General features: G+C 38.7%; 1 protein-coding gene across 1 annotated transcript; it reads right to left on the minus strand.

The window, feature by feature from the left end:
* Nucleotides 1-23,964: 23,964 nt before the first annotated feature.
* RNF146 (ring finger protein 146) lies at nt 23,965-29,976 on the minus strand. The gene is made up of 2 exons (XM_053710714.1): nt 29,714-29,976; nt 23,965-26,999 (listed from the first exon to the last, which is right to left on the minus strand). The coding sequence occupies exons 1-2, from the start codon at nt 29,938-29,940 to the stop codon at nt 25,949-25,951; spliced, it is 1,278 nt and encodes a 425-aa protein (XP_053566689.1). The 5' UTR covers nt 29,941-29,976; the 3' UTR covers nt 23,965-25,948.
* Between the last annotated feature and the right edge of the window lie 42,113 nt (nt 29,977-72,089).

Consider the following 72,089-nt stretch of genomic DNA (forward strand, 5'->3'; position numbering starts at 1 on the left):
CATTTGTCTATTTTCTGTTAGAGATAGAGTCATGGACACTGAATTTATCTGGAAACCTAAAAAAGTGACCTTTGTCTGAGGAATCAAGAAACTCTTTGATAAATTGATCCTCCAAACATGTCTTTGAAGAAATGACAATAGTTGTTTCGTGTAAGAGTCTGCTAAATGAAAAGATTGAGCTAGTACCAAGATATCATCCAAATAAGGAAACACCGCAATACCCTGCTCTCTGATTACAGATAGAAGGGCACGGAGAAACCTTTGAGACAATTCTTGGAGCTGTTGCTAGGCCAAATGGAAGAGCGACAAATTGGTAATGCTTGTCTAGGAAAGAGAATGTGAAGGTAAGCATCCTGTAAGTATATTGTGGACATGAAGTGACCTTGCTGAACAAAGTGCAGAATAGTCCTTATAGTCACCATCTTGAAAGTTGGGACTGTTACAAATTGATTTAATGTTTTCAGATCCATAATTGGTCTGAAAGAATGTTCCTTCTTTGGGACAATGAAAAGATTTGAATAAAACCCCAACCCCTATTCCTGTAGAGGAACTGAAATAATTACCCCCAAGAGTTCTAGATCTGAAACACATTTCAGAAACGCTTGGGCCTTTACTGGGTTTTTTTAGAACATGGGTGAAAAAGAATCTTGCCATGGGAGGTCTTATTCTGAATCCAATTCGATACCCCTGAAAAATAATATTCTGAATCCACTGATTTTGGACAGATTCTGTCCAAAATTTTTGAAATAGCTTTAGTCTGCCCCCCACCAGAAGAACTGGATTGGGGCCGCACCTTCATGCAGGTTTAGGGGCCGGATTCAGTTTTTTATATGGCTTGGATTTATTCAAATCTGGAGATGGTCTCTAATTAGAGCCAGAGGCTTTAGGGGAGGGAGCATCTTTCTGTTCTCTATTCTGACTAAAGAAATGGAAACGATTGGTAGCTTTAAATTTTCCCTTAGATTTTTTGTCTTGGGGGAAAAAAAACTTCATTTCCCCCAGTAATAGTGGAAATTACAGAATCCAATTGAAAACCAAAAATGTTTTTACCTTGAAAAGAGAGAGACAGTAATCTTGTTTTAGACACCATGTCTGCATTCCAAGATTTAAGCCATAAAGCTCTTCTAGTTAGAATAGCTAAAGACATAGATTTGACGTTGATTTTCATAACATCAAAAATAAAATGATTTGCATGTTGAAGTAAAAGGATAAGGTTAGATAATTCAGGATCTGAAGAGAACTGCTGTGCTAAACTGTCCAACCAAAAGGTAGAAGCAGCAGCAACATCAGCCATAGATATAACTTGTCTAAGAATATAGCCAGTATGTAAATATGCCCTTCTTAGATAAGATTCAAGCTTCCTATCTAAAGGATCTTTAAAATAAGTGCTGTCTTACATAGGAATAGTAGTACATTTAGCAAGCGTGGAAATAGCCCCATCAACCTGGGGGACTGTTTTCCAAAGATCCAAATTAGCAACAGGCAAAGGATACAATTTTTTAAACCTTGATGAAGGGTTAAAAGTAGTACCAGGTTTAGATAATTCTTTAGAAATCACATTAACTATAGTGTCTGGAATAGGAAAAACTTCAGGAGTAATAACAGTAGTTTTAAATACAGAATTCAAGTGATTACTAGATTTAACATCAGGAGGTTTAGGCTCCTCAATAACCAAAGTAAATAATACTTCCTTTAAAAGAGAGCGAATATGTTCAATTTTAAATAAAAAGGAAGATTTATCGATTTCTGTCTCTGATGAAGGTTCCTCTGAATCAGAAGAACCCCCATCAGTAGAAGATACATTAGTATGCTGTTGGTCAGTACAATATTCACTAGACTTATGAAAACTTTGTAAAGTCCTGTTACGCTTATTTGAAGGCGGGATAACAGTTATAGCCTTCTCAATAGCTGCAGCAATAAAATCTTTCATTTTTGCAAGAATGCCTTTAACATTAGACTGAGATGGAATTACAGTGGATGTATTAGTACTCATAAAAACATTATCAGCATGTAATCATTTTTCAAAACAAGAGCCACATAATTGAGCTGAAGAATTCAGATCAGCCTCTTTTACAACAAACTTCTGGGACAGGATCAGACTGTGACATGTTTGCAAACAAAAAATAAATAAATAATATATTTTAAACTTTAAAAAGGATACGCTTTTGATGAATGTGAAACAAGACTTCTAAGTAAAGCTCAAACCAGCAAGCAGAAAAATAAGATATATAAAAACATTGTATCAGAATTGTAATAAATCTTAAGAAGAATCTACTAAAAACAGCGATGCTTATAGCCCTAAAATTTCTTTTGGGCACAGAGTGAAGGAAGGAGCAGACTTTTAAAGCCGTAAAAAAGGCGTGAAATTTTTGGCACGGAATGAAGACCCAATGTGTTACGTTATAAAAAAGCGCGGTCGCGCAACGTGTTACAAGAAATACTACATTTAGGTAAGTGCAAAAATTGGGCCCCTTATAAATTACTCCTAACCGGAGGTTTGAGATATATATAAACACTTATCTGCTTGCTTATTTAGAAGTTCATATATAAAGTCTGTCCAAAGGCATTGAAATATATTAAAATATAGCAATAAAAATGTGTTTCATTCTCTTGGTATTAATTGTTGAAGGAGCAGCAATGCACTACTGGTTTCTAACTGAACATATGGGTGCGCCAATGACAATCAGTATATATATATGGAGTCACCAATCAGCAGCTAGAACCTAGGTTCTTTGCCACTCCTGAGCTTAGCTAGATAAACCTTTCAGCACAGGATAACAAGAGAAGGAAGCAAATTAAATAATAGAAGTAAATTGGAAAGTTGTTTAAAATTGTATTCTTTGTTTGAATCATGAAATAAATGTTTTGGGTTTCAGGTCCCTTTAATTGACATTCTGGGGTAGATTTATTATATGTCGGACGGACATGATCCGTTGTAGCTGTCGGCATTTAAGTTTGTGAAATGCTTGTGCAATGTCGCCCTCTGCACATTCATGGCCAACCGGGATGATTGCTCACCAGAGGTGGCAGATGAGTTAAGGAGCTGCTTCTTAACTTTTGTTTCCGGTGAGCCTAAAGGCTTGCGCGGAATCAGCTGCATCAGCAGCTTACTAAATCGGCCCCTCTGCCTCTTCTGGGTATGGATAAATTTAACTACCCTATTTACCTAGTATTTTCTTTATAGTAAATCAGCTCATATTACTCTAGAAGTATTTTTATATTAAACTAGATAACCCTTCCTGTGGAGATCCCAGCTGTGGGCTGTGATAGGAAATTTTGGACATTGTACAAATTAAAGGGACACTCAAGTTAAAATTAAACTTTCATTATTCAGATAGAGCATGCAATTTTCAACAACTTTCCAATGTACTTTCATTAACAAAATATGCAGTCTTTTTATATGTAAACTTTTTAAATCACCATCTCCTACTGAGCATGTGCAAGAATTCACAGAATAAACGTGTATGCATTTGTGATTGACTTATGGCTGTCACATGGTACATGTATGCATTTGTGATTGGCTGATGGCTGTCACATGGTACAGGGGGAGTGGAAATAAACATAACTTTTAAAATTGTCAGAAAAAAATCTACTACTCATTTGAAGTTCAGACTAAATGCTATTGCATTGTCTTGTTATCTTGCATTTGTTGATTATGCAAATCTAGTGTGTTGACTGGTCCTTTAAGTTTTTATTTTGTTTTGTTGTTTGAAAAGGGAGATGGAATTGAAAGGTAAAATCCATTTAAAATGTTCAATACTATATAGTACTAGGAACAAAAAGAAAGACAAACTGGCACTACACTGTAATGATAGATGAGATAGGAATTATAAAATTCCGGTGCTACCCCTCAAATCTATATAAGGAACAAAGGGACAGGAAAGTAAGGGGTTACTGTAGCACTCACTCTCACTTTAAAGTGAGAGTGAGTGCTACAGTAACCCCTTACTTTCCTGTCCCTTTGTTCAATACTATATAGTGCAATGATTTCTATTAAGTATAAGTTGCTGCTTTTCTTATTATAACAACTTGACAGGCTGTTTCCATATCTCTTTAAATGTAACCTTTATCCTGTGGTCCTATCATAGTTTAAGGTATAGGGTTATCTCACCTGTATTGTTTTCAAACTAATGTGACAGACAAGCCTTTTTTTTAGGTGAGGACTCGTAGGTCCTAGTACAATAATAAGACAAATGTATACATTTTTTGAGAAGATAAACATACATGAAAATGAATATCATTGAGTACAGATATAATGAGGTGGCACAGGTACATCTGTTGTGGTCTGAATAGGGGGGGGGCGGGCAAGGTAAGACAGGGGAGGGGAGAAAGTTTGCTTATGGATTATGAAATAGATGTCAGTGTGTGATTGGATTGAGAGTGCGTGTGGATAAGTCATAAGTGGTATGTTGTGTATGTCTAGTCGGTTATGGTTGCGTTAGGTAGCCAAATGATATTAAATGTATCCTTCCAGTCGGCCCAGACTAGTTCAAATAGGTCAGATCTATTTAGAGAATGGAAAATGTCATTTTCCATAGAGTATATGTAGGACATTGTACTTAGGATTGTGGACCACTTTGGGGGTATTTCTTTTTTCCAGGCTTTGGCAATGTTGGATTTAACAGCTGAGAATTAGTATATACAGAGATAGCTGTGGTGTTTAGGTAGGGTATGCGTGCCTATGTGTAGGAGGGCTAGGGCAGGTGTTTTTGGTAGGCGGACTCCCATCTTAGAGAGAATGAGAAAGCTTGTGTTCCGTAGGGGTCTAATCTTGGGGCACCCCAACCAGATATGTAGTAAGTATCCTGTCTGACCACAGTTGCGCCAGCACAAGAAAAAGGTATCATGAAAAATTTTGGCTAGACGTGTGGGGACTTAATACCAATGTGGGGTGAGCTTGTAGTATGTCTCATATAGCGTGATGCAGTGTAATGCTTTTTTGGCAAGTGTAAGAGTATGTTACCATGTTAGTGAAGAAATTGAGGTGTTTAGCTGGGTTTCCCTGGGATGTAGGTGGAGTGTTGGCTCTAGAGGAGATGTTTTGTCTATTAAGTTGTAGTGTGTGGACAGAGGTTTAAGTAATCTGTTTCCCTGGTGCCAAATGCTATAGGTTTAAAGCCCCAACTAGTTAAGCTTTTAATTCTAAAGAATTCAAAATGTAGATAGGGTGGTATGTTGGAGGAGTTTACTAGTTGATAGAGTGTGAGGAATTGATCTTGTGAGGTGGGGGACCACAGGTCAGAGACCTGTCAAATTCCTAACTGTGTCCACTTGTTAGGGTGGGTTTCCAGGAGGCCAGTGAGTAATCCTGCAATAGAGGTGATAGGCGATGGATGAGGTGCTAATAGGTGGTCGTGCCTAAGTTTAACCCAAGAAGAGAGGCATTCCACAATTATGGGGTTCTTAATTTCAAGGGTCTTACGACAATGTGGAGGGGTCCAAATCAGATCCTGGTTGTGAATGTAGAAAGGAAGGGAGGCTTGTTCAATGTCCTTCCATTTGCTAGGGGAATTCAATACCCTCCACTGTGAGATGTGTGTGAGCATCACACCCTTGTAGTATTTGATGATGGACAGGGAGGATAATCCCCCCAAGTGCTTGGGGCGTTGTAAGGCTTTATGTGCGATTCTAGGTGTTTTGCCCTGCCAGATGTACTTAGTGAATTCACTTTGAAATTCCAATAGTAGGTGTTTAGGGATTCTAAAAGGGAGGCAGCGAAACAGATAAGTGATTTTAGGTAGAAAAGACATTTTCAAGGCTGTTATGCAGCCTAACCAAGAAATGGATTTATAGTTCTATTTATGCGTTAGAGATCAAAGTTCTGCCAGCAAAGGGAGAAAGTTATCATTTAGCATCTGAGGGATGTTAGACAGTTTGACTCCTAGGTGTGTGACCCTTTCATCTGCCCAAGTAAATTTATGTTTGTAAACCTCGGTTTTAGATATGTTGAGCTTATAGAAGGAGATATTTGCAAAAGACTCCAGGATTTCCATAAGCCTGAGTATAGTTTTTGCTGGTTGTGCCGAGAATATTGTAAATGTCATTGGCGAATAGCGCATTCTTGTGCGCCGTGCCATGTATTGTAACTCCCTCCAACCTTTTGTCTACCCGAATCTGTTCTGCCAATGGCTCGGGCGAAAAGTAAAGGGGCATCCCTGCCTAGTACCGTTAGACACCGGGAAAGGAGGGGAATGGAAACCTAATCCCATAACCTTCGCTGTGGGTGTGGAGTAAAGGGCTTTTATTGCTAGTAAGGTCTGGTGGGAAAGTAAAGGCTTTGAGAACTTTCCATAGGTAATCCCATCTGACCCTATCAAAAGCCTTCTCAGCATCTAAAGAGACAACTGAGAAGGGTTTATTTAACCTTGTGGATTCACATAGGATATTGAGGAGGCATCTGGTGTTCGCAGGGCCATTTCGATGTGGGACAAAGCCCACCTGATCCAGGTTGATGAGGTGGAGTAGATGCTTAGAAATGCGGTTTGCCAATAACTTGGAATAGATTTTTATATCTATGTTGATAAGGGAGATAGGCCTATAGTTGGAACATATTGAAGGGTCTTTGTTTGTTTTTGTGATTGTGACGATTGTAGCTTCCAGGAACTCCCTATGGAAACTGCCGTCCTCACTAGCTAAGTTATTTAGTTTTAGAAGAAGAGACGACAGTTAGCGGATGTAGGTTTTGTAAAAATGGGCTGAGTAACCATTGGGCCCCAGGGCTTTAAATGGCTTTGAATTCTTTATAACATGTTTAACCTTATTAAAGGGACACTGAACCCAATTTTTTTCTTTTGTGATTCAGATAGAGTATGCAATTTTAAGCAACTTTCTATTTTACTCCTATTATCAATTTTTCTTTGTTCTCTTGCTATCTTTATTTGAAAAAGAAGGCATCTAAGCTTTTTTTAGGTTGAAAACTCTGGACAGCACTTTTTTTATTGGTGGATGAATTTATCCACCAATCAGCATGGACAACCCAGGTTGTTCACCAAAAATGGTCCGGCATCTAAACTTACATTCTTGCATTTCAAATAAAGATACCAAGAGAATGAAGAAAATTTGATAATTGGAATAAATTAGAAAGTTGCTTAAAATTTCATGCTCTATCTGAATCACACAAGAAAAAATTTGGGTTCAGTGTCCCTTTAAGGGTGAAGGGGGAGGACAGGGAGTCCCGCTGCTCTGTCGAGAGTGTTGGGAGGTTAAGGGAATTTAAGAATGAGTAGATTATATGTGGAGGAGCTAGGTTTTCGGATAGTTCAATGTTAAAGTGAAGGTCAATTTTCAGCAATGAGTGCCCGGTTTTTAAAAACAGGGGCACTTTCATTGATGAAAATTTACATTGCACCGGATTTGTAGAAATACATACCTTTTGCTTCTGCAAAGCCGGATCGATGATCCCCTGCCTTCTTCTTCCTGCTGTTCAACCACAGCAATGACAAAACCGGCTTCCTCCAATCACAGCCGGGCATCGCGAGATGGACGCTCTGGGGTGCAAGCCATGATTGGAAGAAGCCGGTTTTGTCATTTCTGACGTCAGTACAGAGGAACTGAGGCTGGGATCGCCGATCCGGGTTTGCAGAAGTAAAAGGTAAGTTTTTCTACAAATCCGGTGCAATGTAAATTTTCATCAATGAAAGTGCCCCTGTTTTTAAAAGTATTTTTAAAAACCGGGCACTCATTGCTGAAAATTGACCTTCACTTTAAACAATTTTGAATAATGTGCTGCAAAGTGTTTGCCAATTTGTGAGGGAAACCTAAGGATTTTGCCTGCATGTTGGAGCTGGTGTATTCGGCCAATACTGGAACGGTGGCACAGCTTATTGGCTAGTAAGGTCTCAGCCTTGTTACTTTTATAATAGAATAATTGTTTCAATTTGAAAAGGTGATATTTGGGTCCTACGTAGTTCAAGTTGACAGATATGATTTTTGAGGTCAGAGATTTGGGCTATGACATGAGGAGTGGGGAAGGAACGATTTCAAGGGCTCTTAGTTTGCAGTGGACTTGGACTAGAGCTAGTCCTGCTTGCTTTTTTAAGTGAGCTTGTTTGTGAATAAAGTAGCCCCTGTCATCTCTGGTGAGTTATCATTTATCTAAATAAGTTTAGTTATGTCTTGTCTCAACTCTTCTCGGAAAGGGGATGTCAGAAAGAATATAGTGTGGGAACTATATCATATCATCTCTATAGAGAATATGGACGTAGACAGAAATCTAGACCTCCCAGTCCCCAAACATTTTAAAACATGTCATAAGGGTAACCTAAAATATTTTAAATATACTGCTATTGACAAACTAAATAAGAATTGGAGAGGAGGTAATAAAACATAAAGCACTCCTTCCTACGATTAGAGGCAAAATGTATCTTCTAATTGAATAGTCTGTCTCCATTTAGCTTAAATTTTGATTTGGGGGGGCGGAGCCAACTGCCAAAGCTACAAGACGTACCATCTCAGAGCTCCTGAAACTTGATCTTTAAATGACTGTTTCATGGCACCATAAGAACAAATATACCTACACACTAGGTTCCTATCACGTCCTAAGACATGGATTATGAAGCCTCTAACTATGATAACACCTTCTTGTCATACAATCAGCTTTGAGGCCTACTAGCTAGCTGATTCCACGACTAAACTTCCATCATCCTACTTAACGCTACTCACGAGTGGTCTTGACTGGCGAAGAAATACCCCCTGCACATCCCTCTTCCGTATTGTCATGGAACAACAAATTCTTTCGGCGTTACACGCCTTAGGGTGCTCCATGGACTATCACCAGCTAGCTCTGGTTGCTGAACTGAGAGCCGTGGCGGTCCCATCTCAAAATAGAACCCTGAAGAGACAAGCCAAGGGGGAGACTGTCTGGTCGGAACCGCACCCTTCACAATACTATACAGATTTTTCCCAAGAACCGGGGGTCTGGTTTGCGACAGGCAGGGAGGACTTAGGTCCATGGATAACAGAGCAGCCGGAAATATTTCTACAGGACAGTACCTCACAACTCTCCCCAGTCCCCCACAGAGTTGGAGCAACGGAACGCAACATATCCTGTGGTGTTGCAGACACAGCGGCTCGGTTTGATCTCTGAACGCAGCTTACAACCGACAGCCTTCATCTGCTCAGGTTCCTCTAGAAGTCCACCTATATAAACTGGGGCCCAAACATGTGAGACGGCTGCGTCAGGAGCTGAACGGAACAAGTCACCCTTGAGATATTGCGTGCTACAGCGGTCAGAGCAACAGAAGCCTATGCACGGAAGATATCAGACACAATCTAACTCTCACTCCAGGCGCTCAAACCTACCTACATGGTGATCACTCTACCTCACTTACCCTTCTCCTAGTTGCTTTGAACTCTTTGTACAGCTCTCATGTCTGTCTGGTATCCTTTTCATCAGCCCACTAAATCAGTCGTCACGGCGCAGATCCTCTCCCTATGCCCAGACCAGACTAGATCAATTATATAGAAAGGGCATTGGTTAAAGAACACTTTCTGAACATTCTACCACAGGACAATACAAGTTCTTAATTTGATATCAGCAGTAGCCTGGGTGCACACAGAAGCAATTATTCCAACAATACCCCTGTCAGGACAGGTTGCTCTCTATTACACATTTATATATAGTTAAGTTTAATTTTATAGCACTGTCTAAGTTATGTTTCTCCCTCTATTGCCTTTCCTTCTCCCCCTCAAGGTATGTTGTTTAGGTATCTCATATATAATAACCATGATACTCACAAGCTACTGAATAGATATGTTTTATTGTATAGTACCATTCCTACTTCAGTGAGATCTATAAAGTGCAGTTTTTCTATCCACGTGTTTCAGGCACAATCCGATTCAGATCTGTGCTAATGTGGAGGGACTAGGCACCTCTGGTTAATTGTGCATACTGCCTTAGCCCATGCCCATGCCATTTAGATAGGTGGCTTGATGTTTTTTCCCCGAGATTCACTCTCCAACACTGATATATGAACTACTGGCCCAATTTAGCCCGAGCCCAGTTAGCTGCTTGTCTGACCACTATAATACATACACCTTGGCGGTCGGATGGGTCTGATTATTTGGGCTAATTTATATGCGGTTCAATGATCGTTCCCCTGGAATTTTCAATTTAGTGCAGTAATATTGGGTTCATTTACATAACTAGCCCTAGGAGTGCCCATATTATTCAGCCCAAAAATATCAAGTTCATAGAATGATGATCTCTCCAGTAAGCTGTGTTAATATATTCATATAAACCTTATCACTCTTCTTTCAGGAACTAAGCTTCCATAATTTTATATAGGATGCAATCAAGTGCAGATTTGTATATAGGTGTTCGTAAATATGCGTATGTGTACGTGTGGATATATTTGTCTATTTGTTAGTATGAATGTGTATTTGTGCATGCACATACTCGCTAGTGTCTACACTATGATCTCAAGAAGCTGTATGTCTATGAGTAGTTCTATCTTCTGGTGCTAATATGTGTTTGTGACAAGAGTAATTATACCTATTAGGGCAATGGAATATGAGAGATCTGAATGGAACTAAATATTAACCTGTAAGATATACAAAGCTCTGAGCTTCTCATAGGATTAAACAGTCCTTTTCTTATTAGAGACCAGGAATTGAACCCCGATATGCACTCAGGAGAGTGATATACCTCAGTGATAGCAGTGTATGACACTATCTATATTCAAGATTTCCTTCGGCTCTGCTGTTAATGCGATCTTAATTTTCATACCTAACGTTTATAATAATATACTACTAGGTCAGCGGCCGGGACCTCAGAGTATTATAGCTTAATTTAGGTAGCTCAACGCTGGATGGAGTTGACAGTGAAAGGCCTTAGTCACCACACATCAAATGAAGCACTATACGTAATATTTAAAGGATGTTAACATACCGTCATATCTGGGGCTTCCTAGGCATGACACCTATAAGAGATGCACTTCATTTGGTTAAACAATATGCCTTGAGCTAGATGTGTGTCCCCCATTAGTCATAGAAACAGTAGGTAGCTCCTCTGAAGCCCACATTTATAAATATACAGCATAACCCTCACTCACCCCCCTTACTTTACTACGCTGGTATCCTATATGGCTCCGCTCCCCATTCCCTCCCCCCCACTTCAATTAGAGCAGCTCTTGCCCGCTGAACTTCCTTTCCCCCCTTCTCGCTAAATTGGTCCAAAAGTGGCCAAACGGATCCTAACCCACACTTGTCCCAACTTTACTAGAATAAATAACTCTATGACGTTCTTTATGACAAGGTGGGAACCATACTCTCTATCTAAATACTATAAAAATGAGGTTCCATTATACATCACTGACTTACTTGTCGCGCTTATCTCACAGTGTTACTTGCATCTATTGAATGCATGTTGTAAATTCCCTTAGCTACAATACAGCCAGTATGAAACCAGATATAATTGTATATTTCATTGTTATTGTATTCATACTTCTTTTGAGATGCTCAGAACCCATGCCCAGAGTTGTTATATTTCTATTCCTTTCCTATATTTCTGGGTAAATGAATGATATATATTACACTGTTTTATTCTTATTGTCATTGGATGAACATTATATGTAATATTGATTATAACCTCAATAACAAATTGATTTAGAAAAATAAAATTTGATTTAGGTAGTTTTTTTTTTAACAGAATGATTATAAAAGTATTCTTTTTATTCTAGGATTTGCTAGTTTTAAAATATGTGAAAGTAGATTTTGAGGTGTATTTTATTCCCACACTAATTATAGGTGTATTTTATATATTGGTATAGCTTCTGAGACAATTCACATGAGTAATTTATTAGACAAATGTATGTTTAGGATGTATTATGCATTACTGCCATCTAGAGTCCACAAAAAAAATCCTTTCTGATACCAGGCTATTACATTAGATACAATATAAATACAATTGTATCGTATACGTAGAGAGAATGTGCTAAGTTTTAATTTTGTAACAAGTTGCTTAAAAACAATTTATTTTTTCCCACCTTGTTTTTAAATGTATGAGGTATATCTGTTATTACTTTATTTTTAAGCAGTTCATCAAAAAAAATGAAATGGTCTTCTAATCTAAGTCTTTAATTCAATATACATACAACTTTTTTTTTATTGAGGTTTTATGATTTGGCATACAAACAAGGTATTGCTGAGAGAAAGAAAAAACAATACAATCATATTTCACGTGTTGAACAAGCTGTCATCGATAAGGAACATTAATAAATAGTTTCAATTAAACAGCATAGAAAGACATGCCATTAAAGGTATAAACCTTCTCACCCACTCCAGAGGCCACTTTTGGACCTCATGATATGTAGAATAAAAACAAAAGAAGCTACACTGATACCAAGGAGACCACTCATGGGTCTCAAATTAACCTCAGATTTTGTGTTATTTTTTTTTTAGGTGTAAAATTATCTATAATTTGCAACAAGAGGAAAAGATCCCCACTGAAGACTGCACATCTAGCACTCTATGCCTGGACTTAGATGTGAGAAATTGGGAAATTAAAAAATAACTTTTATTGTTAAAATTTAAAGGACTCAAATATTAAAAAAAAACTAAAGAACTATAGCCTCCATCCTCAATATAAAGTCAGCCTTTGATATGTTAAAGGTAGTTTAGGATGGTATACAAATGGTGTGGGTTTACCAAAAGTAATCTGATGCAGATTATAGTTTAAATAAGTAGTTATTCTGGATCTATGTCCTTTATACAATCAAAAATATAATTTCTGCATTAGAATGAAAAATTTTTTTTCCTTTAATTAATTATATGATCACGTAATTGTCATTCACAATGAATGACCTAATATCTCTTATTGGAATCTATCCTTCCATTCTCATATTGATAATTTCAGTGATCATATATGATGTTGCCTTGTTGATGGCTAGTGTTGGCAGTGTATTTAATTATAATCTGTAATAGGTATCAGTGATACTCTACTACCCACTATATTATGAATAGCTGTGATTATTATAACAGGATTACTGCTATATTGGAATAAGATTTTATAAGAAATTAATATGATAATAATCCAACAATACTTCTTATCCCATATAGTTGTACTTGTGAGGTTCACTAGTGTGGCGGCAATATGTTGCAAATTATATTACTGTCAGGATAATGGCATACTTATTTCTCTGCACTGTCCCTTTAAAGCATCCTGCTCTCATTAACATCAACCTATTTAAGGCCCCTCCCAGCATTTTCACATTGCTTAGTATTGAAGTTTGTCTTAAACCTTAACCTGAGCCTGCTCTCTGTAAGATTTATCTTACTACTTCTGTTTGTTGGATTCCTCTCCTTCCTGCCTGCTTCTCCCTCAAGAAGATTCAGCTATTTCAAAAGCCTCATTCATACCTTTACTCTAACTCAGTTTCCCCTGCAGCTCACCGGCCTTGGGATTCACTTTTCACTGAGCTCCACTTCCTCATGCTGTGACGTCATCAGCCAGCTGCTACTGAGCTTCCCTGCTCCCTCTGGCAAGTCGCCATTACAACCCGGTGTTTGCAACTATCATTATAACAGTCCTGTTAGGGGTAAGCCAGTCTCTGTATTTTACTTTGCTGCTAAACTCTAAGATTAGTATCTCAGTTGCTGCTGTTATTTTTCTGTGACTTTTATTTTCATTCCTCATATCCTGCTGTTTTACCATAACTCTGTACACAATAGCAATTGCTTATTTTTTTCTATGATCATAGTACCATTTTTTCCTTGCTTATTTATTTTTTCCTTCATTAATGGTAAAATCTCAGGTTTATCTGAGCATATCCCTGCTGCATTTACTTTCTCACAGTGACTACCCAGACACATGTGGCAGCCATAGGGAATATGCTCAATTACTGCCTGTATATTAAAACTTTGCAATAAGGAATAAGGTTTTACATAGCTGCCTAATTCCTAATCTTTGTTTTACCTTATCACTCTGTTGCAAACAACCATACAATTTTTATTGTCTTTTTCATTCCCAGCAGTTGTGGTCCAAATAACTAAGCTGCACACATTTTTTCTTTCTTAGTTGTGCCTGACATAATACTAAGCCCAAAACTATGGACCCAGCTGGAATGAACGCACATGTGCAAAATATCACACAGAGGGTTGATTTATTAACTGAAGCTGTTAATTCTCTGAAAACAGAAAATGATACTTTAAAAGCTTATATCAGGGATGTGGTTGATAAGAGAGTACCTATATTAGAACCACAGGTTAGTACACCAGAAAAATTTAGTGGTGAGAGATCTGAGTATAGAGATTTCAAGAATGCTTGTTTGCTTATGTTCTCCCTTAAAACTCATACCTATCCCACTGATAGAGCAAGGGTACTCACAGTCATATCCTATTTGAGAGGTGAGCCCCGCACATGGGCCAACACTTACTTCGAGAATAACGATGATATACTTAATTCGTTGGAAAGTTTTTTTTCTGCTATGGGTCAGCTATATGAGGATCCATATAAACAGCTTACTGCTGAAACTGCAATGCGAGGCTTGAAACAAAAGAAAAGAGTAGTTGAAGATTACATTGCCGAATTTAAAAAATGGGCGAAAGACACTCAATGGAATGATCTTTCACTGAGAAATCAGTTTAGATTAGGCCTTTCAGAAGGAATTAAGGATGAGTTGTCTAGATCTGAACTACCACATACTCTTGAGGCTTTAATGTCACTTAGCATAACTATAGACAGAAGACTGAGAGAGAGACAGCAGGAGAGATCATTTCATGAATATCCTGCAAAGAAACAAAATACACCCAGCCCCAGCAAATCAACTGCTGAACCTATGGATATAGGTTTTATAAAGGGACCATTAACCCCTGAGGAGAAGATCCGACGAAGGGTTAATAACCTCTGCTTATACTGTGCTTCAGACAAACACACTGTCAGGGACTGTCCTTCCCTCCTGAAACAAAACAAGGGTAAGATGTATAAAGAACCTTTTTGTTGTACCACTCAGGATCATGCTCTCCCTTACCTAAATTTATCTCTTCTTTTACAGTGGGAGTCACATCGAATTAACGCTCCCGCGATTATTGACTCAGGAGCTACAGCATCTTACATAGATACTGTATTCACTAAATTCAATAAAATTCCACTTGTGCAAAAAAGGTCTCCTGTGTTATTACGTGGAATAGATGGTAATCCAATCACATCAGGTCCAGTTAAATATCAAACAATACCCTTACTTGTTGTTACCCAAGACCACCATAGGGAGTATTTGTCATTTGATGTAATATCATCCCCTATTTCACCCATAGTTCTCGGTATAAACTGGCTCCGAATTCATAATCCTGAAGTAAATTGGTCTACCTCAACAGTCACATTTAATTCTACATTCTGCTCTACTACTTGTTTCCCAGCTACTATTTTGCAAACCACTGAATCCAATGAGACAATTCAAATTCCTGAGGTTTATAAGGATTATGCAGATGTATTCAGCAAAACCCAGAGCGACAATCTTCCTCCTCACAGGAAGTATGATTGTCCTATTGAGATCATACCTGGCTCTGAGATCCCCACGGGTCATATTTACCCACTCTCAAACCCAGAGTTAATACACCTTAAATCTTACTTAGATGAAAATCTAAAGAAAGGTTTCATCCGTCCCTCCACCTCTCCAGCTAGTGCTGGGATTTTTTTTGTTAAAAATAAGGATGGCTCATTAAGGCCAATCGTAGACTACAGACAACTAAATAAAATTACAGTAAAAAACAGATATCCTTTACCCCTCATCCCGGAGTTAATTGAAAGGTTGGAGGGAGCAAAATTTTTCACAAAATTGGACTTAAGAGGAGCCTATAATCTCATCCGAATTAGATCTGGAGATGAGTGGCTCACGGCGTTTCGAACAAGATACGGATTGTTCGAATACGTCGTGATGCCTTTTGGGCTCTGCAACGCGCCCGCAACTTTCCAGCACTTAATTAATGACATTTTTAGGGACATATTAGATGTCTTTATTGTCATATATCTGGATGATATTTTAATTTATTCCAAGACCTATCAGGAACACATTTCCCATGTTAGACAAGTTTTATCAAGGCTCAGAGGTAACCACTTGTATGCTAAGGCTGAGAAATGCCTGTTCAATTCACAGACCATATCCTTTCTGGGATATGAAATTTCTCCTTCAGGTATCCATATGGAACAAAAAAAGGTTGATGCAGTTTTAAATTGGCCCATACCAACAACTAAACGTCAAGTTCAGTCCTTCATGGGTTTTGCAAATTTCTACCGCAAATTTATTAAAAATTTCTCCAAACTTGCTCTTCCTTTAACTGTTCTAACAAAAAATAATTCACATTTCACGTGGACTAAAGAAGCACAATCCGCTTTTGATTTGTTCAAACAAAAGTTCACTTCAGCACCAATACTCCGTTTTCCTGACCCTAATCTACAATTTGTTCTTGAGGTGGACGCCTCAAATTCTGCTATTGGCGCTGTTCTCTCCCAAAGAGAAAACTTGTCAAAACCTTTACATCCTGTGGCTTTTTACTCCAAGACTTTGAATAGTGCGGAACAAAACTATCCTATTGGTGACAAAGAACTCTTAGCCATAAAACTCTCCCTGGAACACTGGCGACACCTCCTTGAAGGTACTTCCATTCCTACACTCATCTATACAGATCATAGGAACCTGCAGTACTTGAAGGCCACTAGAACCTTGTCAGCAAGACAGGTTCGCTGGAATCTCTTTTTCTCTCGTTTTAATTTCCTCATCACATACCATCCTGCTGGAAAGAACCAAAAAGCAGACGCACTATCCCGGTTACCCACAAATCTTCCACATCAAACGACTGACCAATCCATCATACCAAAAGAAAACTTCATTTCTTTTACTCTTGAAGTCTCATCTAACCTTAAAAAGGAACAGTTGGCCGACTCTACAAAGCCATTACACCTTCTTCAACTTAATACTCAAGGACTTTATTCTCATGATTCAAAGATATATGTTCCACCTTCCCTCAGACTCATTCTCCTTCAATCTGTACATGATTCACCTCTAGCTGGTCATCCAGGTATCCATAAAACTCTGGATCTAGTAAAAAGAGATTACTGGTGGCCTCATATGGCAACTCAAGTTAAGGACTATATAAACTCTTGTCTTAATTGTACCATTTCAAAAAGGGATAAACACTCTCCCTATGGGTTGCTTTTGCCTTTGCCTACTCCAAAGAATCCATGGTCTGAGATTGCTTTAGACTTTATTGTAGATTTGCCAGTCTCTTCAAAGAATACCACCATCCTTGTCGTTGTAGATCTCTTCACGAAGATGTGCCATTTCATCCCCTTCTCCAAACTTCCTACCGCTTTGGAGACAGTACATTTGCTTCTCAAACATATTGTTAAGTATCATGGACTTCCCACTTCAATCCTCAGTGATCGTGGCAGTCAATTTTCTAGCAGACTATGGTACCATTTCTGTAAAACTTTATCTGTTGAGAGAAAGTTGACTACTGCTTACCACCCGCAATGTAATGGTCAAACTGAACGTTGTAACCAGTGGTTGGAACAATTTTTAAGACTCTTCTGTTCCTCTCAACAACATCTTTGGAGTGACTTCCTGCATTACGCTGAATTTTGTTACAACAACACTATTCATTCCACTACTGGTCAAACTCCCTTCTTCGCAAACTACGGTTTTCACCCCAAGTTTCACATCCTACCATCTTCTACCGTTCCAGTATCTAGTATATCAGATTTGTCTGATTCCATCTCTTCCAACTTTAAAACCATCGAGTCCAACATCATAGCAGCAAAACAACTCCAGAAACAGTATTATGATCGCCGCAGAACTCCGCCTCCTGTCTACACAAAAGGTGATCTAGTCTGGCTATCCACCAAACACCTAAGTTTGAAAACCCCTTCGAAAAAACTTTCTCCGTTGTTCATTGGTCCATACCCTGTTGAACTTGTCATTAATGCCAATGCTGTCCGGCTTAAATTACCCGATAATTTAAGAGTTCATCCCACATTCCATGTATCCCTTCTCAAACCCTATAAGGATCTCAGGGATTTCTCTTTACAAACGTCTCTTCCACCTATTTCTCTCGACCCTGAAATGGAGTATGAAGTTCACTCAATCCTGGATTCCCGTTTCCGTAGGGGACGTATTGAATATCTTGTTCGTTGGAAGGGTTTCTCTACAGATGATGATTCCTGGGAACCAGCTACCAACATATCTGCTCCTCGTTTGATATCTCATTTCCACCAAAGACATCCGGATCGTCCTGGGCCTTGAGCCTCTGGAGTGGCTCCTTGGAGGGGGGATTCTGTCAGGATAATGGCATACTTATTTCTCTGCACTGTCCCTTTAAAGCATCCTGCTCTCATTAACATCAACCTATTTAAGGCCCCTCCCAGCATTTTCACATTGCTTAGTATTGAAGTTTGTCTTAAACCTTAACCTGAGCCTGCTCTCTGTAAGATTTATCTTACTACTTCTGTTTGTTGGATTCCTCTCCTTCCTGCCTGCTTCTCCCTCAAGAAGATTCAGCTATTTCAAAAGCCTCATTCATACCTTTACTCTAACTCAGTTTCCCCTGCAGCTCACCGGCCTTGGGATTCACTTTTCACTGAGCTCCACTTCCTCATGCTGTGACGTCATCAGCCAGCTGCTACTGAGCTTCCCTGCTCCCTCTGGCAAGTCGCCATTACAACCCGGTGTTTGCAACTATCATTATAACAGTCCTGTTAGGGGTAAGCCAGTCTCTGTATTTTACTTTGCTGCTAAACTCTAAGATTAGTATCTCAGTTGCTGCTGTTATTTTTCTGTGACTTTTATTTTCATTCCTCATATCCTGCTGTTTTACCATAACTCTGTACACAATAGCAATTGCTTATTTTTTTCTATGATCATAGTACCATTTTTTCCTTGCTTATTTATTTTTTCCTTCATTAATGGTAAAATCTCAGGTTTATCTGAGCATATCCCTGCTGCATTTACTTTCTCACAGTGACTACCCAGACACATGTGGCAGCCATAGGGAATATGCTCAATTACTGCCTGTATATTAAAACTTTGCAATAAGGAATAAGGTTTTACATAGCTGCCTAATTCCTAATCTTTGTTTTACCTTATCACTCTGTTGCAAACAACCATACAATTTTTATTGTCTTTTTCATTCCCAGCAGTTGTGGTCCAAATAACTAAGCTGCACACATTTTTTCTTTCTTAGTTGTGCCTGACAATTACATACTGCACAGCACCACTTTTCTGCCAAACAATTACCAAGACATGAATACGTATCGTGTCAGCTAATTTAAATATAAAAAAGCTTGCCGTGTTGGTGCCACTGTATTTGTGTTGTGGTTTGTAAAATGATCTATGTTGCTAAATATTGCCAATTATCCCCATAATAATATTAGCTTTAGCAGTATAAAGGATCCCCACCATGGAGAGCAGTGCAAACAGCATTTTGTAGCGACCGATTAAGATACGGTTTGATCTTAAGGTTAGATTAAGGTTAAGTTAAGGTTTGAGCATATACTGATATAGGCCCATCATGAAAAACAGCTAATCCCTCAGCCTATACCTAGATGCTGGAAAACTTTACCCGTCATAGTGTGAGCAGCCATGCCGATCTCGGTGTGTACCAGAGGGCAAGCATGAGAGGGATGCGGTGACAGGGAAACACATCGCTATTAGGCATTGGCCATACTTGTATCGGTCTTCTAGGCCTTGCTTCCATCGACCTTCGCTGTTTTGGAGAACCCAGTTCAACAGGGAGCTGTGCAAGGTGTTACTGGCGTCTTACCAGAATCCGCTGGAAATGCATGTTTGTTGCAAGATCTTTTCTTCTACATTGCGCTAAGGAATTCGGCTTTGTCATGGTATCAGATAGAAGCGAGGTGAGTTGTAGTTGAATCTTTGCACTGACATGCAGCTGCACCGCTGCCATGATATCAGCAACAGAGACCTCTTCTGCAACAGCATAGTGAGAGGTAAGTACTGAGAGGAGCCCTCCATAGCTTGTGTTGCTAGCCGCATCTGGTGCTTTCTTTCTTGCTGGGGAAGCTCCTGACCCCTCACTCGGGACCGTCTGGGGATTTATCAGTGTTCCTTCAGATGCCCTGGCTTCGCTGTTATTGTTGTGATTGCTCTCAGGGACAGACACAAAAGTGCACATAGAAGGATCATCTAGGGTAGTTCAGAATGCTTCTCCAAAGGCATCTGAGAAATCCTTTTGGTAGGCAGAGAGCAAGCTGCATATTTCACTCAGTAAGTGAATAGCTTCCATAATAGATATGTCCGTTTCGGGGATATTTGGCTTGTGTGTTATAAAGTTCTGCAGTGACTTACAAAATAGCACTGCCGCTTAACGACTGAGGCCCGCTGGTGACCTCAGCCGGGGAGTTATGTGAAGGCCGAAGCCCCAAATAGTTTCTGAATGACTGAAATCTACATCAATCTCGAGATGAATAGCTTCGTTAGAGAACATTTTCTTTACTGCTCAAAGTATGACATAGGAAAACCTTGGATGGGACATGAGATTTTCTGTAGATTGACTGAGTTCTGGAGCAGCAAGCAGTCTTGGGACCTGTCATGGCTGCCACCCGGAAGTTCCCCCTATACATACAACTTTAAATTTAAAGGGATAGTCTAGTCCAAAATAAACTTTCATGATTCAGATAGGGCATGTCATTTTAAACAATTTTACAATTTACTTTTATCACCAATTTTGCTTTGTTCTCTTAGTATTCTTAGTTAAAAGCTTAACCTAGGAGGTTCATATGCTAATTTCTTAGACCTTGAAGGCCACCTCTTTTCAGAATGCATTTAACAGTTTTTCACCACTAGAGGGTGTTAGTTCATGTGTTTCATATAGATATCACTGTGCTCACGCACGTGAAGTTATCTGGGAGCCAGCACTGATTGGCTAAACTGCAAGTCTGTCAAAAGAACTGAGATAAGGGGGCCCGTTTGCAGAGGCTTAGATACAAGATAATCACAGAGATAAAAAGTGTATAAATACAGGTGGCCCTCGTTTTACAACGGTTCAATTTACACACTTTCAGAATAACAACCTTTTTTTCCAGTCATGTGACTGCTATTGAAAAGTATTGAGAAGCAGTGCATTTATTAAAATAGCCAGTAGGTGGAGCTGTCCGCTTGTGTTGCAGCAAAGCCAAGCAAGCTGAAATTAATCAGTTTAACCAGACCTGAGCTATCGAGCTGATTTCAAAGGAACAAGATCTTCCTGTCTATAAATTAGTCCAGATTGGAATGCATAGAAAGAACTGTTTGCAGAAAAATGCAAGTGAAGTCTGTGTTGTGTGATTATTTTATTAGGTTTATAAAGCTGTTTAGCAAATGTTTTTGTTCATTTAACTTAGTTTAATTATATATTCTGTGATGTGTGATTATTTTATTAGGTTTATAAAGCTGTTTAGCATTTAAAGTCTTCATTTCAAAGCTTTAAAAATAATGTATTAGGTGTTATTTATGACAATTTTGAGTGGAGCCTGGAACCTCTCCCCCTCACTTCCCATTGACTTACATTATAAACTGGGTTTCAATTTACAACCATTTCTTCTGGAACCTAACCCCAGCGTAAACTGAGGGCTACCTGTATAACTGTTGGTTATGCAAAACTGGGGAATGGGTAATAAAGGGATTATCTATCTTTTAAAACAATAAAAATTCTGGTGTAGACTCTTTAATAATGAAATATTTTTTTATATATACTGGTAGTATACATATATTAATAAATTAGTCTACCATTTTTTGTGCTAATTACCCATAGGGAATTGCCCGGGAATCACAGATACTTAATATGGCAAGAAAGACACCAGAGTTACCTTGGATACTACCCCAATCTCAAAAAAAGTTTTTATTTGTGATTGGATGTATTTATTGTATGTACTTTATGTATGAAAAGTGATTTTATTTTTTTATATACTCTTACTAAAGATACTTGTTCTTTAGAATAAATTGTTCAATAGATGACACTACACATTAAACGTTTAGTGGGTTATATTGAACACCTTGTGAAATATAGTTTTTAGCCCTACTTTGTACTGTTTAGCTTTTCTTGTCAGATTTTATCTGAATTTGATTAGCGCTTTTTAAATATTCTTTCACTTTAATTTTTGCCTGCCTCCTGGTGCAGTGGAGCTTAATCCTATAATATCAAGGCTCGTGGACTCTTCACACAATGAAATAAATTAATTTATCATTAGGTAAGAATATAGTTTTCTTTCATCCTTTTTGTCCAGAGTCACAGTAGACCCGTCTAGTGTTTGATATGGTATGTTCCTTTCCCGTTTCTATGAAGAACACAATGTTTATGTGAAAAGAATTATTTTGTGAATTTTTAAGATCCTTGTAGAAAACTTCATACAAATATTTCCCAGATCTGGCTGTTTTTTTCCTGAACTTCTAAGTTGAAGGGGAGCAAGCTTTGGATAGTCTTGGGAGACTAGCCAAAGAGTACAGTTGCAGTATCTTGACCTTTTTAGACAGATGCTATACCTGAGGAGATTGGTTTAATAACATTCTAAATCTCATTGTGCATTATCTCTCTTTATAAACGGAGATGTACCACTCTGCTTTTTCTAGGTTTTGGTCGTAAAATTTTGTTTTCCATCCATCTTTTCAAATCATTTTTACCGCTTTGCTATTCATTCACTGGTAATTACCAGAGATGACCAAGTTAACTAGACATTAACAACAATATAAGAAATGTCTATATCTTGGCCAATATCCCTGTGTAATACTTACCAGGCTCCGTACCCCTTTTTCAGTAGTCAATTTTTGGCTGCACATCTCTAGAAAGAGGAAAGGGTGGTGCTTGAGCATTACTTCTTATAGGTAACCAGGGGAGTGGGTAGTTCTGTCCACGTCTCTTTGGTGAGGGTTTCATTCACTGGTGTTACAAGGATAAAAGCCAAGATATAAAAATTGCTTATATTGTTGGTTATTTCTTCTTTTTTTTTCTCCCAGACAAGTTTCAGGTCCAGACTTTTGGTAAAATCAGTTTACAGCTGAGACACTTAGAGCGTAATGATCTAAATATCTACGGTTTGGTAAGTGTATCTAAGAGATCTTGTCAATAGTGTGAAGTCCCTCCAAGTATTTTAGAAAGGCGTGAGAACTATTTAATCATTTTACTGCTTTTTTACACCCCTGTGCAAAGCTGTTATAAACTTTTTTTGCTGCTTAACCCTTTAAGGACACAGCTTTCAGTTTGCTCAATTGTTTTATGACGGAAAAATTCCGTCATATGTCCTTAAGAGGTTAAAATTTAAAAAAGGGGCAGTAAACACATTCTATAAAATACTTTGTTATGCATAATGAAACAACTGCAATATATTTGCATTAGTTATTTTGCCCCCTTTTCATTAAATTTAGCACTGAGCAATTTCTCATTCTCAGAATTTTAAAATGTACCCTGCTGACTTCACCTTACTAAATTGTTAGCAAATTTGAAGGGGGCCCATACAAGTTTTTGTGGAACGTACAAGGCCCCTTTGTGCCAGAGTAGAATTAAAGGTAATTTTTTTTCTGATAGGTGTTCATTGTCACTGCAGTGATTACCTAGCATATTCAGATAAAATTTACATTTTGTTTTTTTTAAATAAAGGAACTTATACACTATAAAATAAAAACCTTAATTGGGGTCTATAAAAATTTACATTTTTTTTATGTGTTCTTAAAAGATACACTCCCTAGTGAAACACGTTTTAAACTTTTTTTTTTTGGGTGCTTGGTGCCGTTCAAGACCACCATCATTTAAAAGAGCAGGCGATTCTCTTTCAAATGAGGGGTCTTAATCATCTACTTAGAAGCTTATATCGAGAGGGTTGAATAATCCTGTCCCATCCTGCTACCTTCAACGTCACTGGTGCTCTGATTGAAGGCTTGGGAGTGCTGTCCGATAGGCCACCAATAATACCCAGTGTCCTGATTCTTTTTAAACTTAATAAATCTGAAAATACAGTTTTTTTGTAGCTGAATTAGTTGAATCACATTTGCTTGTTGGTAAAATGTGGTCTTTATTAAATTACAAATCTTGTAACAAAAACAAGACAACTCGAGGAGGAAAGATTATAGATTCAGACAGCAAAGCTAGGAGGTGTAAAAATGTTCAACATAAAAACAATATTAGTTCTTTATACAAATGCTGCTGGGTCACCTAAAATGTTTGCCATTTGCCTATTAAACCACATTGTTAGTTCAAACTTACCACTATATCATTAAATTACACATTTACTCAACTCCTTGACATTTTTAATTTAATTTTCCACTCTCTTCTTGCACTCAAACTCATGCAAAATAAAAACTTTAATACACTTGAGCGTCTTCGGTGTTAAAGGGCAGGGAACATTATATTTACATACCAGCCCTTTAGCACAGAAAAGTAAATTCAACAATCACACAGTAACATCAATTCAAGATACATCATGCTAAGCTACACAGTGATAGTAATAAGTTAGTTTCTTTCTAAAACTTGAGAGATGTTCAATTAAATTGAATGTGGCTGTCCGTTGCGTTCAATGTATCATGAAAGCCAGGTTGTGCCCAACCATTCCTTACTTAGCTCAGTTAAATGCAAATAACGCTTATTAAAATAAGTGGTTACAATTCAGCAGACATGAAAATGATTTGAAGATAGTGATATGAGGAGATAACTGCATTAAAGTTGAAGTGGCCTGAAATGCATTACCCTTTAAAAACAATCCTGGAAGACTTCTCTCTCCTTTGCCTTACTATATAGCTTCTTGAAATTCATTGGGAAAATAAGTTAGTAAGTTATTTTTCAAGAAAATGTGCAACTTAATAATTAGTGCAAGTAGGCAGAATGGTAGGGAAGACCTTACCATCCAGCCTGTACTATCCTGAATAATAGTTGTAGACACAGGGTAATATGAGACATGGAATTGATGCATTCATTTTGATACATCATTTTCTTTCTTTAAAGCATTTTAATTTTAAAATTATTTTTTAAAAAATATTTTAAAATAGTCCATATTGGACTCTAAGCCAGCTACTTTGTGAATGGTATTGTTTGTTTTATTTAAAGGGACATGAAACCCCAAATTTTTGTTTCATAATTCAGATAGATCATCAAAAATTATGAACAACTTTACAATTTACTTATATTCTCTAATTTTTTTAATTCTCTTGGTATCCTTTGTTGAAGGAGCAGTAATGCACTACTGGGAGCTAGCTGAAAGCCAATGACAAGAGGCATATATGTGCAAGCACTAATCAGCAGTTTCGTAGATTACTTATACTTTTCAACAAAGGATACAAAGAGAACAAAACAAGTTAGATATAAATAAATTGGAAAGTTATTTAAAATTGCATGCTCTGTCTGAATTATCAAAGAAAAAAAAATGGGTTTCATGTCCCTTTAAAATACAAAGTTGATGGAGTTCTCTCAAAAGCACTCCTGTTTGCTTATTCCTAGAGGAAAACTACCTCAGTGCTTATGGAAAGTAGTGCTTTATTATCCCCGTCGGCAATCAGCAGAGAGATTTTGACATGTAGTTCTTATCTAACCAATACAAAGCAGTAAGGGGACAACCTAGAGTCAACTAGGTTATACAAGAAAACATTTTTTTTTAATCTGTCAACAAAATGCACTTTGGTAAGGCTTTGAAATGGCGCAATATGAATGCATCATGCAAGTCAGTTTATCAAAGTAGTGTTTAACCTGAAATAATTTTATAGCCAATTCAATTAAACGATGCAGCAGACACCATGTGGTATAACATCACAAAAAATATACTCTAACATGTCTCAGGCCACTTTAGTTCTACATGGTCATACCACATCTGTTTATAAGTATTAATTATAAACAGATATTCCAGCCTCAAGGGAGGTTATACTTCATGAATTGGGACATGTTTCTCAACAATTAGCTATTTAGATCTAAAGCAAAAAGTAAAATACAAGGAACATGTTACTTTAACTAGCAAAGCGCTTTATTCTCTTTCCTTGCTAAACACTTAAACTTCTGTCACTGTGCACTGTCCATCTGGTCTTCTGGCTCTCACAATAGTGCTCTGTGCTCCACCAGCTGCTGCGCCTACATGATCTGGAGCTGCCTGGCTAGAACTTGCTAATGAATGTCTCTGCTGCACCAGAAATGAATTTTGATGCAAAGGAACAGTCCCATTGTCAATGCTGTCATCTGATTCAGGTTCATCCACTTCAGTTTCAGGAGCTATGACTATGACTCCAGATTGGGGAAGTTCCTCTTCACCTTCCCCTATGTTATTTCTTCCTGTTATATTATCTCCAATTTGCAGTTGAGAAAAGGTGTTGTCCAGTGGAGTACCCCCATCTGAAGGTAAAACAACTAGGTTTGTAGGCTGAGCACCCAGGGATGTATGTGGCCTAGCTGGTAACACAGCAGAGGGGAGACCTGATGCAGCCCCATTTGCAACCATGTTATCGGCACCATCAGCTGAACTTTCTCTTGTTGGGTTTGCAGAAGCTGCATCACAATCTAGCCTTAGGCCTGCAACACCTTTCTTTGGTATGTCTAGAATATCCCTTTTGATTTTTCTACGCCTTCCATGTTCATTGCGCCTGTACTGTACCATGTTCTCCAAGTCTGCTACATATAGGAAACCAGCAATCAGCATCTCTGTGCTCTTTTTCCCTTTTGCAAAGGCATCTTCTAGCTCCCTGCTTGTCCTTTCATCATACTGCCACCACCCATTTCTGCCCTCATAGTACCAAGCATACTCCCCATTTCCTCTGCTAGCAGATTTCAGTTCCTCAGGAGATAACAATGTAGGTTTTTCCAGAAAGTCCTCAGGAATTTCTTGTCTGCAGAGTGCACAACGCCTCCCAAGCCATGAGGCTCCCTTCACACATAAGAAACAGAAGATGTGTTTACAGGGAAGACTAACTGGGTGCACGCAGGTTTGGAGGCATATAGAACATTCAGGGACTGTAAGGGATGGGGATCCATTAGAACAAGGCTCACCCAGCTTCTTATTTGTGGGTAGCATGTTTGCAGAGTGGCTAACTTCACCACAACCAGCCATCCTGCAGAGAAGTGAAAACAGAAATACTTATTAGTGCTACTGTACATTACAATTTCAACAATGGTAACAAACACTGGATAAGTGATAGCCTTAAAAGGGACAATCAACACTAGAATTGTTGTTGTTTAAAAAGAAAGATAATCCCTTTATTACCCATTCCCCAGTTTTACATAACTAACAATGTTATAGAAATACACTTTTTACCTCTGTGATTACCTTGTATATATGCCTCTGCAAACTGCCCCCTTATTTCAGCCAATCAGTGCTATCTCCAGGGTAACTTCACGTGCATGAGCTCAATGTTATCTATATGAAACACATGAACTAATGCCCTCAAGGTCTAAGAAATTAGCATATGAACCTACTAGGTTTAGCTTTTAACTAAGAATACCAAGAGAACAAAGCAAAATTTGTGATAAAAGTAAAATTGGAAAGTTGTTTAAAATTACATTCTCTATTTAAAGGACCCAAATTCTCTATTTAAAGAACCCAAATTTTTTCTTTCGTGATTCAGAGCATGCAATTTTAAGCAACTTTCTAATTTACTCCTATTATCAATTTTTCTTCGTTCTCTTACTATTGTTATTTGAAAAAGAAGGCATCTAAGCTTTTATTTAGGACTCTGGACAGCACTTTTTTATTGATGGATGAATGTATCCACCAATCAGCAAGGACAACCCAGGTTGTTCACCAAAAATGGGCCGGAATCTAAACTTATATTCTTGAATTTCAAATAAAGATACCAAGAGAATAAAGAAAATTTTATAATAGGAGTAAATTAGAAACTTGCTTAAAATGTTATGCTCTGAGTCACAAAAGAAAACATTTGGGTTCAGTGTCCCTTTAAATCATGAAAGTTTTTTTTGGACTTGACTGTCCCTTAAAGAGGGACATTGTACTGTAAAAATGTCTTGCCATTAATGTGTTCCTAATGATCCATTTAGCGCCTTTACTTTTATTTGTCATTTGAAATACCTGATTTTGTCTGTTATATCCATAACTATACTGAATTTCAATACTTAAGTATTGGCTATAGATAATCAATGTATACACAGGCAGCATAGAAAATTACACTCCCAATGAAGAGTAGGGGAGAAAGTTCTAAAATGTTAATTTTCAATTGCTCTCGCTCAATATGGTTTACAGACAGAGATAAGAAAGGGAAGCATCTGAGTTCTAAGATACAAGCTTAGCCTATTTTGATTGGTTGTGCTTTCACATAGCAAATCCAGCTATTTCATTTACAAAATAAACAAAATGAGATATTTGTCATACATGTTATAAAATAAACGTATTGAGCTGAAAAGAAGACCCATTGTTTCTCTGCATACCAATGTACACAGAATCAACCACCATAGGTTTCAATACTTTTAATGAGCAGAAGATTGCTTGGAGTGGAATATATCTGAACAAAGAACTGTGAGGAGGAAGGGATGAAGCAGTGAGTTTTCTATTTATAAACAATAGCAGTAAAATTTGTTTTAGAAAATGTTTATACTTGGCTTTTATGTTATTCTACAGCAACAAAACGTAATTACAAGCCCCTTTAAATCATGATTAAAAATAGATTTGATCTCAAAATTACAATTGTTAAAATTATTTTTACTAATACAATTTTAAACACATTCTTTGAAAACTAAAATGTCATCTATTTGTAATGTCAATTCTTTGACAGATATTTCTATGGAAGACCATTTTTTTTTATTTGTATGGGGTAAATAAACAAACGTGAAATTAATACTTATATATAATTAGTATTGGAATATTCAATGGATGTAGGGTTTGTATACAACAATTTAATTTCAGTGATATGATCAAGGCCGGATTGGTCTACCAGGAGATTTCCTGGTGGGCCGCAGCAGCTGGGGCTGGAAAGCTACAATTTAAAGATGTGACTAATATATGCAATTGGGTTGTAGGGTTCCTATATAACATAAATCTGGCATTTTTTTTTTTAATACAAATTAATAAAATACTTAAAAAAAATATTGGGGGAAAATGGGGTGTGCGCATTCTACTGACTCTACCTAAAATAGGGCTGGTCTTCAAATTTTATAGGGCTGCTTTTATTTCCAGTCCAGCCCTGGAGATGATTTATATAATGCTGAAAATAAAAAAAATACAAAATAAAATAGACGTCATGTGAAAGCTGTATTGGGGCTGGAAAAAAACAGTTTTTCTGCGTACATGTAAATAAGCACTCAGGAATAACGCCCAAGTGGTAAAAATAGAAAAATTATTACAATCCGTTTAGCCTCTATTGGTAGTAAACAAATCTCAAGCCCCTGTTATACAATGTATTACATATGAGAGAGTTGAGTAATACATATCTGGTGGATGAAAGTGTATGGTACAGCATATTTACAACAACACCAGCTTAGGTATGTAAAGTATAACACACAGCTCCATACTGAAACACTGATACAAATAAACTCATATGAGTGACAATGACACACAAACGTTAAAAATAAAACGACGACATAGAAGAGTAACTGACATTCTCCTACAAATATAACACCAGCCTTTGTGCTGCGCGTCTGGGCGACGGTCGCATTAAAACAGCTGTACAGATAGGAGTTGCACTTTCACTATGCCTCAGGTGTCTAAGTAATATTAATGCACACACTGAGATACAGGAGCACGACATTAACATAACCGCTCATATGTAGCGGGCATGTTTTGTTTTTTTACAACCCTAATGTTTCACACACTCACCAGCTACCCTCTCCCGATTTGCTCCTCTCAAGTCGCTTGTTGCTGCTTTGAGATTCAGGCCCTGTCAGAAGCTTCCGGCGTTTGCGCGTCATGTGACTGGAGATGACGTCAAGCTGTGCGCCACAAGGGAAGGAGTAAAAAAAAAAAGAGTTTAACGGGGTTGTTAATTTGTTTTCTGTACGAGCTTTAGTGCTACAAAACGATATCAGGGGAAACAATGTTGCCATTAGAGTGTTAGCGGCGCTTTCGTAGATCCCACATGGGATAGTTTGTGATTAGCTGCTTCTGAAAAATACACGCCTATTAGAGGCGTTGCTAAATACTGTGAAATGCGCACTATAATAAGAGCTCGGTAATGATTCTCCTTGTAAACAACAAAATGGGTTATTAATATGTGATGATATGATCTAAAGCATGTATATACTGCATATATATTGCAGGAACAATAAAATTCCATCTATAAAATCGGTTTCCAAATGGAGAAAGTAGATAAAACTAGACAATAGTATTTAATATGTCAACGGTTCTTATACTATGATAACACAGAATCTTAAATACTAATTAAATAGGAATAGTAGACTCACGACAGTGGCCTAGTTTCCATTGAGGTGGTAACGTTTGGAAACTGGTGGTAATATAAAAAAATCTCCATAGACTTTAATGGAGATAGTTTTTTTTTTTATCACCAGGTTTAACATTTTACCACCTCAATGGAAACTAGGCCTGTGTGAGTATTTAGCAGCTATAGATAGGCTTACCCGAAGTCCCACTTTTACTGGGATTGTCCCTGTTTGGAGGCGCTGTCCCAGTGTCCCACCCAGTTGTTCATTCTGTCCCAGTAGGGTTGCCACCTCCGGGTTTCAAATCATGTGTCTGGTATTCAGACCGCCTGAAACCCGGACACATTATTCAAAATGACTAGACTGTGACTCTCCAGCATAGTTGGATGCTGGTACTTTGTTACATACAGCCCTGCTTAGCTTAACGTTCGTGTCCTTCAAAGTTTACATTTAGTAATACAGGCTGAGTGAGCAGCATAGGGTTTTTTTAATTTTGGAGTACTACTTGGTTTATTTTTCTAAGAATTTAACACCCCCCGACCCCTGGTGACATCACCGGTGATACACGTTTAGGGGAATCATATGGGTATGACCAGGAAGGGCAGACAGGTAGGATTTTTGGCATGGATCTTGCTTTACTTCAGGCAGGATGGCATTTTGGCTGTAAACTTCCTGCGTTATGGTATAGCGTAGCCTCTTAACCTTTTAACGCCGTTATGCTGTTCCATTCCGTCATAATTACACTGGGCTTTAGAGCCGTTATGACGGAATAGAACGGCATAACGGTTTTCAGCTCCTGTGCCCCCTCCGTTATTTTGTTTGTTGTGGATCCGGTTGGGGGATGTGCCTAGCACCTCTGGCACTCCCCCAGGATCCAATCAGCATGGAGGGGGTGTATCGATTGTCCCCTGTAACACTGTAGCAGCCAATGAGTGGAATCATTGGCTGTTACAAGTGTATCCGCTTCCTCTCTGCTCTCAGTGCGATCTGAGAGAGAGAGGAAGACAGTTTAGTGTTGGTGTGTGCTGTAGAAAGCGGAGAGGGAGAAAAAAATATAGTTACAAACAAAATATATATATTTTTTTGCTGCTGATCACAGAGCTGCTACTGTGATCAGCCTAATATAACTTGGTTATCCAGTTAGGGCTTTGATCAGTGTTGATCAAAAGCGTTGGGGGTTTATTTGTGGGGGTTACAAATATATATATATATATATTGTTTTTGCTGCTGATCACTGAGCTGCTACTGTGATCAGCCTAATATCACAGTGATCAGCCTGTCAGGGCTTTGATCAGTGCCCAAAAGTTTATTTGTGGGGATCTTTAGTTATTATTAACCCCTTCCCTGCTGTTCCCAATCACTACCCTTCCCAGTTCCTTTTTTTTTTTAGTTTATAAAAAAAAAAAATATATATAAAGAAAAAATCATAATTTAAAAAAAAAAAAAATAGGGAATAGGGTGGGTGGGAATAGGTGGGTGGTAATTGGGAGGTGGTAATTGGGGTGGTTTAGTGGGATTTTGGGGAAGGTGAAGTGGTAATTGGTGGTGGTGAAGTGGTAATTTGTACTGAAAAAAATCCCTTATGGCACGCTATTCAGCAGAAGAGGCTTATGCCATTCTTGCCGCAGATTCAGGGAGTGAAACCCTCTCTGCTCTGTCTGACAGCGCAACCCTTACGGCATCAGATATAGAGCCCCTGAGTGATACATCTGATGCTGGTGCTCCCTGCCCGCCACCTAAAAGGAGGCGTCGCACAAATGACCAAAATTGGATACCCCCAAATTTCACTGCCCCAGAAATGCCAGAATTTACTGAGACTCCTGGCATAACAAGTGATGTTCCAGTATGTGAGCCAATAAACTATATGTCACTGATTCTGACAGATGCTATGTTTGAGCATATAGTTGCTCAAACAAATTTATATGCCAGCCAGTATCTGTCCAAAAATCCCCAATCTCTGTATGTCAGAAAAAATACCTGGCATCCCACTGACATACCAGAGATTAAAAAGTTTTGGGCCCTGACAATAATGGGGATTGTGAAGAAACCCAGCATTCGTTCATACTGGAGCCAGAACCCCATCCTGGCTACCCCTCTTTTTCCAGGGGTTATGAAGAGGGACAGATATGAACAATTGCTGCGGTTTCTCCATTTTAATGATAATACCAAGTGCCCCCCCAAAAATGACCCCCTGCATGACAGGTTATATAAACTAAGGCCCCTGATAAGCCACCTGTCCCAAAAATTTAAAGAAGTTTACATACCTGAGCAGGACATTTGCATTGATGAGTCCCTCATGAAATTTAAGGGGAGATTGCTTTTCAAGCAATATATACTATCCAAGAGGTCCCGCTATGGGGTAAAATTTTATAAGCTCTGTGAATGCAGTACTGGGTATACCTGGGCATTTCGCATCTACCAGGGAAAGGATAGCCACTTGGATCCACCTGGCTGCCCAGATTCAGTTGGCACAAGTGGGAAAATTGTGTGGGATCTCCTACTACCCCTGCTAAATAAAGGGTACCATTTGTGGCTCGATAATTTTTACACCAGCACAGAGCTATTAAAATTTTTGTTTTATTTTGAAACCGTGGCCTGTGGCACAACAAGAAAAAATCGCAAAGGTTTCCCCCAGAAGCCGACATATGGGAAAAAAAGTAGGGGCACAACGTCAGCTTTACACCACAATGAGCTACTGGCCCTTCGGTACACTGATAAAAAAGATGTGTACATGCTCTCCACAATGCACGATGAAGCTACAGTGCCAGTGTCTGTGAAGGGAAGATCTGCACAGATCCGAAAGCCAAAGTGCATTGTGGAGTACAACAAAAACATGGGGGGGGTAGATTTAGCTGACCGGTGCCTGCAGCCATATCTAATTCAAAGAAAAACTAGAACTTGGTACAAAAAAGTAGCCTTTTATATTATGCAGATCACAGTATATAATGCATATGTGCTGTACAAAAAAACAGGCACAGGGAAAACTTATACTTTTTTGGAATTTGTGTTAAATGTAACATCTGATATTTTGTTTAACCAGACCCCTAATCCTCCCACTGTTCAATCTGAAAATGTTGAGCGACTCTGTGGCAGGCATTTTCCCACTAGGATCCCCCCCACTGCCTGCAAATTAACACCCCAGAAAAGATGCAGAGTCTGCTATAAAAAAGGAGGGAGGAGGGATTCTAGTTACCATTGCCCTGACTGCCCCTCTCAACCTGGCCTCTGTATCACTGATTGCTTTCGAATATATCACACAGAGTTAAACTTTTAATTTGAAAGCAATCTGTATGTGTTCCTAATTTATTTTATTTTATTATTCTGTATTCCTAACTTCATAAATCCCCTGACCTTGTCCTGTCCCTTTATATGTTAAGCCCATCCACTCTAAGGCCATTATAAGTTATACAAAACAACTAAAATACTCCTTTTAGAATATCCTGAGTTATCTACTTTTGCAAATGGTATGTCATGAGGGGGGTAATTTTCATTCCTGGGCTGCCATACTGTCTCAAAGGCAACATAGGGCCAGAAAATCAATGTGCCAAATTTCTATGCAGACCCTATATTGGGCCCTGTAACTTCCTAAAACCACATAAAACCTGTGCATAGGGGGTATTGTTGCACTCATGGGAGATCACTGAACACAGATATGGGTGTATTATAGCAGTAAAAAATATAATGATGTTGATCTAAATAGAAAACATGCAAAGTCTGTGTGAAAAAAGCAAATAAAAAAATATGACCACTAAATTTGACCAGGTTTTGTGACTAAGTGGCTACAAAAAAAGACTAAACATAGTCCTTTTTTAATACCCTGGGTTGTCTACTTTTGCAAATGGTATGCCATGGTGGGGTAATTTTCATTCCTGCGCTGCCATACTGTCTCAAAGGCAACAAAGGTCCATAAAATCAATGTGCCCAATTTCCATGCAAATTGGCAGACCCTATATTGGGCGCTGTAACTTCCTAAAACCACATAAAACCTGTACATAGGGGGTATTGTTGTACTCATGGGACATCGCTGAACACAAAGATGGGTGTATTATAGCAGTAAAACATAAAAGGATGATATAAACAGCAAAAAGGCAGTGTTTTTGTGATAAACTAAAACTGAAATATGAACATTACCTTTGGCCAGATGTTGTGACTAAGTGGCTACAAACAAAGACTAAACATAGTCCTTTTTCAATACCCTGGGTTGTCTACTTTTATAAATGGTATGCCACGATGGGGTAATTTTCATTCCTGGGCTGCTATAATGTCTCAAAGAGGACAAAGGCCCATAAAATGAATGTGCCAATTTTCTATGTAAATGGGCAGATCCCATATTTGGCCCTGTAACTTCTGTAAACCCCATAAAACCTGTACATGGGGGGTACTGTTTTACTCGTAGGACCTTGACAAACACTAATATGTGTGTTTTATAGCAGCAAAACATAAAAGGTTGATGACAGAGACAGCCAAAGTGCAGTGTTTGTGCAAAAAACGCATGCAAAAAAAATCACCATTACATTTGGCCAGGTGTTGTGACTAAGGGGCTTCACAAAAATATGTGACATGGGCCTTTTGAAATACCCTAGGGTGTCTTCTTTTGAAAATGGTATGCCATGATGGGGTAATTTTCATTCCTGGGCTGCTATAACGTCTTAAAGAGGACATAGGCACAGAAAATTAAGGTGCCAAATTTCCATGCATAAAAACTGAAATGGGCAGACCCCATATTTGGCCCTGTAACTTCTGTAAACCCCATAAAACCTGTACATGGGGGGTACTGTTTTACTCGTAGGACCTTGACAAACACTAATATGTGTGTTTTATAGCAGCAAAACATAAAAGGTTGATGACAGAGACAGCCAAAGTGCAGTGTTTGTGCAAAAAACGCATGCAAAAAAAATCACCATTACATTTGGCCAGGTGTTGTGACTAAGGGGCTTCACAAAAAGATGTGAAATGGCCCTTTTGGAATACCCTAGGGTGTCTTCTTTTGAAAATGGTATGCCATGATGGGGTAATTTTCATTCCTGGGCTGCTATAATGTCTCAAAGAGGACATAGGCACAGAAAATTAAGGTGCCAAATTTCCATGCATAAAAACTGAAATGAGCAGACCCCATATTTGGCCCTGTAACTTCTGTAAACCCCATAAAACCTGTACATGGGGGGTACTGTTTTACTCGTAGGACCTTGACAAACACTAATATGTGTGTTTTATAGCAGCAAAACATAAAAGGTTGATGACAGAGACAGCCAAAGTGCAGTGTTTGTGCAAAAAACGCATGCAAAAAAAATCACCATTACATTTGGCCAGGTGTTGTGACTAAGGGGCTTCACAAAAATATGTGACATGGGCCTTTTGAAATACCCTAGGGTGTCTTCTTTTGAAAATGGTATGCCATGATGGGGTAATTTTCATTCCTGGGCTGCTATAACGTCTTAAAGAGGACATAGGCACAGAAAATTAAGGTGCCAAATTTCCATGCATAAAAACTGAAATGGGCAGACCCCATATTTGGCCCTGTAACTTCTGTAAACCCCATAAAACCTGTACATGGGGGGTACTGTTTTACTCGTAGGACCTTGACAAACACTAATATGTGTGTTTTATAGCAGCAAAACATAAAAGGTTGATGACAGAGACAGCCAAAGTGCAGTGTTTGTGCAAAAAACGCATGCAAAAAAAATCACCATTACATTTGGCCAGGTGTTGTGACTAAGGGGCTTCACAAAAATATGTGACATGGGCCTTTTGAAATACCCTAGGGTGTCTTCTTTTGAAAATGGTATGCCATGATGGGGTAATTTTCATTCCTGGGCTGCTATAACGTCTTAAAGAGGACATAGGCACAGAAAATTAAGGTGCCAAATTTCCATGCATAAAAACTGAAATGGGCAGACCCCATATTTGGCCCTGTAACTTCTGTAAACCCCATAAAACCTGTACATGGGGGGTACTGTTTTACTCGTAGGACCTTGACAAACACTAATATGTGTGTTTTATAGCAGCAAAACATAAAAGGTTGATGACAGAGACAGCCAAAGTGCAGTGTTTGTGCAAAAAACGCATGCAAAAAAAATCACCATTACATTTGGCCAGGTGTTGTGACTAAGGGGCTTCACAAAAAGATGTGAAATGGCCCTTTTGGAATACCCTAGGGTGTCTTCTTTTGAAAATGGTATGCCATGATGGGGTAATTTTCATTCCTGGGCTGCTATAATGTCTCAAAGAGGACATAGGCACAGAAAATTAAGGTGCCAAATTTCCATGCTTAAAGACTGAAATGGGCAGACCCCATATTTGGCCCAGTAACTCCTGTAAACCCCGTGAAACCTGTACATGGGGGGTACTGTTGTACTCGTAGGACATTGACAAACACAAATATGTGTGTTTTATAGCAGTAAAACATAAAAGCTTGATGACAGAAACAGCCAAAGTGCAGTGTTTGTGTAAAAAACGCATACAACAAAAATGACCACTACATTTGGCCAGGTGTTGTGACTAAGGGGCTTCACAAAAAGACGTGACATGGCCCTTTTGGAATACCCTAGGGTGTCTACTTTTGTAAATGGTATGCCATGATGGGGTCATTTTCATTCCTGGGCTGCTATAATGTATGAAAGGCAACTTAAGCCCAGAAAATGAATGTGCCAGATTTCTATGTAAATGGGTAGGCCGTATGTTGGGCCTTGTAAATTCCAGAAAACTCAGAAAACCTGTACATGGGGGGTATCGTTATACTCATGGGACATCGCTTAACACAAGTATGGGTGTTTTATTGCAGTAACATATATCAGGATGATGATATTCACAATAAAATCATTTGGAAAGCTTCAAATTTCTTAATTTCTCACACTTACTTTGATTTTTTTTATATAAAATTATAGTTGAGAAATAAATCTTTTATGCCAAAAGAAAGCCCTATCTGTCCTCTAAAAAACAATATATAATTAGTGTGGGTGCACTTAATGTGAAAGGGGTAAATTATGGTTGAAAAGACATATAGCTGAAATTCAAGGTTTCGTTTACGTTCAGAACTTGAACAATTGCCTATGTCATGAAAGGGTTAAACAGCTTTAGCAGGTATTATTACATTCAGTGTTGTATTTATGCCTTATCAGTATTCGGTTCTGTTCCTTAATTAGACACATAAAACACATATTACCCTGCATATATTAAATTGTGTGATGTATATGCTTGTCACTATTTTATGAAATTGATAATTATGCTTGATGTTTGGCATTATTTAGAATCTGAGATTTAGATGAATGATTTATTTGTTGTGTATGGGTTGCCATGACAACGTAATGGTGCATTTTTCACTAGGGGGTGGTGTTATGGTCTATTTAAACTGTGTGATTCACTTGTTGTTTGACTGAGGAAGGGTAGAGTATCCACAAAACATTACACAATAAAAGCTACTAGTTTTAAAAGGACTGGTAATCGCCACTCCCCTTGACCACGCCCCTGACTACACCCCCACTGGCACTGCACCAGGTGGTCCCAGTTTCACCTTTAAAAATTATGGTAAACCTAGCTATAGACATACTCAGTTACTGTCTATACTATGTAGTTCAGGCACATTGTCTCAGGTTATCTGTTTCTCTGCATATGTTTTTAAATTGAAATGTTTGTTGTGTGTGTGCTGGTTGCATTTTTTTTTTCTTGGCAGAAACTGATTTTATAGAGGGGATTTTATTGTTCCTGAAATATGTATGCAGCGGAAATGCACTTGAATAAAAACATATTAATATACCCATATTGTTTATAAGTAACAGAATTACCAAATGGTTATTATTTTATAGTCTGAGGCCTGCTGTGCGCATATCAAAGTAATTACCCTTAAAACCTTTACTTCAAGCCACGCCTCTGACAGGCTTGTATTTTCCTGAAGCAGCAACGCCTCCACCAGGCATTACAGCCAATCACAGGCTATCCTATGTGGGATCTAAGAAAATGTGTGTTAGTGCACACAAACATTATTTATTTTGCTGGGGCCCTGGTCCATGTTGTTATAACAATTTTTTTCAGCCTGTGGCTCTCAGTTTATAAGCGTTTTAAATTGCGCTGTATTAATCATACATAATGTGCGTTAGGTAGAGTGTAGTTTTCACCAAAAATGGTGCCAAATTAGTGACTTCCAGTGGAAGGCGACACAGGAAGAGTGCAACTTTTTTCCACTCCTGAGAACACAATGCTAACCCGGCGAAAGCCAGTCAAGGCCAGTACACACGGCCCGGCTAAAGAGAACTGAAAGGCAGTAGAGCTTGCTGAGAGGTGTCACAAACTAGCTTGCTGAGAGGTGTCACAAACTAAGTACCTCACACCAATGGCCTTTTACGGCTACACTGGAGAGCGGATGTTAATCCTGGTAGGACCCATCTTAACAATATTGTTTGAAAGTGATTATAACAAGATTAGTCTCTCATTAAAGTATGAAAGACATTTATTAAAGAAGCTGTTTTATTAAAAATACAGAAGAAACACCGGACCGGCAACTGGGAAGTGAAAGTAAATACTAACACACGGGGCAAAAGAGATCTTAAGCTTGAAAATTTGTGCATATCCCTATGTTCTATATACCCGTGGAGGCCTGAGCACTGAAAAATGTTATGGGGTAGAAAGTTGAGAGGTAAATACGTGTCATTGTAACAGGGGTGCCCCCTTACCTGAGCGCAGACGGAGGGCTCAGCAGGTTTGGTTGCGGCACTTCCCTGCGACTGTCATGGCGTCCACGGTTGTTTTTGTGGGTGCGCGCACTTGTGCCATGCACAGCGCATCCTCAGCTGATGACAGACTGAGGGAGTGTATTTCGATTACATCTTCATGCTCTGTACCTCTATTAGGAGGTCAGGTAACTGTTACACCTGGGTTACCTAAGCAACAGGGGCGTTCCTGGCCCTTGCAGAGTTTAAAGCACAGACAGTCCTCTCACTCATTGATGAGTTATTCTGACTGATTCACAGATTCTAAGCATCTTATATCCTTGTTCCTGTTTCCTCTTCCATGGTTTTGGACTTCATGGCTTTTGACCCCTGGTTTGCCCTTCTGACGTTGCTCCTTTGCTGCCTGTCCTGACCTTGGACATTCCTGAATACGAGTACTTCCTTATCCTTGCCTGTTACTTTGCTTTTGGACTTTTCCTGTTTCTTTTCCATTGGGTTCTGCTCCTGCTACTGGGAAGCTCCTCTTCCTGAGACAATATGAGACAAAAGTATGGGAGCTGAGAAGTGGTGCTTTCAACCGGTTTCACCAACACCAGTGGTACAGTAATGAGGTGATGAAACAGAGAACGTTATTGAGGAATATGTGGTATACCTGGTAAAAATCTCAAGATTTGTCAGAGGATATAAAAAGATATGTACTTTACAAGCTTTCTTACACTATCTCCCTTCTTCACCTGTCCGGTTGTAGAGAGTTGATATTCTCTGTCTATTAACACAACATGATAAGTAATCAATATTCTTCTGTGACTGTTACATTAAAGGGTATTTCTTTAAGTTCAACCGTTTTCTCAGGCATTTACTTATTTTTCCCTCTTCATGATCTGGGATGAAAACTAATCACATACACGTATAACCTTTGTCAGGAATACTGATAATTGCTTTTTAGATACAACAAAAGGGAGAAGAAGAAAAAAAAAACGTGCAAGAGAACTGTATCGAAAGGGAAAAAAGAACAGGGGAGAAAAAATAAAATATCATCAGATTTTACAGAGACTATTTTTTTCCCCTTCTGAACTATACACAAATGTGTAAATAAATATGTGCTAGGACAGAATATTATTAGACTAGTAGATATATATGGCTATAACCTAGACACAAACTTCTGTTAAGAGGAAATTTTAAGTGTAAAAAACCCGACTACTTCAGGGGGATTTTTTTTTTCTGTAGCAAATAGATTTTTTTCAGTGGAGGCTCCTCATAAATTTTTGGGGGCAGAAAAAAAAATCTTTTAACATAAAATTATATTAGTGGGACTAATAGGTTACTATTTTTTTAATCAGGAGGCAGTGACAGGATTGGGATTAGTTTAAAAGAATTATTAAAAATAAAGCTTATAATAACAGAAAAAAAGAAAATATTTATAATACATTTATTAGATTTAAGGGCGTTTTTTGAAATGTGCTCTGTTTTAGAGCAGTTTACACATATGCACTCTGCCCCTATAAGGCATTTCTGATATCACACCATTGTTTCCTTAAGGATGTCTTGGCTCAGACGGCCTTGGAAACTCCCTTTGGCTACCTGACAGCATGGGGGCGGGGTGGAGATGTCACACTACTAGCAAGATTGGACATGAGGAGGATCAGGACAGGCAGGATCATGATGGTAACAGGACGGAGGGGAGCAGGAATGGATAAAGGCGCAATGAGGAGGACCAAAGGGAGCTGCAGCAATAATTAGCTTGAAGCGCTCAGTTTGGTTAGGAGTAGGGCGAAGTAGCCCTGCATTTAAATCCTTAGTGATCGGCCGGTACCAGAGGCACAGAGGAAAGCTGCTTGCAATAATAAAAAAAGCCTTATGCAAAGTATTCAGTGTATTGATGCAGCCTCTACACACTACTGCAGCTCACCTAGTTATTGGATGATAGACATGCAATAACCTCTTACCTCCATAGGCTGCTTCTAGCTCTGAAACCTCCTGCTGCTCTTCTACAATGAAGGAACATAGCTCTGCCGGTTTTCACAGAGTTTAGGCAATCTGCTTGTAAAATTACTTCAAAAGTTGCAGGCCGCCACTGGATTTTTCCCTGGTTACGGATCTCTTTTTCTAGGGCTTCTTTTTTTTTTTTTTTTAAATAAATATCTGACCCCTCTAAGAGACCCCTGTATCAGAAACAACACCTTTTGCAGAAATACATTTTTTTCTTCTTTACTCTCCTTTTTTAATGGAGAGAGAGAGGGAAAATGATTTTTATATAAGGGATTAAAATCCCTGTTGTGTTTTTTTTTTCTCTTTCTCATCTGTGGCTCCCTATTTAGTTCTGAAAGGACCATTGTAATATATGATTGTAAATATAATTAGAGAGGAGTGGAAGGACGGGGCCTTGCACTAGAGAGTTACCTTACCTTTCCCCTCTAAGGGCCAGATTACAAGTGGAGCGCTAATTAACGCTCCCACTCGAGCATTAATTGCGCTAAAAGTAAGCTTTTTGCTTGCGTCAGGTTGCGCTCGTATTATGAGTTGAAAGTAAACTGTTTTTGCTCACATGCTAACCCAACAAGCTGAACTTAGAATATTGCGTGCGCATTCACATATTTCCCCATAGAAGTCAATGGAGAAAAAAAACTAACACCCCACTCTTGCACAAAACCAATCGCATATTGTCATGTGCACTAACCCGACATGAAAATATGAATATTTCACATTCCAGTGTTCTTCACATAACACAATATATGTTCTATTTATTCATAAATACATATTTCTACATATATCTGATTTTTTTTGTACAATATCTATCTATATATCTGTCTATCTATCTATCTATCTATCTATCTATCTATCTATCTATCTATCTATCTATATATATATATATATATATACACATTATTATATATAGGTATAGATATATACAGATATATATAGGAATATCTATTTATAAATAAATAGAACATATTCTGCTATGTGCAGAACATTGGAATGTGAAATATTTACAGTTAATTACACACTATGGGGTCTATTTATCAAGCTCTGAACGTTTCTGGCGAGCCCCGTGTTTCTAGCGAGCTTTCAGGAAGCCGGATTAGTCATTGCTGATGAGTGAAGAGAGGATCTCTGGGTGGGGGAAGCTGCTCTGGCTGTGAAAAGAAGAACGGTAAGTTTTTAAACAAAACGACTGCTTTCTAAACTTTGATGAATGAAAGTGCACCAGATCCAACACTGCAGATCAGGTCCGCAAGACCTCGCTGAATGCGGAGAGCAATACGCTCTCCGTATTCAGCATTGCACCAGCAGCTCACAAGAGCTGCTGGTGCAACGCCGCCCCCTGCAGACTCGCGGCCAATCGGCCACCAGCTGGGGGTGTCAATCAACCTGATCGTACCCCATCGGGTTGAATTGTGGTGAAGTCTGTCCGCCTGCTCAGAGCTGGCGGACAGGTTATGGAGCAGCGGTCTTTGTGACCGCTGCTTCATAACTGCTGTTTCTGGCGAGTCTGAAGACTCGCCAGAAACACAGGGCATCAAGCTCCAGTCGGAGCTTGATAGATAGGCCCCTTTGTTTTAATCATGTACATTTAATTTTTATTTTACTGCCTCTTTAATTTCCAATTTATCACCAGTGAAGTCTCAATCATGAATTATTTTGACTTTAATGCAGCCATAGAGGAGCAAGGCCATAGAACCTTATGCTACTCCTGTACTCTAGTGCTTAGAGATGCTTCCTACAGACCCTAAAACCTCAGTTATATACTCTAAATGGCTAAAGTTTATAGTCAAATGTACTGTAAATATAACTTAAAGGGGCATTCTATTTAAAACTATAAAAAGCTCTTTTTTGTTAGATCATTTTATTTCTAACAATACTTCACTTTTACTTAATACATAGGTAAACTTGTGCTCTTCTGCCACTTCAGATGAGGATACAGCTGGTGAGCAAATGAAAAGCAGGCATACATGAGTATGCTCCACTCCACAGGTTGTATCCTCATCTGAAGCAGAATGGTGTTGCAGCAGTGCAAACAAAAGTTGTCTACTATACATTTCATTCAGTACTTAATTTGTTTCTGTCACAGTATATAAAACCCTGCAACTGTTTGTCTCTAGGAATCATGTGGACACTATATATATATATATATATATATATATATATATATATATATATATATATAAAATTTATTTTGCACATTTTATTTAGTGTAAGGATATTTTGACAAAATGCAAATCACATTATATATTTTATTTTGTCAAAATATGCTTACATTAAGAGTGTCCTCAAAATAAATTTGCTTGAGGGACAGCCACCCATGCCTTCTTCTCCAGCGTGCCACACAGGACTGGCTTCAAACTTGCAGAGAGTCTCCAGAGGGGGAGAGGGTCGAGGGAGGTGGTACCAAAGCCTAACTTTTCAGAGCTTAACTGTCAGTGACATTATGGTTGCCACCCCTTCTGACCTCTCCACTTGACCGGCATGATTGTTATCAGTTTGACACAGATGGGGGCTGATCCAAAAAATCAGTCAAATCTTTGCAGTTTGACATAGAGGGCTGAGCGTTGTGTTTGCTGCCGCCTGAGCTGTAAACACACTTCCCAGTCAGATTTAGCAGCTGCAACCCCTGCAGTACTTCTGATGCGCGGTACTTAGAATCAGCCTGAAAAAACACTCTCCACACACTGCAGCTGCCCCTCCCAGCCCACCGGCTGCAGACCCACCGGGATTTTTCCCGGTATCCCGGCGGCCCAATCCGGCCCTGAGTCAAGACATGCAGTCCCTGAAGCAGCAAAGCAACCCCAAAACATAAGTAAACCTCCACCATGTTTGATTGTAGTGACTGTATTCTTTTCTTTAAAAGCCTCATTTCTTTTCTGAAAACACTAGAATGATGGGCTTTACCAAAAAGCTGTAATTTTGTTTCGTCTGTCCACAGCACATTCTCCCAAAAGGATTTTGGCTTCCTCAGGTAAGTTTTGGCAAACTCTAATCTGGCTTTTTTATGTTTTTCTGTCAGCACTGGGGTCCTCCTGGATCTCCTACCATAGAGTCCCTTTTCATTCAGATGGTGATGTATAGTGCAAGCTGACACATTTGTACCCTGTGCCTGAAGGTCAGCTTGAAATTGTCTGGAAGTTGATCGAGGTTCTTTATCCACCATTCGTACAATCCTTCGTTGCAATCTTTGATTATTTTTTCTCTTTCGTCCACATCCAGGGAGATTAGCTGCAGTGCCATGGGCTGTAAACTTCTTGACAATGTTGCACACAGTGGACACAGGAACATTAAGATCTCTGGAGATGGACTTGTAACTTTGAGATTGTCCATGCTTTTCCACAATTTTTGTTCTCAAATCCTCAGACAATCTTTGCTGCTTTTTCTCTTCTCCATGCTCAGTGTGGCACACAGAGACACACAACAGAAAGCTTAAGTACATTTTTCACCATTTTAACTGGTTTATGGTGTGATTTCTATATTGTCAGCACTTGAGTTTAATTACAAATTACAGGAGCATCACAAACTTGGAATGCAATTATTTCTTACAATTTTGAGAAGGTGCCAATAATTTTGTCCAGTCCATTTTTGGAGTTTTGCGTGGAATGTGTCAGATTTGGCTTTTTTTTCTCTACTTTTTTGTGTCATACCAATACAAATACAAGAAATACACATGAGAATGCCTAAACATTTGTAATTGCAACAATTTTCTGGGCGAAGTGGTGCATTATCTGACAGAAATGAAGGGGTGCCAATATTTTTGGCCTTGACTGTGTGTATTTATGTGTTTATATTTGTAAACATGTCTGTAAATACATATATGCACATAGAAATACATAATCAATCAATGTTAATCAATTTGCCCACAGCTGATCACAATCGAAGGTCAAATGGCTCTGTGTGTGCCCTTGAGAAGGTGGTTAGCTACACCTGTAATTTTAGGAGGGGGTGATCCTTTTTGCAACTCAGTGATTCTGTTTTTGAATTGTCTTTATTTTTGCCTGACATGTTGGTGTTATATCTTTAACGTGGATGTTATAAGTTGCACTGAGTAATTACAACTGGATAAACAAAAACTGTGTCTGGGGGTGATTCTTTTCAATACCCACTGTATATGGGTAAATTTATTAAATGTCGAGTGGAGATGATTCGCTATAGCGTGAAATGCTTGTGCAATGCCGCCCCCTGCTCACTGGCAGACAATTGGCCGCTAGCAGGGGCTGTCAATCACCCTGATCGTATTGGATCGGTATGATTTCAATCCACCACCTAAAAGGTGGTGGACAGGTTAAGGAGCAGTGGTCTTATGACTGCTGCTTTTAAACGGTCTCCGAAGCAGCATTTGCTGCTTCATAAATGGAGCCCTTATATATAAAAATATATATACATATTTAGACATGTATTTGTATATATCTCTATGTTAAAGTTCTTTCCCTGCCTTTTTTTCTTAACACCTGAGATCTTTTATCTTTGGGCCCTTATAAATTTTGTGTGTGTGGTTTTTTTTTAATATTTTTTATTAGATAGTGTTATTATGAGTGTAAGTGTACTTTGTAATGCATTTTTGATGTGTTTTATGCAACTTTTTTGTTTCATGAAACAGTTAACCAGAGCTCTGAAGTTGTCTTACTTTGAAAGGGCTGCCAAGCTCTGCCCACTGATGACATCATGATCTGGGCTGCAGCTATGCTCTATGCTGAAAAGCATTGTGTAACGTTTCACCAACCAATGTTATGATAAGTGATGTTAAAATATATAATGATAGTTTGTAGCTATTTGTTACTACTTCATTCACATATAACTTTGTGAGGAAGTTAAACCCAAATAGCAAATATTGGGTGGATTGTGTAAACTTTAGATTGAGACACAAAATCACAATGAGTAAAGTTGTGTAACGTTTTTAGTGTATCAGCTTTAACTACTTCGGTAGTAATGTAAAGAAAACTCTCATTCAGAATCTGAAGTGTAAGTAGCAACAGTATCGGATTAGATGAATATGAACACAGTTTGTATAAATACTTGGCTGTTGATACAATTGTTATCAAATAGTAATACTTGCGGTTGATTCCACTGCAGTGATTGACAGACAGGATCTGTGTTGGTCACCTCCGGTTCTGTTGAATTAGTAAGGTTCCACTGAGGGGGATCAGGGAGAGTTGATCCAGCTTGGTTTACCCTGTCCGCGATGTAAGCGTGAGACAGGCTCTCAGATGTTCCGACACTCGATGGAGGAGAGGAGAAGGAACCGCGCTGCGGTTAGCGTGTGACGTCACGATGCTGTGTGAATTTCTGACAGGCACACGGAACACGCTCAGAGCAGCAGGTGGATTTTTGTTTAAAACTGAATTTGGATGCTAGGAGAAAAAAGTTAATGTCCCATATGAAGTTAGATGGTTTAGGTTGATTTGATGTGTTCAGATGATGTGATGAAGTAAAGTTTTTTGGAATAGTTATAATCCAGGATAGAGGGAAACACAAGCTTCACTAGCTAACTATCCCTATACACTATAATAATCAAGCAGGGAAGCAAGGAAGAGGAGTTCCCTTTATAGACTTAAACAGGAAGTTGGATTTCAGTAATTTAAAGGAACAGCAGAACGCGGTTAGTTGGCAGTATATCGTCTTCCTTGAGATCAATAGGGCAATCGAAGGATCGATGAGGTGGAAGGTTTTCTGCACTTTTAAGATTAAAAACATCAGAAAAATCACTGTATTGTTTTGGTAATAACGGATCTAAATGATTAATTGAAACATATGGAAAACATGTTTGTGAACAGAATGTGGAATCAAAGGTGAGTGTACAATTATGCCAGTTAATAACTGGGTTATGTTTCTGTAACCAAGGGAAATCGAGTATGATTGGGTGTAAAGAACTAGGTATTATATCATAAGTGATGAATTCTTTGTGACCTGTGTTGGTTAAAGTGAGTATTGGAACAGTATGGTGTGTGATGGGTCCTTTGAGATATTGAGACCCATCAATAACTCTCACAAATACAGGGATTGCTTTCTTCACACAGGGTATTTTATTTTTTGTAACAATTGATTGATCAATAAAGTTGCCATAAGCTCCGGAATCAATTGTGGCTTGTTCCTGGATCTGCAACTGGTCCCACTGTAATGATAGAGTTAGAGTTAGATGAGTACGTGATTCATGAGTTTCAGAGATAAGTAATGATTTTATCTTACCCTTTCTAGGTCTGTTTAGTAGAGGGCAAGTAGCAACATCATGTTCTCTGTTTCCACAGTACATGCATAGATTTGCCTGTTTTCTTCTTAATTTTTCTTCTATCGATAGTGGACCTCTTATGGTTTCCGATTTCCATAGGTACTACTGTTGTAGCGGGTTTTTCATGAGTTGTTGAGTAATGTTTCCTAGGGTTAGAGTCAGATTGGAATTTTTCATGTCTTCGTTCTCTATATCTAGAGATACTCAACTTGATAAGTCCCTCTAAAGTCTCAGGAAGCTCAACCCTTGACAGCTCATCTTTTACATATTCAGAGAGTCCTAAACGGAACTGATTTTTAAGAGAGATGGAGTTCCATTGTGAATCAGTACTCCATAGCTGAAATTCAGCTATGTAGTCCTCGACGGCTCTTTTGCCCTGTCTGAGGGAACGCAGATGAGTTTCTGCGGTTTGCTGTTTGTTTATATCTTCGTAGAGAACTGCCATAGCATGGAAGAAATTTTCTAAGGAACTTAATATTGGGTCATCAGATTCAAAAAATCTGTTAGCCCAAGCCCTAGGTTCTCCACTTAAATACGAAATGGTGGTGCAGACCTTTATTTTGTCATTACAGTAGGTCCTGGGTTTCATTGCAAATAGTAACAAACAAGAGTTTCTAAACTCACGAAACTTGGCTCTGTCACCCGAAAAGGGAGTAGGAGGGTTGACCTGAGGCTCAGGCCTTTCATTTGCTTTCTGAGTTATTAACTCATTTAGTGGTCTTTTTAAAGTGGAGTTTTCGCTTTGTACTTCTCTTAGACCTTGTGCCAGTAAGTCCATCTTTTGATTAATTGTGGTTATTTCATTACTCATGGCTACTGGGTCCATGTTCATTGGTATCAGTTTTTTATAGGCTTGATTATTCTGTAACGTTTCACCAACCAATGTTATGATAAGTGATGTTAAAATGTATAATGATAGTTTGTAGCTATTTGTTACTACTTCATTCACATATAACTTTGTGAGGAAGTTAAACCCAAATAGCAAATATTGGTTGGATTGTGTAAACTTTAGATTGAGACACAAAATCACAATGAGTAAAGTTGTGTAACGTTTTTAGTGTATCAGCTTTAACTACTTCGGTAGTAATGTAAAGAAAACTCTCATTCAGAATCTGTGGAAATTCAAAGTGTAAGTAGCAACAGTATCGGATTAGATGAATATGAACACAGTTTGTATAAATACTTGGCTGTTGATACAATTGTTATCAAATAGTAATACTTGCGGTTGATTCCACTGCAGTGATTGACAGACAGGATCTGTGTTAGTCACCTCCGGTTCTGTTGAATTAGTAAGGTTCCACTGAGGGGGATCAGGGAGAGTTGATCCAGCTTGGTTTACCCTGTCCGCGATTTAAGCGTGATACAGGCTCTCAGATGTTCCGACACTCGATGGAGGAGAGGAGAAGGAACCGCGCTGCGTTTAGCGTGTGACGTCACGATGCTGTGTGAATTTCTGACAGGCACACGGAACACGCTCAGAGCAGCAGGTGGATTTTTGTTTAAAACTGAATTTGGATGTTAGGAGAAAAAAGTTAATGTCCCATATGAAGTTAGATGGTTTAGGTTGATTTGATGTGTTCAGATGATGTGATGAAGTAAAGTTTTTTGGAATAGTTATAATCCAGGATAGAGGGAAACACAAGCTTCACTAGCTAACTATCCCTATACACTATAATAATCAAGCAGGGAAGCAAGGAAGAGGAGTTCCCTTTATAGACTTAAACAGGAAGTTGGATTTCAGTAATTTAAAGGAACAGCAGAACGTGACACATTGACAGTCCGGTAAATCTAACTAGTGAGTCTTTTGTAACTAGTGAAGCCTTTAATGGAGCTCAGATTGTGATGTCATCAGTGGGAAGAGCTTGGCAACCATTTCAAAGTGACTAGAAACAATATTCATTTTAAAATAACTTTAGTGTTACTGCTGCATGATATAGAAAAGGGTGCAGGAGTATGTTTGCAGCTTAATCTAAAGTAAGACTTTAAGATGGCTAAGGTGTAGACTGTCCCTTTAAACCTACTGAAAAAGGAAATGGGAAGATATCTCTAGATAAATCGATTGAGATCCCCTAAGTAACAACAGATAAAGAAATGGAGAATATATCTCACTCCTTGCTACACAATTGTCAAATATGATTTTCCCCAAGATTGATAGTGTGAAACAAGAAATACAGGAAGATATTCAGAATCTTACACAAGAGATTAATCTGCTTCAACAGAAGTGGCAGAATTAGAGGATTCACAGGTTGTTTTAGAATTCAGGGCCTCTGAACTATCCAAACAAATGAATACTTGCTTCAGAAAGGGGAAGAATATAGATTAAGGCGAAATAATGTGAGTATACAGTAAAAGACTTGCCGGATAAGTTAAAAGGGCAGGATCTGATAGATTTTGCAGAAAACAATATACCAGTATTGCTAAATATAAATAAAGGGCTTGGGCCTTTACAGTGGAAAGGGCTCATAGATTAGGTCCTATGAGAGCTTCTTATGAAAAGGTCTCTCCACCAAGACCAGTTATGATAAAATATTAGAATTTTATATCTAAATCTGCTGTCAAGAGTTCATATAGTAAAAAAGCAAGTATACATTTGCACTATATCAAGATTTATCTGCTGAAACGGAAACGGTCAAACTTATGAAGGAAATGATCCCCAGATGCAATAAATTTAACAAAGCAGGTTATAAGGCTTTCATATTTTGTTTCCTGCTATATTAAATATCCTTCATAAGGAAGGCTTGAAAATAATTCAGGACAAAATGGAAGCTCTAGAATTTCTAAACTCCCTTATGGGGGCTGGTGAAGAGGGAAGGAGGAGAAAAAGAATGATTGGAAGCTTTGTGTTAAAAAACTTTTTTTTCTCTCTGTTTGTCAATCAAGTAATAATCGGTTAGATTACGAGTTTTGCGGTATGAGTAAAAAAGCAGTGTTAAGGCTCATAACGCTGCTTTTTTACTACCGCTGCTATCACGAGTCTTGTAGGTAAAGCTGTCCCGCACACTTTTTTGGCCGTACCGCAAATTAACTTACGCAAATTGCGTAAAGTCTTTTTTCAATGGGACTTCCATTGCGCCGGTATTACAAGCCTTTTTTTTAGGCCAAAAAGTGAGCAGTACAGCCTATCCTGCAAGATTCGTAACGCATTCTAAAGTCAGTAGTTATGAGTTTTACACTACAAAGCTGTAGAATAAAACTCATAACTAAAGTGCTAAAAAGTACACTAACACCCATAAACTACCTATTAACCCCTAAACTGAGGCCCTCCCGCATAGCAAACACTAAAATAAAATTATTAACCCCTAATCTGCCGCTCCCGACATCGCCGCCACTAGAATAAACATATTAACCCCTAAACTGCCGCACTCCCGCATCGCAAACACTAGTTCAATATTATTAACCTCTAATCTGCTGTCCTTAACATCCCCGCCACCTATCTACATTTATTAACCCCTAATCTGCAGCCCCCGACATCGCCGCCACTATACTAAAGTTATTAACCCCTAAACCTAAGTCTAACCCTAACCCCCTAACTTAAATATAATTAAAATAAATCTAAAGAAAACCTACTATTAATAATTAAATAATTCCTATTTAAAACTAAATACTTACCTGTAAAATAAACCCTAAACTAGCTACAATATAACTAAATAGTTACATTGTATCTAGCTTAGGGTTAATTTTTATTTTACAGGCAAGTTTGTATTTATTTTCACTAAGTAGAATAGTTACTAAATAGTTATTAACTATTTACTAACTACCTAGCTAAAATAAATACAAATTTACCTGTAAAATAACACCTAACCTGTCTGACACTAACACCTAACCTTACACTATAATTAAATATATTACCTAAATTAAATACAATTAACTAAATTAAATACAAATACCTAAATTACAAAAAGCAAACACTAAATTACACAAAATAAAAAACAAATTACAAGATATTTAAACTAATTACACCTAATGTAATAGCCCTATCAAAATAAAAAAAGCTCTTTTACCTGTAAAAAAAATACAAACAACCCCCCAACAGTAAAACCCACCACCCACACAACCAACCCCCCACAAAAAAACCCTCACTAAAAAAACCTAAGCTCCCCATTGCCCTGAAAAGGGCATTTGGATGGGCATTGCCCTTAAAATGGCATTTAGCTCTATTGCTGCCCAAACCCTAATGTAAAACTAAAACCCACCAAATAAACCCTTAAAAAAACCTAGCACTAACCCCTGAAGATCCACTTACAGTTTTGAAGAGCCGACATCCATCCTCAACGAAGCCGGGAGAAGTCCTCAACGAAGCCGGGAGAAGTCCTCAACGAAGCGGCGAGAAGTCCTCAACGAAGCCGGGAGAAGTCTTCATCCAAGCCGGGAGAGGTGGTCCTCCAGACGGGCAGAAGTCTTCATCCAGATGGCATCTTCTATCTTCATCCATCCGGTGTGGAGCGGGTCCATCTTCAAGACATCTGGCGGGGAGCATCCTCTTCTTCCGACGACTACCCGACGAATGAAGGTTTCTTTAAGTGACATCATCCAAGATGGCGTCCCTTAGATTCGGATTGGCTGATAGAATTCTATCAGCGAATCGGCATTAAGGTTGAAAAAATCCTATTGGCTGATGCAATCCTATTGGCTGATTGGATCAGCCAATAGGATTGAAGTTCAATCCTATTGGCTGATTGAATCAGCCAATAGGATTTTTTTCAACCTTAACTCCGATTGGCTGATAGAATTCTATCAGCCAATCAGAATCTAAAGGACGCCATCTTGGATGACGTCACTTAAAGGAACCTTCATTAGTCGGGTAGTCGTCGTAAGAAGAGGATGCTCTGCGCCGGATGTCTTGAAGATGGACCCGCTCCGCATGGATGAATATAGAAGATGCCGTCTGGATGAAGACTTCTGCCCGTCTGGAGGACCACTTCTCCCGGCTTGGATGAAGACTTCTCCCGGCTTCGTTGAGGACTTTTTGCCGTTTCGTTGAGGACTTCTCCCGGCTTCACTATAAGTGGATCTTCAGGGGTTAGTGTTAGGTTTTTTTAAGGATTTATTGGGTGGATTTTAGTTTTAGATTAGGGTTTGGGCAGCAATAGAGCTAAATGCCCTTTTAAGGGCAATGCCCATCCAAATGTCCTTTTCAGGGCAATGGGGAGCTTAGGTTTTTTTAATTAGGTTTTTTTTGGGGGGGTTGGTTGTGGGGGTGGTGGGTTTTACTGTTTGGGGGGTTGTTTGTATTTTTTTTTTAAAGGTAAAAGAGCTGATTTCTTTGGGGCAATGCCCCGCAAAAGGCCCTTTTAAGGGCTATTGGTAGTTTAGTTTAGGCTAGGGTTTTTTTTATTTGGGGAGGCTTTTTCTCTTGTTAAGTGTATCCAGTCCACGGATCATCCATTACTTATGGGATATTAACTCCTCCCCAACAGGAAGTGCAAGAGGATTCACCCAGCAGAGCTGCTATATAGCTCCTCCCCTAACTGCCATTACCAGTCATTCTCTTGCACCCAACGAATAGATAGGATGTGTGAGAGGACTGTGGTGATTATACTTAGTTTCATACCTTCAATCAAAAGTTTGTTATTTTATAATAGCACCGGAGTGTGTTATTCCTTCTCTGGTAGAATTTGAAGAAGAATCTACCTGAGTTTTTCTATGATTTTAGCCGGAGTAGTTAAGATCATATTGCTGTTTCTCGGCCATCTGAGGAGAGGTAAACTTCAGATCAGGGGACAGCGGCCAGATTAATCTGCAAAGAGGTATGTAGCAGCTTATTATTTTCTGACAATGGAATTGATGAGAAAATTCTGCCATACCGATATAATGTAAACTCAGCCTTAAATGCAGTAGCAGCAACTGGTATCAGGCTGTCATGTATGTATATTTTACACTTCAGTATTCTGGGGAATGGCACTTCACTGGAATTATACTGTATGCATAAAACTTTAGCCTAATTTGCAGGGACTAGCAACAGGCTTTTTAATAACACTCAATTTATTAATGTTAAACGTTTTTTGCTGGCATGTAAAATCGTTTAATTTTCTGAGTTACTGGGTGAAAAAATGTTTTGGGCACTATTTTTTTCCACTTGGCAGTCGTTTTATTTAATTTATGACAGTTTACTGATCTCTCTCACTGTTATGTGTGAGGGGGAGGGACCTTTTTTGGTGCTTTTGCTACGCATCAAAAAATTCAGTCAGAAGTTTATTGTCTTCCCTGCATGATCCGGTTCATCTCTACAGAACTCAGGGGTCTTCAAAACTTGTTTTGAGGGAGGTAATCACTCACAGCAGAGCTGTGAGATTGTAGTTGACTGTGATAAAAAAAAAAAAAAACGTTTATTTCTGTATTTTTTTTTTTTTTTTTTTCTGCTATCAGGGTTAGTTATCCTTTGCTAATGGGAGCAATCCTTTGCTAAAATTGTGTTTTTTACAAAGATTTGATGCTATAACTTTTCAGTTTATTAATTTTCAACTGTCATAACTTTTTCTGTGCTTCTTATAGGCACAGTACGTTTTCATATTATAGTAAATTACTTGAAAAGTATTTCCAATTTGCTAGTTTATTTGCTAGTGTGTTAAACATGTCTGATTCAGAGGAAGATATCTGTGCTATATGTGCTAAAGCCAAAGTGGAGCCCAATAGAAATTTATGTACTAACTGTATTGATGCTACTTTAAATAAAAGTCAATCTGTACAAATTGAACATATTTCACCAAACAACGAGGGGAGAGTTATGCCGACTAACTCGCCTCACGTGTCAGTACCTGCATCTCCCGCTCGGGAGGTGCGTGATATTGTAGCGCCGAGTACATCTGGGCGGCCATTTCAAATCACATTACAGGATATGGCTACTGTTATGACTGAAGTTTTGGCTAAATTACCAGAACTAAGAGGTAAGCGTGATCACTCTGGGGTGAGAACAGAGTGCGCTGATAATATTAGGGCCATGTCAGACACTGCGTCACAATTTGCAGAACATGAGGACGGAGAGCTTCATTCTGCGGGTGACGGTTCTGATCCAAACAAACTGGATTCAGATATTTCAAATTTTAAATCTAAGCTGGAAAACCTCCGTGTATTACTAGGGGAGGTGTTAGCGGCTCTGAATGATTGTAACACAGTTGCAATACCAGAGAAAATGTGTAGGTTGGATAAATATTTTGCGGTACCGGCGAGTACTGACGTTTTTCTAATACCTAAGAGACTTACTGAAATTGTTACTAAGGAGTGGGATAGACCCGGTGTGCCGTTCTCACCCCCTCCGATATTTAGAAAGATGTTTCCAATAGACGCCACCACACGGGACTTATGGCAAACGGTCCCTAAGGTGGAGGGAGCAGTTTCTACTTTAGCTAAGCGTACCACTATCCCGGTGGAGGATAGCTGTGCCTTTTCAGATCCAATGGATAAAAAGTTAGAGGGTTACCTTAAGAAAATGTTTGTTCAACAAGGTTTTATATTGCAACCTCTTGCATGCATTGCGCCTGTCACGGCTGCAGCAGCATTTTGGTTTGAGTCTCTGGAAGAGACACTTGAATCAGCTCCATTAGATGAAATTACACACAAGCTTAAAGCCCTTAAGTTAGCTAACTCATTTATTTCAGATGCCGTAGTACATTTAACTAAACTTACGGCTAAGAATTCCGGATTCGCCATTCAGGCACGCAGAGCACTGTGGCTAAAATCCTGGTCAGCTGACGTTACTTCTAAATCTAAATTGCTTAATATACCTTTCAAAGGGCAGACCTTATTCGGGCCCGGGTTGAAAGAAATTATCGCTGACATTACAGGAGGTAAAGGCCATGCCCTGCCTCAAGACAGAGCCAAACCTAAGGCTAGACAGTCTAATTTTCGTTCCTTTCGTAATTTCAAAGCAGGAGCAGAATTAACTTCCTCTGCACCAAAACAGGAAGGAGCTGTTGCTCGCTACAGACAAGGCTGGAGACCTAACCAGTCCTGGAACAAGGGCAAGCAGGCCAGGAAACCTGCTGCTGCCCCTAAGACAGCATGAATCGAGGGCCCCCGATCCGGGAACGGATCTAGTGGGGGGCAGACTTTCTCTCTTCGCCCAGGCTTGGGCAAGAGATGTCCAGGATCCCTGGGCGTTAGAGATCATATCTCAGGGATACCTTCTAGACTTCAAATTCTCTCCCCCAAGAGGGAGATTTCATCTGTCAAGGTTGTCAACAAACCAAATAAAGAAAGAGGTGTTTCTACGCTGCGTACAATATCTTTTATTAATGGGAGTGATCCATCCGGTTCCGCGGTCGGAACAAGGACAAGGGTTTTACTCAAATCTGTTTGTGGTTCCCAAAAAAGAGGGAACTTTCAGGCCAATCTTGGATTTAAAGATCCTAAACAAATTCCTAAGAGTTCCATCGTTCAAAATGGAAACTATTCGGACAATTTTACCCATGATCCAAAAGGGTCAGTACATGACCACAGTGGATTTAAAGGATGCTTACCTTCACATACCGATTCACAAAGATCATTACCGGTATCTAAGGTTTGCCTTTCTAGACAGGCATTACCAGTTTGTAGCTCTTCCATTCGGATTGGCTACGGCTCCGAGAATCTTCACAAAGGTTCTGTGTGCTCTTCTGGCGGTACTAAGACCGCGAGGAATTGCGGTAGCTCCGTACCTAGACGACATTCTGATACAAGCTTCAAGCTTTCAAACTGCCAAGTCTCATACAGAGTTAGTACTGGCATTTCTAAGGTCGCATGGATGGGAGGTGAACGAAAAGAAGAGTTCTCTCTTTCCACTCACAAGAGTTCCCTTCTTGGGGACTCTTATAGATTCTGTAGAAATGAAGATTTACCTGACAGAAGACAGGTTAACAAAGCTTCAAAATGCATGCCGTGTCCTTCATTCCATTCAACACCCGTCAGTAGCTCAATGCATGGAGGTGATCGGCTTAATGGTAGCAGCAATGGACATAGTACCCTTTGCACGTCTACATCTCAGACCACTGCAATTGTGCATGCTAAGTCAGTGGAATGGGGATTACTCAGACTTGTCCCCTACTCTGAATCTGGATCAAGAGACCAGAAATTCTCTTCTATGGTGGCTTTCTCGGCCACATCTGTCCAGGGGGATGCCATTCAGCAGGCCGGACTGGACAATTGTAACAACAGACGCCAGCCTACTAGGTTGGGGCGCTGTCTGGAATTCTCTGAAGGCTCAGGGACAATGGAATCAGGAGGAGAGTCTCCTACCAATAAACATTCTGGAATTGAGAGCAGTTCTCAATGCCCTTCTGGCTTGGCCCCAGTTAACAACTCGGGGGTTCATCAGGTTTCAGTCGGAAAACATCACGACTGTATCTTACATGAACCATCAGGGAGGGACAAGAAGCTCCCTAGCAATGATGGAAGTATCAAAGATAATTCGCTGGGCAGAGTCTCACTCTTGCCACCTGTCAGCAATCCACATCCCGGGAGTGGAGAACTGGGAGGCGGATTTCTTAAGTCGTCAGACTTTTCATCCGGGGGAGTGGGAACTTCATCCGGAGGTCTTTGCCCAAATACTTCGACGTTGGGGCAAACCAGAGATAGATCTCATGGCGTCTCGACAGAACGCCAAGCTTCCTCGTTACGGGTCCAGATCCAGTTATCCGGGAGCGGTTCTGATAGATGCTTTGACAGCACCTTGGACCTTCGGGATGGCTTATGTGTTTCCACCCTTCCCGATGCTTCCTCGATTGATTGCCAGAATCAAACAGGAGAGAGCATCAGTGATTCTAATAACGCCTGCATGGCCACGCAGGACTTGGTATGCAGATCTAGTGGACATGTCATCCTGTCCACCTTGGTCGCTACCTCTGAAACAGGACCTTCTGATCCAGGGTCCCTTCAAACATCAAAATCTAATTTCTCTGAAGCTGACTGCTTGGAAATTGAACGCTTGATTTTATCAAAACGTGGTTTTTCTGAGTCAGTTATTGATACCTTAATACAGGCTAGGAAGCCTGTTACCAGAAAGATTTACCATAAGATATGGCGCAAATACTTATATTGGTGCGAATCCAAGAGTTACTCATGGAGTAAGGTTAGGATTCCGAGGATATTGTCTTTTCTACAAGAAGGTTTAGAAAAGGGTTTATCCGCTAGTTCCTTAAAGGGACAGATTTCAGCTCTGTCCATTCTTTTACACAAACGTCTGTCAGAAGTTGCGGACGTTCAAGCTTTTTGTCAGGCTTTAGCTAGGATCAAGCCTGTGTTTAAAACTGTTGCTCCACCATGGAGTTTGAACTTAGTTCTTAATGTTTTACAGGGGGTTCCGTTTGAACCCCTTCATTCCATTGATATCAAGTTGTTATCTTGGAAAGTTCTGTTTTTAATGGCGATTTCCTCGGCTCGAAGAGTCTCTGAGTTATCTGCCTTACATTGTGATTCTCCTTATCTGATTTTTCATTCAGACAAGGTAGTTCTGCGTACTAAACCTGGGTTCCTACCTAAGGTGGTCACTAACAGGAATATCAATCAAGAGATTGTGGTTACATCTTTGTGTCCTAATCCTTCTTCGAAAAAGGAACGTCTGCTACACAATCTAGATGTAGTCCGTGCCCTGAAATTTTATCTACAGGCAACTAAGGATTTTCGACAAACGTCTTCCCTGTTTGTCGTTTATTCTGGTCAGAGGAGAGGTCAAAAAGCTTCGGCTACCTCTCTCTCCTTTTGGCTTCGTAGCATAATACGGTTAGCCTATGAGACTGCTGGACAGCAGCCTCCTGAAAGAATTACAGCACATTCTACTAGAGCTGTGGCTTCCACTTGGGCCTTTAAGAATGAGGCTTCTGTTGAACAGATTTGCAAGGCTGCAACTTGGTCTTCTCTTCATACTTTTTCCAAATTTTACAAATTTGACACTTTTGCTTCTTCGGAGGCTGTTTTTGGGAGAAAGGTTCTTCAGGCAGTGGTTCCTTCCGTATAAAGAGCCTGCCTGTCCCTCCCGTCATCCGTGTACTTTAGCTTTGGTATTGGTATCCCATAAGTAATGGATGATCCGTGGACTGGATACACTTAACAAGAGAAAACATAATTTATGCTTACCTGATAAATTTATTTCTCTTGTGGTGTATCCAGTCCACGGCCCGCCCTGTCACTTTAAGGCAGGTAATTTTTCCATTAAACTACAGTCACCACTGTACCCTATGGTTTTCCTTTCTCTGCATGTTTTCGGTCGAATGACTGGTAATGGCAGTTAGGGGAGGAGCTATATAGCAGCTCTGCTGGGTGAATCCTCTTGCACTTCCTGTTGGGGAGGAGTTAATATCCCATAAGTAATGGATGATCCGTGGACTGGATACACCACAAGAGAAATAAATTTATCAGGTAAGCATAAATTATGTTTTTTATTTTGATAGGGCTATTAGATTAGGTGCAATTAGTTTAAATATCTTGTAATTTGTTTTTTATTTTGTGCAATTTAGTGTTTTTTGTTTTTGTAATTTAGGTATTTGTATTTAATTTAGTTAATTGTATTTAATTTAGGTAATTAATTTAATTATAGTGTAAGGTTAGGTGTTAGTGTGACAGGTTAGGTTTTATTTTACAGGTAAATTTGTATTTATTTTAGCTAGGTAGTTAGTAAATAGTTAATAACTATTTAGTAACTATTCTACCTAGTTAAAATAAATACAAACTTGCCTGTAAAATAAAAATAAACCCTAAGATAGATACAATGTAACTATTAGTTATATTGTAGCTAGTTTAGGGTTTATTTTACAGGTAAGTATTTAAGTTTAAATAGGAATTATTTAGTTATTAATAGTAGGTTTTCTTTAGATTTATTTTAATTATATTTAAGTTAGGGGGGTTAGGGTTAAACTTAGGTTTAGGGGTTAATAACTTTAGTATAGTGGCGGCGATGTTAGGGACAGCAGATTAGGGGTTAATAATATTTAACTAGTGTTTGCGATGCAGGAGTGCGGCGGTTTAGGGGTTAATATGTTTATTATAGTGGCAGCGTCGTTGGGGACGGCAGATTAGGGCTTAATAAGTGTAGGTAGGTTGCGGGGACATTGGGGGTGGGAGATTAGGGGTTAATAAATATAATGTAGGTGTTGGCGATGTTGGGGGCGGCAGATTAGGGGTTAATAAGTATAATGTAGTAGGTGGCGGCGATGTCGTGGGCGGCAGATTAGGGGTGTTTAGACTCTGAGTTCATGTTAGGGTGTTAGGTGTAAACATAAATTTTGTTTCCCCCTAGGAATCAATGGGTCTGCGTTACAGAGCTTTACGCTGCTTTATTGCAAGTGTTAGGCTTTTTTTAAGCCAGCTCTCCCCATTGATGTCTATGGGGAAATCGTGCACGAGCACGTACAACCAGCTCACTGCTGACTTAAGCAGCGCTGGTATTGGAGTACGGTATGGAGCACAATTTTGCGCTACGCTCACTTCTTGTCTTTTAACGCCGGGTTTATAAAAACCTGTAATAACAGTGCTGTAGGTAAGTGTGCGGTGACAATAACGTGCAAGTTAGCACCGCACCCCTTATAACACAAAACTCGTAATCTAGCCGAATGATACTAGAGATTTATTGTTTTGTTTTTTTTGTTTTTTTTTATTTTATTTATTGTTTTACTTTAATCTTTTTAGCTCACTTCACTAGTAAGCACTTCACCAGAGATCTTTTTAATTAATTTAGCTCACTACACTTTACTGTATATTTATTTATTTCACTGTGTGCTAATGCAGTAATAAGTACCTATATAGAGATCTATAGCACTATTTTGGTTCACTACTTTTTTTCTTACTGTGTGATAATCAAGGACATCAGAGATCTTTAGCACTATTTTTGCTCATTAACTTTTCCCTTAGTTCACAATTTTTTTTTCTTCTCATGAATATGTGATAATCAAGTATTATGGATACTAGAATTTAACAGCACTATTTTAGGTCACTTTTTTATGGACACTAAAAATATATCTTTTGTAGGAATATATTTTTTTCCCCTTCAATGCGTGATAATTAAGCATTATGGACACCATTCTAGTTATCTCACCTTTATTATTATTTCTCTTCCTTTTTTTCACACAGCTTTTAAGATGAATATGAAATTAAAGATAAATGTCTTTAAATATTGGATCTTGGAAAGTGGGTGGGATAAACTCCATCATTAAACGTAAGACTATTCTGAAACACATAAAATCTAAATATCTTGAAGTAATATTGATAGAGATGAAAATAAATGGTCCCAATTTACAAAGTCAAATGCTTTTTTCTGCATCTATTGCAATTAAAGCTGTGTCGAGCGGAGATGCAAGTTCTTTATCTGTACGTCTGGTCCAGAAATATTGCCGTACTAGAAGTGTTTTACGAATATTTTTGGAGGAATTCCTCCTTGACATGAACCCTGTTTGATCAGAATGTATAGACAAAACCAGAGAAGGCAGCAGCATAAATTATCACCAAGTTTATTTGGCAACACAAAAGCCCACAACGTTTCGGGGTTTTACCCCTTAATCATGTGGATACAGAGTAACACTGATTTTCATCCTTATATACACAGGTGTAATTAGGAAACAATTAACAGTCAGCTGTTATTTTTAACCTATTCACATTCATATCACCATCTAGTGGTCAATCCCTAAAATTACATCTTTATTTCTAAATTATTTAACAATCGATACAAAAAGAACAAAGTGCATATTAACTCTGAAAATTACAAATATAAAATACAGAAAGGAGCCTATCATAAAAAATAGTCATCATCATCAAATAATCTCATAGAAAAATTAACCAATCAAGGTCTCTATTCATGCCCTTGGGTTGTAAAGTTCCTAACATAAAGATCCAAAAGGCCTCTCTCCTTTTCAACAGAATCTCCCTATTACCACCCCTCCTGGGTCTGTGTACCTGCTCAATGATTTGAAACCTAAACTGCGAAATATGATGTTTAGCTTTGATAAAATGATATGCAACTGGGGCATCTAAATTCCCCCTCCTGATACTAGATTTGTGTTCATTTATTCTTTCACGTGCCTTACGTGTCGTCTCACCCACATGGGCATTTAATATTGTAGATAACATACTCGCTATTACAATTGCAATAGCCCTTAATATCAAACTTTCTTCCTGTATGGGGTGAAAAAACACAGCACACTTGATCATGTTACTACAGCTAAAGCACCCCATACACGGGTAACAACCTTTATTTGCACCAGTAATATATCTAGTGCCACCAGCTTTAGCTGTACCAACATCATTCCTCATCAGTTTATCCCTAAGAGAGGGAGCACGTCTAAATGCAAGCATAAAAATATCCTTAAAGGCCTTAATGTCAGGGTTACATTCATGCAAAATGTGCCAATGTTTCCTCAAAATATTCAACACTTTCTTACTTTGTCTATTGAATTCTGTGACAAAAGTTATTCTCTCACCAGGCCCCTTATCCTTATTAATCTTTTTGTTATGGATTAAATCTTGTCTGGACCTCCCTTCAACTTTAGCCAAATTGCATTTAATCACATCATCAGGATAGCCCCGTTCACTAAACAAATGGCCCATCTCAATGAGTCTCTGGTTTGATAAAGCCGGATCAGATACAATTTCCTTGACCCTCAGAAACTGACTATAGGGGAGATAATTCAAAAGCGCATGCAGATGAGCGCTCTCATAGCGCAAAAGATCATTGCGATCAATCGGTTTTCTATAAATATCCGCTTTTAAAGAATTCTGTTCCCTATAGATAGAGGTATCAAGAAATTCAATACGTTCCTCACTCCAAGTTAATGTAAATTGAATATGTCTAGAGAAGCTATTAAGATCATTAACATAACTGTCTAGGGTTCCAATTTCGCCCAACCACACGCCAAAAATGTCATCAATATAACGCCACCGGGTGGCGCCATATTGTTGAAACAAAATATTCTCAAAAACAAAATGTTCTTCATACATATTCATGTATATGTTGGCATAGTTGGGGGCGACATTGGAACCCATCACAGTACCCTGTTTCTGGACAAAAAAATGATCTTGGAATAGGAAATAATTACATCTCAAAACAATTTCCTATAATTCCATAAGGAAATCACATTGTGAGTCAGAGTATTTACCACTTAATTTCAAGACATTTGTTATCGCCCCCATAACACTAGTGTGAGTTATGGAGGTATAGAAACTAACAACATCCAGGGAATAGAGAATATACTTATCATCCTTTAATTGCATATTTTCCAATTTAATCAGAAAATCATCATTATCCCTGATATAGGATTGAGAGGCTATGACAAAAGGTCTTAAAATTTTATCAAGAAATATTGCAATATTAGAGAAGATAGAGTTAGTACTAGCCACAATTGGTCTCCCATGGGGGCTTCTTTCATCCTTGTGTATCTTTGGCAAAGTATAAAAAATAGGTGTAATATAATTATCAACACAAAGGTACTCCAAGGTTTTCATATCAATAAGACCATTCTTCTCACCCTTTTTAACCACATATGATATTTCCTTTCTAATTTGAAATACAGGGTCTCTGTCTAACCTGCCATATACCTCCTCATCAGCTAGCTGTACAAGAATCTCATTAATATAATACTGTCTATCAAGTATAACAGTGGCTCCTCCCTTATCAGCTTGCCTCAAAATAATGTCTTTCCTATTTCTCAATGATTCAATAGCTGCATAATCTGATTTAGAGAGATTATTATTATTATGCCTCATACTATGGTGCCTGTTAGAATCATATAATGCTTCAATATCATGGAGAACAAGTTTAGAAAAAGTTTCAATACTAGGATTCTGATTCCCTGGGCTGAAAGTGCTTTTATTCTTAAGCCCCAGTGTTTTAATATTTAACATATCTAATATACCACTCTGAGTACTCATGTCACTACTTGCAAAAAACACTTTTAATTTCAATGTGCGGAATAAACGGTAAAGATCTTGGTATAATACAAAATAATCACAGTCTTTATCAGGGACAAAAGAAAGTCCTTTTTCAAGCACCAACAGTTCATCCCGATCAAGCATCACAGGCGAGGCATTAACAATTAATGATGATAGCCCTTTACCTTCGACCTGGTTTGTCGTATGAGGCGTACTACCGTTTTCCCTTTTTCGTCTCCGGTTGTGCCTGATGCCGCCACGGCGACATCGTTGTCTGAGTCCCCTGTCCGCACGTCTGATGATCCGGATGAAGAGGATCCACTATTTTTAGTATTACCCCTGTGAGTCTGCCGACGATTTAGATGCCCCAGTTGCATATCATTTTATCAAAGCTAAACATCATATTTCGCAGCTTAAGTTTCAATCATTGAGTAGCTACACAGACCCAGGAGGGGTGGTAATAGGGAGATTCTGTTGAAAAGGAGAGAGGCCTTTTGGATCTTTACTTTAGGAACTTTACAACCCAAGGGCATGAATAGAGACCTTGATTGGTCAATTTTTCTATGAGATTATTTGATGATGATAACTATTTTTTATGATAGGCTGCTTTCTGTATTTTATATTTGTAATTTTCAGAGTTAATATGCACTTTGTTCTTTTTGTATCTATTGTTAAAGAATTTAGAAATAAAGAAGTAATTTTAGGGATTGACCACTAGATGGTGATATGAATGTGAATAGGTTAAAAATAACAGCTGACTGTTAATTGTTTCCTAATTACACCTGTGTATATAAGGATGAAATTCAGTGTTACTCTGTATCCACATGATTAAGGGGTAAAACCCCGAAACGTTGTGGGCTTTTGTGTTGCCAAATAAACTTGGTGATAATTTATGCTGCTGTCTTCTCTGGTTCTGTCTATATCTTGGGGTTGCAGGATCCCTGGCAGCGTGCAGTTGGTATATGTGTGCTGGACTTTCTTTGACTTTTGATCAGAATGTAAAACATCTTAATATATTTTTTTTAACTTTACAGCTAAAATACTAGCAAGAATTTTGTAGTCTGTGTTTAACCCCTTAGTGACCAGAGCACTTTTCCATTTTCTGTCCGTTTGGGACCAAGGCTATTTTTACATTTCTGCGGTGTTTGTGTTTAGCTGAAATTTTCCTCTTCCTCATTTACTGTACCCACACATATTATATACCGTTTTTCTCGCCATTAAATGGACTTTCTAAAAATACCATTATTTTCATCATATCTTATCATTTACTATAAAAAAAATTATAAAATATGAGGAAAAATGGAAAAAAAAACACTTTTTCTAACTTTGAACCCCAAAATCTGTTACATATCTACAACCACCAAAAAACACCCATGCTAAATAGTTTCTAAATTTTGTCCTGAGTTTAGAAATACCAAATGTTAACATGTTCTTTGCTTTTTTTGTAACTTATAGGGCCATAAATACAAGTAGCACTTTGCTATTTTCAAACCATTTTTTTTTCAAAATTAGCGCTAGTTACATTGGGACACTGATATCTTTCAGGAATCCCTGAATATCCATTGACATGTATATATTTTTTTTTAGAAGACAACCCAAAGTATTGATCTAGGCCCATTTTGGTATATTTCATGCCACCATTTCACCGCCAAATGCGATCAAATACAAAAAATCGTTCACTTTTTCACAATTTATTTCACAAACTTTCAGTTTCTCACTGAAATTATTTACAAACTGCTTGTGCAATTATGGCATAAATGGTTGTAAATTCTTCTCTGGGATCCCCTTTGTTCAGAAATATTAGACATATATGGCTTTGGCATTGCTTTTTGGTAATTAGAAGGCTGCTAAATGCCACTGCGCACCACACGTGTATTATGCCCAGCAGTGAAGGGGTTAATTAGGGAGCATGTAGGGAGCTTCTAGGGTTAATTTTAGCTTTAGTGTAGTGTTGTAGACAACCCCAAGTATTGATCTAGGCCCATTTTGGTATATTTCATGCCACCATTTCACCGCCAAATGTGATCAAATTAAAAAAAACGTTAAATTATGGCTAGCAGTGAAGGGGTTAATTAGGTAGCTTGTAGGGAGCTTGCAGGGTTAATTTTAGCTTTAGTGTAAAGATCAGCCTCCCACCTGAATCATCAGACCCCCTGATCCCTCCCAAACATCTCTCTTCCCTCCCCTACCCCACAAATGTCCCCGCCATCTTAAGTACTGGCAGAAACTCTGCCAGTACTAAAATAAAAGGAAAATTTTGGCTTTTTTGTGCATTTTTTTTTGCATATTTACATATGCTTCTGTGTAGGATCCCCCTTAGCCCCCAACCTCACTGATCCCCCACCAAACAGCTCTCTAACCCTCCCCCTCTGACTTAATGTGCGCCATCTTGGGTACTGGCAGCTGTCTGCCAGTACCCATTTTAGTGAATATTATGCATTTTTTTTTATTAAAAAATGTCCCTTTTCTGTAGTGTAGCTTCCCCCCCCCCAATACCAACCCCCCACCCCTCCAGATCCCTTAGATGCTTTGGTAAAACAAGTATTTAATTTTATTTGACAATATACTTCTAAAAAATTTTCTGTAGTGTAGCGGTTCCCACCCGCTCCCGCCCCGTGCACGCGCCCGCCCGCCACCCCCCGTGCACGCGCGCGCGCCCGTGCGCGCCCCCGAAGGATCCGCCCCCGATCCCGCCCCCCTCCACCTTCCAGATCTCACCGATGGCCGCCCACCCGCCTCCCAAGTCGGCTCCCACCCACCAACGCTACCGGCCATCGATGTCCGGTGCAGAGAGGGCCACAGAGTGGCTCTCTCTGCATCGGATGGCCAAGGGGGGTTATTGCAGGATGCCGCCATATCGAGGCATCACTGCAATAACCGGAAAGCAGCTGGAAGCGAGCAGGATCGCTTCCAGCTGCTTTCCAGACCAAGGACGTACGCCACACGTCCTCGGTCATTAAGTGTATTTTTTTAGAGGACGTGTGGCGTACGTCCTTGGTCATTAAGGGGTTAAAAGAGAAAATGGGCGTTATGATTCCAGATGTTTTAGGTTTTTCTGTTTTTTAAATATAAGTATAGTGAATGTTCTTGCAAAATTATAAGATGTCTGTTCTGCTATTATTGGTCTTGGAATAAGATTACCATCCTTTTAACATGCCTGTTATGTGAGCTCTCTCAGGCCTAGATTTGGAGTCCGGCGGTAGCCGTCAAAACCAGCGTTAGAGGCTCCTAACGCTGGTTTTGGCCGCCCGCTGGTATTTGGAGTCAGTGATTAAACGGTCTAACGCTCACTTTTCAGCCGCGACTTTTCCATACCGCAGATCCCCCTACGCCATTTGCGTAGCCTATCTTTTCAATGGGATCTTTCTAACGCTGGTATTTAGAGTCGTTTCTGAAGTGAGCGTTAGAGCTCTAACGACAAGATTCCAGCCGCCTGAAAATAGCAGGAGTTAAGAGCTTTCTGGCTAACGCCGGTTCATAAAGCTCTTAACTACTGTACCCTAAAGTACACTAACACCCATAAACTACCTATGTACCCCTAAACCGAGCTCCCCCCACATCGCCGCCACTCGATTAAAATTTTTAACCCCTAATCTGCCGACCGCCACCTACGTTATACTTATGTACCCCTAATCTGCTGCCCCTAACCCCGCCGACCCCTGTATTACATTTATTAACCCCTAACCTGCCCCCCACAACGTCGCCGCCAGCTACTTAAAATAATTAACCCCTAATCTTCCGACCGCAAAGCGCCGCCACCTACGTTATCCCTATGTACCCCTAATCTGCTACCCCTAACACCGCCGACCCCTATATTATATTTATTAACCCCTAATCTGCCCCCCTCAACGTCGCCGACACCTGCCTACACTTATTAACCCCTAATCTGCCGAGCGGACCTGAGCGCTACTATAATAAATGTATTAACCCCTAATCCGCCTCACTAACCCTATCATAAATAGTATTAACCCCTAATCTGCCCTCCCTAACATCGCCGACAGCTACCTTCAATTATTAACCCCTAATCTGCCGAGCGGACCTCACCGCTATTCTAATAAATGTATTAACCCCTAAAGCTAAGTCTAACCCTAACACTAACACCCCCCTAAGTTAAATATAATTTACATCTAACGAAATAAATTAACTCTTATTAAATAAATTATTCCTATTTAAAGCTAAATACTTACCTGTAAAATAAATCCTAATATAGCTACAATATAAATTATAATTATATTATAGCTATTTTAGGATTAATATTTATTTTACAGGCAACTTTGTAATTATTTTAACCAGGTACAATAACTATTAAATAGTTAAGAACTATTTAATAGTTACCTAGTTAAAATAATAACAAATTTACCTGTAAAATAAATCCTAACCTAAGATATAATTAAACCTAACACTACCCTATCAATAAAATAATTAAATAAACTACCTACAATTACCTACAATTAACCTAACACTACACTATCAATAAATAAATTAAATACAATTGCTACAAATAAATACAATTAAATAAACTATCTAAAGTACAAAAAATAAAAAAGAACTAAGTTACAAAAAATAAAAAAATATTTACAAACATAAGAAAAATCTTACAACAATTTTAAACTAATTACACCTACTCTAAGCCCCCTAATAAAATAACAAAGCCCCCCAAAATAAAAAAATCCCTACCCTATTCTAAATTAAAAAAGTTACAAGCTCTTTTACCTTACCAGCCCTGAACAGGGCCCTTTGCGGGGCATGCCCCAAGAATTTCAGCTCTTTTGCCTGTAAAAAAAAACATACAATACCCCCCCCCAACATTACAACCCACCACCCACATACCCCTAATCTAACCCAAACCCCCCTTAAATAAACCTAAAACTAAGCCCCTGAAGATCTTCCTACCTTGTCTTCACCATCCAGGTATCACCGATCCGTCCTGGCTCCAAGATCTTCATCCAACCCAAGCGGGGGTTGGCGATCCATAATCCGGTCCAGAAGAGGCTCCAAAGTCTTCCTCCTATCCGGCAAGAAGAGGACATCCGGACCGGCAAACATCTTCTCCAAGCGGCATCTTCGATCTTCTTCCATCCGGAGCGAAGCGGCAGGATCCTGAAGACATCCAGCGCGGAACATCCATCCGGACCGATGACTGAACGACGAATGACTGTTCCTTTAAGGGACGTCATCCAAGATGGCGTCCCTCGAATTCCGATTGGCTGATAGGATTCTATCAGCCAATCGGAATTAAGGTAGGAATTTTCTGATTGGCTGATGGAATCAGCCAATCAGAATCTAGTTCAATCCGATTGGCCGATCCAATCAGCCAATCAGATTGAGCTCGCATTCTATTGGCTGATCGGAACAGCCAATAGAATGCGAGCTCAATCTGATTGGCTGATTGGATCAGCCAATCGGATTGAACTTGATTCTGATTGGCTGATTCCATCAGCCAATCAGAAAATTCCTACCTTAATTCCGATTGGCTGATAGAATCCTATCAGCCAATCGGAATTCGAGGGACGCCATCTTGGATGACGTCCCTTAAAGGAACAGTCATTCGTCGTTCAGTCGTCGGTCCGGATGGATGTTCCGCGCTGGATGTCTTCAGGATCCTGCCGCTTCGCTCCGGATGGAAGAAGATCGAAGATGCCGCTTGGAGAAGATGTTTGCCGGTCCGGATGTCCTCTTCTTGCCGGATAGGAGGAAGACTTTGGAGCCTCTTCTGGACCGGATTATGGATCGCCAACCCCCGCTTGGGTTGGATGAAGATCTTGGAGCCAGGACGGATCGGTGATACCTGGATGGTGAAGACAAGGTAGGAAGATCTTCAGGGGCTTAGTTTTAGGTTTATTTAAGGGGGGTTTGGGTTAGATTAGGGGTATGTGGGTGGTGGGTTGTAATGTTGGGGGGGGGTATTGTATGTTTTTTTTTACAGGCAAAAGAGCTGAAATTCTTGGGGCATGCCCCGCAAAGGGCCCTGTTCAGGGCTGGTAAGGTAAAAGAGCTTGTAACTTTTTTAATTTAGAATAGGGTAGGGAATTTTTTATTTTGGGGGGCTTTGTTATTTTATTAGGGGGCTTAGAGTAGGTGTAATTAGTTTAAAATTGTTGTAAGATTTTTCTTATGTTTGTAAATATTTTATTATTTTTTGTAACTTAGTTCTTTTTTATTTTTTGTACTTTAGCTAGTTTATTTAATTGTATTTATTTGTAGGAATTGTGTTTAATTTATTTATTGATAGTGTAGTGTTAGGTTAATTGTAGGTAATTGTAGGTAGTTTATTTAATTATTTTATTGATAGGGTAGTGTTAGGTTTAATTATATCTTAGGTTAGGATTTATTTTACAGGTAAATTTGTTATTATTTTAACTAGGTAACTATTAAATAGTTCTTAACTATTTAATAGCTATTGTACCTGGTTAAAATAATTAAAAAGTTGCCTGTAAAATAAATATTAATCCTAAAATAGCTATAATATAATTATAATTTATATTGTAGCTATATTAGGATTTATTTTACAGGTAAGTATTTAGCTTTAAATAGGAATAAGTTATTTAATAAGAGTTAATTTATTTTGTTAGATAAATATTATATTTAACTTAGGGGGGTGTTAGTGTTAGGGTTAGGCTTAGCTTTAGGGGTTAATCCATTTATTAGAATAGCGGTGAGCTCCGATCGGAAGATTAGGGGTTAATAATTGAAGTTAGGTGTCGGCGATGTTAGGGAGGGCAGATTAGGGGTTAATACTATTTATGATAGGGTTAGTGAGGCGGATTAGGGGTTAATAACTTTATTATAGTAGCGCTCAGGTCCGCTCGGCAGATTAGGGGTTAATAAGTGTAGGCAGGTGTCGGCGACGTTGTGGGGGGCAGGTTAGGGGTTAATAAATATAATATAGGGGTCGGCGGTGTTAGGGGTAGCAGATTAGGGGTACATAGGGAGAACGTAGGTTGCGGCGGTTTACGGAGCGGCAGATTAGGGGTTAAAAAAAATATGCAGGGGTCAGCGATAGCGGGGGCGGCAGATTAGGGGTTAATAAGTGTAAGGGTAGGGGTGTTTAGACTCGGGGTACATGTTAGGGTGTTAGGTGCAGACGTAGGAAGTGTTTCCCCATAGGAAACAATGGGGCTGCGTTAGGAGCTGAACGCTGCTTTTTTGCAGGTGTTAGGTTTTTTTTCAGCTCAAACAGTCCCATTGTTTCCTATGGGAGAATCGTGCACGAGCACGTTTTTGAGGCCGGCCGCGTCCGTAAGCAACTCTGGTATCGAGAGTTGCATTTGCGGTAAAAATTCTCTACGCTCCTTTTTTGGAGCCTAACGCAGCATTTGTTTGAACTCTCGATACCAGAGTTAATTTTATGGTGCGGCCAGAAAAAAGCCCGCGGAGCGTTAACAGCCCTTTTACCGCCGAACTCCAAATCTAGGCCTCAGTCTTTAATGGAATCAATATCCCCATTAGGGAGATCTAAGAGTTTTGGAAGAACTGTATAGATAAAGTAAACATTATCATTAAAGTCCGGTGTTTCAGGTAGACCCACTATTATTATTTTTATTATTATATTATTACGTCTTGAGGGGTCTTCTAGTTCTACTACCTTATTTCGTAATTTCTTTATTTCTAATTTATCTTCTCTATATGATGATTTCAAATTTGTAAATTGATCTTCTAGATCAGAAATTTGTGATTCTGCTTCAGTGATCCTGTTTGCAAATTGTTTTACCTCATTAGAAAAAGAAGCAAACTCCTTTCTTAGTTGTCCAAATGGAGGCATTTTTAGCTCTGAGATTTTTTACTAAGATCATGTGACTCAACTTTATCATGTTAATTATCCTAGGTGTGTTTTGATCAAAATGAAGATACTAATAGTGAAAGGAAAAAAGAAGAATCTATGATAATTGAATATGTATAGGCTTAACAATATGCCTAAGACTTTACATTTTATGTATATAATCAAAATAAATCCTGGAAAGAAAATTTCTGTTATATTATTTTTGTGTGTGTGCGTTGTGTTTTATCCTATCCACGAGTACTCTTTTCGTGACATCATATGTGGACATTTAAGTATAATTAGGACAATTCTGGGCTATGTAGGATAAATGTGGTGGGGAAGCAGGTAGAGAGCACAGTATTCCCCACAAAATATACCAAATATTGTAAATTGAAGACAGGATTAGTCTTTGAAACTTTCAAAAACGTAAACATATCTTCTACTCAATAAGCAGATTAATAAATCTTAAACAAGATAAATCTCTTAAAAGATGATTTCACTACACAGAATATTTAACCCCCACCCCATTCTATGTAGTATAATTAATCAACAGATAGATGGCTTCAAATACAGAATTAACTTCTTTAACAAAAAAAACAAAAAATAGGGAATTCCTTTACATTTCTGTTCTTGTAATAAATTAGTTATAGTTATTTACTTCATACCCTATTAAATATATAGCTATATAAATCTTCTTAAATGATCTATAATTCACTCGGGTGTTTCCATAATAAGGAAACAGACATGCTACATCTATTTTATTATTTCTTTCTTTCACTGTGTGCTAATACAGTAATATGGACCAATATAGAGATCTATAGCACTATTTTGGCTCACTAGTTTTTTCTTCTTCTTACTGTGTGATAATCAAGGACATCAGAGATCTTTAGCACTATTTTTTCTCATTAACTTTTCCCTTAGTTCACATTTTTTTTTCTTCTCTTGAATATGTGATAATCAAGTATTATGGATACTAGAATTTAACAGCACTATTTTAGGTCACTTTTTTATGGACACTAGAAATATATCTTTTGTAGGAATAGATTGTTTTCCCCTTCAATGCGTGATAATTAAATGTCTTTAAATATTGGACCTTGGAAAGTGGGTGGGATAAACTCCATCATTAAACGTAAGACTATTCTGAAACACCTACAATCTAAATATCTTGAAGTAATATTGATAGAGATGCAATGAATTTTACAAAGCAGGTTGTAAGGCTTTCATATTTTTTTTTTTCCTGCTAAATTAAATATCCTTCATAAGGAAGGCTTGAAAATAATTCAGGACAAAATAAAAGCTGTAGAATTTCTAAACTCCCTTATGGGGCTGGTGAAGAGGGAAGGAGGAGAAAAAGAATGAT

Source organism: Bombina bombina, chromosome 4 (assembly GCF_027579735.1).
Source record: "Bombina bombina isolate aBomBom1 chromosome 4, aBomBom1.pri, whole genome shotgun sequence".
In the NCBI taxonomy this organism is placed as follows: Eukaryota; Metazoa; Chordata; class Amphibia; order Anura; family Bombinatoridae; genus Bombina; species Bombina bombina.

What these genes read in the sequence shown, in the direction of transcription:
- RNF146 (XM_053710714.1), bottom strand. Translation starts at nt 29,940, where the DNA reads ATGGCAACATTGTTTCCCCTGATATCGTTTTGTAGCACTAAAGCTCGT. An exon ending in AAATCGGGAGAGGGTAGCTG is followed by an intron (nt 27,000 to 29,713) that starts GTGAGTGTGTGA and finishes ACTTCTCTGCAG; the next exon opens with GATGGCTGGTTGTGGTGAAG.